The sequence below is a fragment of the Microtus oregoni genome, unplaced genomic scaffold (genome assembly GCF_018167655.1).
Source record: "Microtus oregoni isolate MIOR12 unplaced genomic scaffold, Mior012 000015F_ref0000493, whole genome shotgun sequence".
Taxonomy (NCBI): Eukaryota; Metazoa; Chordata; class Mammalia; order Rodentia; family Cricetidae; genus Microtus; species Microtus oregoni.
The window spans coordinates 2,172,106-2,241,451 of NW_024543074.1; the positions used below are offsets into that span (position 1 = coordinate 2,172,106).

The 69,346-nt window shown below is 47.9% G+C and overlaps 3 protein-coding genes and 1 non-coding gene across 8 annotated transcripts; 2 read left to right on the forward strand and 2 right to left on the reverse strand.

The window, feature by feature from the left end:
- The first annotated feature begins 2,400 nt into the window (after positions 1-2,400).
- Nfe2l1 (nuclear factor, erythroid 2 like 1) lies at positions 2,401-14,838 on the forward strand. 5 transcript variants are annotated; one of them, XM_041664225.1, is made up of 6 exons: positions 2,401-2,536; positions 4,146-5,171; positions 9,903-10,118; positions 10,522-10,611; positions 10,824-10,982; positions 11,718-14,838. In XM_041664225.1, the coding sequence occupies exons 2-6, from the start codon at positions 4,662-4,664 to the stop codon at positions 13,050-13,052; spliced, it is 2,310 nt and encodes a 769-aa protein (XP_041520159.1). In that variant the 5' UTR covers positions 2,401-2,536; positions 4,146-4,661; the 3' UTR covers positions 13,053-14,838. The 5 variants fall into 5 exon arrangements, with proteins under 5 accessions (XP_041520159.1, XP_041520161.1, XP_041520160.1 ...); XM_041664226.1 differs by lacking the exon at positions 2,401-2,536 and adding an exon at positions 2,852-2,945; XM_041664227.1 differs by lacking the exon at positions 10,522-10,611.
- A 9,237-nt stretch (positions 14,839-24,075) lies between these two features.
- Positions 24,076-40,668, reverse strand: Cbx1 (chromobox 1). The gene is made up of 5 exons (XM_041665220.1): positions 40,444-40,668; positions 29,907-30,083; positions 29,255-29,432; positions 28,235-28,329; positions 24,076-24,645 (listed from the first exon to the last, which is right to left on the reverse strand). The coding sequence occupies exons 2-5, from the start codon at positions 30,044-30,046 to the stop codon at positions 24,501-24,503; spliced, it is 558 nt and encodes a 185-aa protein (XP_041521154.1). The 5' UTR covers positions 30,047-30,083; positions 40,444-40,668; the 3' UTR covers positions 24,076-24,500.
- Positions 40,669-48,250: 7,582 nt separating this feature from the next.
- Snx11 (sorting nexin 11) lies at positions 48,251-59,022 on the forward strand. Its single transcript, XM_041665883.1, has 7 exons — positions 48,251-48,316; positions 52,160-52,214; positions 53,394-53,480; positions 53,766-53,866; positions 56,871-56,966; positions 57,186-57,398; positions 58,503-59,022. The coding sequence occupies exons 2-7, from the start codon at positions 52,173-52,175 to the stop codon at positions 58,780-58,782; spliced, it is 819 nt and encodes a 272-aa protein (XP_041521817.1). The 5' UTR covers positions 48,251-48,316; positions 52,160-52,172; the 3' UTR covers positions 58,783-59,022.
- LOC121457192 lies at positions 50,467-50,606 on the reverse strand. The gene has a single exon (XR_005975692.1). It is a non-coding gene; the product is annotated as a small nucleolar RNA SNORA67 (small nucleolar RNA).
- Positions 59,023-69,346: the final 10,324 nt, after the last annotated feature.

Here is a 69,346-nt window from a genome sequence, read left to right on the forward strand (position 1 = left end):
CAACCGCGGCAACAAGTGCTGGAGCCGAGGCTAGCTGGAGTCACCCAGACTTTGCTGGGGTTGCCTGTTCACGGCATGAGAAGGCTGCAGTTCCTGGCTCTGTGTACCACTGGTGCGAGTGGCAAGGATGCTTCCCAGCAGCGTCGCTCTGGCCCAATTCATGCCTGGCTTGGCTGAGAGGGATCTCTGCCTGCCGCTGTAATGGCTGCTCCGGAATTGCCATCATCCAGGTGGCAGTGGGCAGCGGGTCCTGAGACCACAGCACAGTTCCCCAAGTGGTGGCAGGCAGTGGGCAGCAGGTCCTGAGACCAAGGCAGGCCATGAAGGCAGCCAGGTCTCAGGCAGGAAGCCATGTGGAGGATGAGAGACGGAGATGGATAGGCACATCATGCAGAATGAAGTTGGATATTTATTTAGTGGGTTATGGAAGGGAAAGGGAGAAGGGGGAAGAGCAGAGAGGAGGGGAAGGGGAGAAGTGGTAGGGAGAAGGGAGAGATAGAAGCTGCCTCGGACACACACACACACACACACACACACACACACACACACACACACGGAAAGGATGGGACTCAGGCTGGAAGCTGAAGGTTAGCTTGCCAAGGAGGAGAGGGCAAGGAGTGGGTGTGGCTTGTCTCTTAAAGGGACAGGACAGACCATTACAGTACTTTCAAAATGCTTCTATTTTAGCAGGAGCTCCGAATTACAGGCTCCACCTGCTTGGTTTCCTTTTCGCTGTCACTTTTCTATTTTTTTTTTTTGGTCTATTGAGTTCGAACCCCAGTACCTCTTGCATGCTAGGTGAGTACTGCTGGTAGGTAAGTACTCTATGACCAAGTATCCCACACTTTTTTTTTTTATTTCACATCTAATTCCATGCACTTTTATTTTTTGAGATAGAGTCTCTATGTAGCCCTGGCTGTTCTGAAACTCTACCTTGAATTCACAGAGATTTGCCTCCCATGAGTACTGGGATTACAGGCATGGGCCACTATGCCTGGCTGCTGTGATGTTTTCAAGACCAACAGTTAATACACAAATTTCTAGTCCCACAGAGTTTATAGTCTAGTTATTTATTGGGACACACTAAAAATGATGACTAAATAAAAGTCTTTGAAAGTGTAAACTAGGTCAAAATAATTTTAAAAAGCAGATAGTAGTCTAGTAATTTGGCAAGAAAAGATGCTTGTGAATATTCCTTATATCGGTTGAAGTGCTTTACCCTCCGTAAATTCAGGTTACTCTCCAAATTCAGGTTAACTTTTCCTTTTCGTGGACAGCTGGGATTTTGTGTTGTCAGGTTGGCCTTGTCCTTAATTACACAAGGACAATGAACAATGAACTGTCAACTAGATTATGGCCTGGCCTCTGAAGAGGAGACAAGAACTCAGTTGACGTCTCACCTCTGCCCCACAGCTGGGAGCAACACAGTACAAACTCCAATCCAATGATTTCCTAAATGCGGTCTATGGACCAGCTGCACTAGAATTACTCAAGAGGGCAGGTTATCAGGTCCTTACCCCATGGCTACTGAACAAGAATCTCTCAGAGGCTTTGGAATTTGGAACCTAACAAATGTTGAGAGCATACTAAATTTGAGACTCACAAAAAATGGTTTAGTTGTATTGGTGTATGGGATTGGAGCACTCTGGCAACTCAGGAACGTTCCTGAAAAGCAAAAACTTAAACTGTGTGTGAGAGGTTAGAGGAGGGGGAAGGGCTTCTCGCGATATTCCTTCGATGACAAAAATGGTCACTACCAGCATCCTACTACGGTCACGACAATCTGTCTGCCCGGCAGTTTCAGCCACTTGGCTGTTGCCTGGGCTACAAAATACCACCCTTCCTGCCCGACCCAGGTTACTACACCAGGCCCTAAGACAAGAGAGGGGGTTCCGGTTTCCATTGCCAGTATCCAAGATGGCGACAAGAACGTCGGCACCATAGGAGCCACATGCTCCGTGCTTCGCCTCGGCTTCCTTAGGTCTCACTGGACTTTTGCAAGTCACTGTGGGAACCCTCGACTCCTCGACTGGCTCCGACGGCAACACTCCGTTCTCTGCCTGAAAACACCTTATTCCTAGACACAGAATGCACGAGAAGCACCTAACACAACACCGCCCACCTGCAACGCAAGGCGGAGGGGGGCAGAATTTCGGACACCAGGGCCTGCGCCCTATTCATTGGCGGGTCCATACCGCGGGGCGGGCCTGCACACTCATTGGTCAGCTCTCAGGTCAGTCACGGGAAAACGGGGCCGAGGAGGCGGAGGCGCGCTCGGCTATTGGGTTCACTTTGCCGTCAATGAAAGCGACATCCGGTGACGGCGGGAATCCCGGCAAGCTGATTGGAGCAACTGTTTCTGGGGTGGCCGTGGAGGGCGGGTTTCCGAGCGCAGTGGAAGGAGGGGGCGGGGAGGGAAGCCGAGGCTGGGCGCTCCAGGCCGGCCGGAGGTGGCGGCGGCGGCGGCGGCGGTGGCGAGGCCGGGACTCGGGCTGAGGGCCTGCTGTGGCGGCAGCGGCGGACTGCGACCTCAGCAGTGGGTACCCGACACATTCCCTCTCCTGACGGGAGAGCCGCGGCGCAACAGGATCGAAGCTTGTGGGATGAGGGGCGGCGAGACGTGGTTGAGGGGCGGGAGGCAGGACGCAGGAGGCCGCGCGGAGTCCCAGTCCCACTCGGGCCCTGGACACGGCAGGAAAGAAACGCGGGGCCGAGCAGAAAGCGTGTTCCTGGGTGGGCTGGGCCGAGCGGGGCTGAGGGCATGGGAGGGCGTGGCGAGGCCGGAATGGAGAGTGGGGTGGGGCCTCGGCTCGGAGGGCGGGGTGAGGCTGGCTTTTAAGGGTGGGTCAGGGCCGGGAAAGTAGCACTTGTCGCTTGGAGTCCCAGAAATCTCGAAGCCGAGGCGCCGACCGTGGGCATGGCAGCTTGGTCCCAGCCAGACTCGGGTATGGAGCAGGGTGGGACCGGACTCGAGCCAGGGCGCTCTCTGGCCTTCTTGGCTTTGAAGAACTTTGCCCGCTCTCTCAAACTTAATTGGCACTTGGCGAAGTTTTGGTAATAAATTGCGTGAGGACGGGCGGGTATCGAAAGCAGGAATGTTTACTCAACCGAACTAGGGTGCTCGTGGGTGTGTGTGCGTGTGTGTGAGTGTGTGCCTCGTACGTGTAGATCCCACTTCACCTCTGGAGTGAGGTTGAGAGTGGGCTACAACCGACGAGTCGCTTTATGAGATTAATGGAAGCTCAACAGTAGAAACCAGGAACGGAAAGGCAAATTTACCTTCTCCCCACTTGGCAACTTAGATTGAGAGCTTGGCCATATCCTTCTGCTTTGGCTCAGAAGGTCATGCGAATAAAGATAAAACCCCGTGAACTGAGGTTCCGGACGGAGCAGGGGCCTACTTCTAGAGGCTCTGCGCTCCTGTACCCTTTCTCCCCTTTCTTTTATTTTGCCATACTGGGGATTGAACCGAGGGCCTCTAAGGAGACGCCAGTGATCAGTAACCGTGCCCTTTAAACTTTTTTCTCTTTTACTATTGAACTGGTCTCATTATTTTGTCCAGGCTGGTCCTACATTTCTGATCTTCATGTTTCAGCTTTCTGTATGGCCTCTGCTATGTGGCTCTACTTTTTTTTTTTTTTTTAACGCAAAAATGATGGGAAAGGGAAATTAGCTTTCAAAGTTGAAAAAACAAAAAAGGCATTTTTTCTTCGTGTGAAACATTCCTGTCTACTTGTCACACGTTTCCCAATAATCTTTCCTTCCTCTTTAAGTAGGAAGAAACAATGACATGGGAAACCAGCTTTTTTTTTTTAAGCTAGGAAATGGTCTTCTTGTGCTAAAATTAGAAACTGGGTAATGCGTTCTATTAGGAGTGTTGGTAAATGTGAGATATTTTGAATGCCCTGTGCAGTGTCTGCTTCTTCAAAGAAAGCTACTTTTAAGAAATACAATAAATATAGCAATTAGTAACTTGAGAGTGCCTTTCCTTCCTTTCCTAGTTGGTACAACAGGTTTGGTTTGGTTTTTCCTTGTGAAAGTAGCCTTGTAATGTGTTCCCTGCCTTCTTTCTGCGGGTTTCTACCCTGATTCTGATGTAAAGAGTGTGCAATCTTACCTTGTTGCTCTCGTGATTCCCACTTCAGGTTTCTCTGGAAACCCCCCTGGTAAGTGCAGAGGAGGCGGGACACTCTGACCCAAGACAAAGACCTGTAGCTCCAGCCAAAGAAAATAAAGCCTAGGAAGGAGAAGGAAGGAAAGAAAGTAAGAAGCAAGAACTCGGTCGGTCAGCTCCTCCCACGGACAGCCCGCAGTGGGATCTACAGAGGACACTGATGTGAGGCGGTCTGACTGGATGTGGACTGAAGACAGGAAACTGAGAGGGCCTTGAGGGCCTGGACTGGGTTAGCAACAGCTGAACTTTGAGAGGTGAGGTGTCAAGAAGGGAAGAGTGAATGTGGTCTGGAGTGTGGCTTTTGATCCACAGGGTGTCTTTTCCTCTGGGCCATCAGGGAGCTTAGCCCCTGTGGTGTGCCAGGGTGGGGTACAGGGTCTTGCACTGAGGAGGGTAACCTGCCGGCTGGAGTGGCAGAGCAGTGGCCTTGATTTGTCTGGTTGAAGATTCAAAAACAAAAAGGCATAAACATTCTGGTCCTTCAGCAATGCTTTCTCTGAAGAAATACTTAACGGAAGGACTTCTCCAGTTCACCATTCTGCTGAGTCTGATTGGGGTTCGGGTGGACGTGGATACTTACCTGACCTCACAACTCCCCCCACTCCGGGAGATCATCCTGGGGCCCAGCTCTGCCTATACCCAGACCCAGTTCCACAACCTGAGGAATACCTTGGATGGCTATGGTATCCACCCCAAGAGCATAGATCTGGACAATTACTTCACTGCCCGGCGACTCCTCAGTCAGGTGAGGGCCCTGGATAGGTTCCAGGTGCCCACCACTGAGGTAAATGCTTGGCTGGTCCACCGGGATCCGGAGGGCTCTGTCTCTGGCAGCCAGCCCAACTCAGGCCTCGCCCTTGAGAGTTCCAGTGGCCTTCAAGACGTGACAGGCCCAGACAACGGGGTGAGAGAAAGCGAAACGGAGCAGGGATTCAGTGACGACTTGGAGGATTTGGGGGCTGTGGCCCCTCCTGTCGGTGGAGACCTAACCAAAGAGGTTAGTGGTCCTGTGGTTGTGGTGGGCTTGGGTGTTGGGGAGGCGTGGGCTAGTTCTGAAGGCTTGTTGGCTTCCCTTTAAGTCCTTTAAAGGAACCAAATAGATTGGGGTCAGGGGTTTGAACCTCTGGCACTGCTTGCATAGGATTGGGCTGAATTGATGGGAACTGGGAGGAGCATTTCATATTTTGAACCATTGACCCACCTCTGAGTGTATTGTCAGGGTAGGGTGGTTCCTAGAACATGCCAGGATTTTTACTGCTTAGATTTCAGTATGACTGCTGGAGGCTTTATGTGGGGGGTGGGGAACCGTGCTGTGACGGGGTTTGATTGAGTGTACATTGTTTCTACACGTACTGTGTGGCCTCTCTTGCCTTGTAAAGAACACAGATGCTGTACCTTGAAGTTCTCCATTGCGTTTAGGCCTGTTGTTGTAAACTCCCTTTAGTTCTGGGCTTGAGCCAAGAGGTAGACTTGGATAGTTATTCTTGGCCAGGAGAGGCCAAGGCTCCCATTTTTTGCTAAAGGCCCGCTGTGGGGAGTAGAGCAGAAAAGGCTGGAAGCTAGAGGAGCTGTGCTCTTCTCAGATCAGCTTGTTCCTCCTGGGTGGAAAAGGGTGCAGTTCCTTTCCTTCAGTGATACAGATGGCTTCTGCTGCCCCTGTCTGACCTAGGTAGTGAAACAACTTTGGCTTGCCACAAGCCCTAGGAGCTCAAAAAAGACCCACTGCTCTATGGCCCTGGGTTGATTGATGTGAGAGGCTAGCTGGCGGCAGAGCTTAAGTCTCTGCCCATCATCTCAGACCACATTTTGTCTCCCTTCTTGCAGTAAGCCAATTCATTATCTTTTTGGTGACCAATCAGGTTCTCTCTTTTTTTTTTTTTTTTGGTCATAGCTGTGGGGAGGGAGATGCTACTGGCACCTGATAGGCAGGGCCAGGGATTCTGCTGCTGACACTCTTAAACAGCACAGGGTGGCCTCAGACTACGTAGTTAAGGAGATTGGGAAAGCCACTGAGATTAGTTAGCTCTTATTGGATCTGTGTGAGAAAGGCTGGCATTGTCTGATCTTGGAGGTCAGGAGCATTTTCTGCCCACCAGGACCTTTTGTCTGACATCCTTTCAAATTTACGTTTTTGAAATGGTCTGGCTGGCTTGGATCTTGCTGTATAGACCAGAGAAGCCTTGAATTCATGACCTTCTGCCTTTACCTCTGCCTCTCAAATGCTGGGATTATAGGTCTGCCCCAGGTGGGGCAACATCTTAGATTCTTGCACTGTCACTTGGAACTTAACCTTTTTCTGCTTCTTCTTACCCTGTCTTCCAAACGGGTTTCTGAAGTTCAGTGACCTAATGAAACCCTGTTTCTGCCCCACGTGGCATGGGATGGGTCTTCTCCTGAGAACCAACCCTACAGGATTTAGTCCTTCAGGGAGTTTTTTTGAGGGGGGGTATAGAATGTTTTGGGTGTGACTGGGTGTATTGGGGCAGAATGGCATGGAGTTTGGTATCTGCTTTCCTGTTCTTAGCCATTAAGAAAGTTGTTTTCCTTGACCCTAGGCCTTTACCACTCCCTTTGGGAAGTTGGGTGGGTCATGCTTTTGGGACCCAGGCTTGGGAGGAGGGAAGGGAGGCTTATGATGTGCCTAGAACAACATTTCCTCAGTAACTCAGGGATAAAAATACCCAGGTCCAGAGCATGTGACAGGCACTGCTGGAGCTGGTATTATCGCTGGGGTGGCAGTGCTCCCTGCTGCCAGGCCTGTTCGATGGACAGCCATAGCTTAGGTCCTTGTCAGGGATAGGATTCCCCTCCAGGTTGGCATCCTGCCCAGAGCAAGGGGTGGCCTGTTTACAGCTCTTCGCAGGCAAGAAGCAGGCTGGAACCAAGGGAGGACACACTGTCTCTGGCCTGACCTTAGGCTCTGGGGAAGTAGCATGAGGCGAAAGCTGTTGCCCCCGAGAAAGCAATCCAGGAGGCAGAATTGTGATTTCAAGTCCCAGTTCTGCCAGGTTTTACCTCCTCCCCTGCTAGGAGAGATACTAGTCCGGTTTGGACACCAAATGCTTGCTCTTTCTTTTCTTTCTTTCTTTCTTTCTTTCTTTCTTTCTTTCTGCCTTCTTGAGCTCCCCACCCACATCCCAAGTTGTTCTTTAAAAAAGCTAAAATGAAAGGAGGTAACTGGCATATTTGGGGCCTGGATGGTGCCCAACACCTGTCTCTCTAAGGCGAGGATTCAGAATTGTGTGTCTCTCACCTTTTGTTAGAGGCTAGGCCTGGCCTGTACTGACATGTCGCATGTGTGTAATAACGGCTTTCCCTTTCCTTCAGTCTGGTCTCTGGCCTGTTTTAGGGTGACAACGCTCCTGGACCTTTTTTTCTTTTGGCTTGGGAGCACTGGGTTCCTGCCCAGCCTGGCTTGTGATCCCTTCCTTGCCTTGAGGACTGGCCACAACCTTCTTAAGGAATGGGAAAACTCCTTCCACTTCCCAGCAAAGAATTTAGTTTCTGGAGGAGTGTCTGCCCAGTCACAAGAGTGGGCTGGGAGAGCAAGATGCGACAGGAGGGAGGGAGAAGAGTGGCACCCCCCCCCCCCCAGGACTCTCACTGCACCACCCCAGCTGATTGACTGGGCTGGGTGGGGCTGCCCGCCCCTGGGTGCATCTCCTCAAGGAGACGGAGGCGGCCCAGGGATGGGCCGGTTCTTGCGGCAGCTTCTCCAGCTGCCCTGGTGCAGAGATTGGCTCCCTTCTGCAGCTAGGTAACAGGCGGTGGGAGGGGATTGGCTCCTTCCGCATCTCCAGCGGAGACTTGGGGGAGGAGATTGGCTCCCGGCGCAGCCTAGGTAACGACAGTGGGAGGAGATTGGCTCTTTCCGCAGCCCCAGCTGCTGACCTGGGGGAGGGGATTGGCTCTCTGCAGCCTCAGCAGTGACCTGCGGGGTGGGGGGGAGGGGATTGGCTCCTTGCGGCAGCCTAGGTAACAAGTTTGGGGGGCGTGGGGAGGGGGAAAGGGAGGAGCGGGAGGACAGGCCCAGGAGGTAGCTCGCTTTCCTCTGCAGCGTGGAGCATGGGGTGGGAGTCCCGACTCACTGCAGCCTCTGCGGTGAGCTCAGGGTGGGGGCTGCTGGGCGCTTGAGTGGAACTGGGGTTGTGAGGTGGGAGGGGGCTGCTCCAGGATGGAGGAAGGGGGCTGGGCTGGGCCGCCCAGGCAGCAGCACGGGCGGGGCACCTTCCTCGGGCCCCTCGGAGCTACCAAGGGGCCACCCTTCCAGCCTGGTGTGCTTCCTGCAAGCCACGAGCTCCTTGCAGCCCCCTGCCCTGCTTACCGGCACCGGCTGCCCTGGGGCTCCTCTCGCAGACCATGACCCGCCTGGACCGCAGCTCTCACAGTGGTGGGGGCCATGCCAAAGACAGGCCCCTTAACTCTTGGCTGGCTGGTCACCGGGTGGCCCAGCCCCCCTCTGCTTCTGGGTCCAGGGCTTCTGTTCAGGTTGGTGTATGGTGGGAGATTGAAGGGAGAGATCCATGTGGGAGGTCTTAGGATGGGGTAGGTGGTGGTTGGAAAGTACAGTTCCTGCCTGGGGGTCGGGAGGTGGGTCTGGTCTAAAGATACTTTTCAGTGGAAACCGTGTGCTTTTACATCTCTGAATGGAAGGTGACACTTGAGGGTCTCTTCAGGCTTGTTGGGAGGACTCCTAAAGGGAGGGGTATATATAGGAAATCCAAATGGCTCTATTGGAGTTCTGTGCTGATGTCAGTGGGGGTGGCAGTAGGTGCAGGAACTGTCTAGGAGCCACAGAACAAAGTGGAAGGAGGCATTTTAATGTCCAAGGTTGCAGTCAGAGCTCAGCAATGATGAGAGTTATGTCCTTGAGTGGGTTGACTGATGGGGAGCTGGTGAGTCCTGGGGTGTGGTATGGGAGGGAGGAATGGAGGTAGCATTGGTGTAAGGGGATACAGTGAAATTAGCTTGAGCAGGGGTGGAGTGTGTAGTGGGGATCATCTGACTGTCTGAGGTTCCCTTGGGATTGAGGCAGTTTGCTAGGAGTAGTTGAATTCTGTCAGGGACAGAGCTTGAGGTGAGACTGGGCCTTTAATAGTTGTGGATGTTCAAGCTTACTCCAGCTGTCAACCAGTGAAGGGGGAATGGCTGTAGGAAGGACTGGAGACAGCCTGTCGTTGTCATTGGTTGCATCAGGTGGTTGGAAATGCAGGGATTTTCCTCTCCAGGCCACCCCACCCCTTTATGCAAATGCAGTGGCACCACAGGCTGATGCAAGCCTGGTCACTGCTAAGCAATTCCACAGGGCAGTTTGCCCTTGTTTGCCGTGGTCAGACAGTCTGTTTTCAGGGGCTCTTATTCCTAAAATGAGAGGTGTCTCTTGCTTCCTCCTCTTCCTTATTAGAGGTGATGCAGTCCTGCCCTTTAGCTTGGGTGTGACTCTGGCCCACATGCTAAACCCGAAGACCTGTGTGACGCTAGAAATGTTAGTAGTTTTTACTAATGGCTCTTTTTTTTTGGTGGAAGATTGCCTGGAATGGACAAGTGATGCCTTACTGGTCAGAGGAAGCAAGGGAGAAAGGCTGACAGGCACAGGCCTGGGTAGAGCCCCACCCAGGACCAACTGAAGTGTCACTACGTGGGACCTCTGAGGGGGCAGGACTGGGAGCTCTCTCCCCTTGGAGCAGGGGCTACTTGAAAGCTAAAGTCATCTTGGTCTGTCTTTCAGGATATAGATCTGATTGACATCCTTTGGCGACAGGATATTGATCTGGGGGCTGGGCGTGAGGTTTTTGACTACAGTCATCGCCAGAAGGAGCAGGATGTGGATAAGGAACTGCAAGATGGAGGAGAACAAGAGGACACCTGGGCAGGCGAGGGCGCGGAAGCTCTGGCCCGAGACCTGCTAGTAGATGGAGAGACTGGGGAGAGCTTCCCTGCACAGGTATTGCTGCGTCCATCACTGGTCTCTGCTCTCCCCACTCCAACTCCGCAGACTCACCAGGCTGGAGCTCTAACAGAAAACCTGCTCTGAGGGAGAGTGTGTCTTTGCGGTGGACTTGATTGTATTTTGGCATAGGGTCTGTAAAGGCACAGTGACTGGGGTATGGAAGTGGGGAGGGGAGGAGCAGTGGACTCAGAAGCACTAGGTCTCTGCAGTAGACATTGCAGACAGGCGAAGTGTCTAGCTTCTTAGGACACTTTTGTTGTCCCTGGGAGTATGGGACTCAGGTTGACCATTCAGAATGACTAGGACACTGTAGACATACAGCGGTTCTTGTGAAGATGGATCAATCCTAGATAGCCAGGACCCAGGCCAGTCAGATTTATAATTGCTATTGCCACAGGTGCCTGGTGGGAAGGATCAGACAGCCCCATCCTTGGGAAAATGTCTTAGGCTGCTGGAGGTCACCTGCCCCTTTGGAGAGAATACTAAGGTGAGCAGGACCAGAGAGCTCACCAAGCAAATAGTACAACCTGCACAACACCCCCCCCACCCCTTTCCTTAGCTGCAGGGTCAGCTCTTGATTCTGGCCTTAGCCTGACTGCTGGGGATGAATTCAGAGGAAGAGACAGGGAGCCAGATGGTAGTTACTAGTGAGAAAGCAAGAGGTGGACTCCCCACATTTAAGTCTATGCTCTGCCTTAGTTCCCTCCAGACGTTTCCAGCATCACAGAAGCAGTGCCTAGTGAGAGTGAGTCTCCTGCCCTTCAGAACAGCCTTCTATCTCCTCTTCTGACGGGGACAGAGTCACCATTTGATTTGGAACAGCAGTGGCAAGATCTCATGTCCATCATGGAAATGCAGGTAGGACTGTCAGAAGAGCACAGCCTGCAGGCTTCTGTGTAGGGTCTCCCAGCGTGCAGTCACATGTCCCCCGGTGGTAACAGTTTTCTCTGGCTAGTCATTAGGAAAGTAGGGACAATTAAGGGATGACTCCAGGTGTCCCTTGAGGCTGGGTGGGATTGAGTTATAACTCAGTATGGAGCCTTCCAAAGCATGGGCTGTCTTGGAGCTGTGCCTTCTCTTGTGTCTATGTGTCTATGCCACTATGAGGCATCTCACATAGTGCTGTATAACCACTGGAGTCTCGCTTTGGCCTGCCGGCCATCTGCTTAGCCCTTTGTTGTCTTGTTTGCAGTGCTGGGGGTGGAGCCCATGGTCCCTGCTAGGCACATGCTTCACCACTGAGCTCTCTTTAGCCCTCTGTTGTTAACTGTAGGCAGTGGAAGGTCAGAAATGTCTGGCAGCTGATCCGCTTGTGGTCGCAGCAAGCTTTGTATACTTGGATATGTTCATTATATATGCCGTTTCACTCCAAGGTAGGGAGTCACTCTAGCCACACATGAGCAGGAGCTGGTCAGTCCTGTATTAGGTGAGTCCATAGTTAGGAATCCCCTGTGCCAAGCTTACTGGTTTAATCTAGGGGTTTTGCGGTCCAGTTTCTTGCTCTTTTGCCCAAGGAGCTGTGCTTCAGTCAGGAGCCTGCAGGGTGTGAGTCTGCTCCTTTTGAATGCTGGTACAATTCTCCCTCCCTTCCAGGCTATGGAAGTGAATACATCGGCAAGTGAAATTCTGTACAATGCCCCTCCTGGAGACCCTCTTAGCACCAACTACAGCCTTGCGCCCAACACTCCTATCAATCAGAATGTCAGCCTGCATCAGGCATCCCTGGGGGGCTGCAGCCAAGACTTCTCCCTCTTCAGCCCCGAGGTGGAGAACCTACCTGTGGCCAGCAGCTCCACACTGCTTCCACTTGCCCCAAGCAACTCTACCAGCCTCAACTCCACCTTTGGCTCTACCAACCTAGCAGGGCTTTTCTTTCCATCCCAGCTCAATGGCACAGCCAATGATACATCAGGCCCTGAGCTGCCTGACCCCCTGGGGGGCCTGTTAGATGAAGCTATGCTGGATGAGATCAGCCTGATGGACCTGGCCATTGAGGAGGGCTTCAACCCGGTGCAGGCCTCCCAGCTTGAGGAGGAGTTTGACTCTGACTCAGGCCTCTCCTTGGACTCCAGCCATAGCCCTTCCTCCCTGAGCAGCTCGGAAGGCAGCTCGTCTTCCTCTTCCTCCTCCTCTTCTGCTTCCTCCTCTGCCTCTTCTTCCTTTTCTGAGGAAGGTGCTGTTGGTTACAGCTCTGATTCTGAGACCCTAGATCTAGAAGAGGCCGAGGGTGCAGTGGGCTACCAGCCAGAATACTCCAAGTTCTGCCGCATGAGCTACCAGGATCCTTCTCAGCTCTCTTGCCTTCCCTACTTAGAGCATGTGGGCCACAATCACACGTACAATATGGCACCCAGTGCCCTTGACTCTGCTGATCTACCACCACCCAGCACCCTCAAGAAAGGTAGCAAGGAAAAGCAGGCTGACTTCCTGGACAAGCAGATGAGCCGAGATGAGCACAGAGCCCGAGCCATGAAGATCCCATTCACTAATGACAAAATCATTAACCTGCCTGTAGAGGAATTCAATGAGCTACTGTCCAAATACCAGCTGAGCGAGGCTCAGCTGAGCCTCATCCGGGACATCCGGCGCCGGGGCAAGAACAAGATGGCCGCACAAAACTGCCGCAAGCGCAAGCTGGACACCATCTTGAACCTAGAACGTGATGTGGAGGACTTGCAGCGAGACAAGGCCCGATTGCTCCGCGAAAAGGTAGAGTTCCTGCGGTCACTGCGACAGATGAAACAGAAGGTCCAGAGCTTATACCAAGAAGTATTTGGGCGGCTGCGGGATGAGAATGGGAGGCCCTACTCGCCCAGCCAGTATGCGCTTCAGTATGCTGGGGACGGCAGTGTCCTCCTCATCCGTCGCACGATGGCTGACCAGCAGGCCCGGCGACAGGAGAGAAAGCCAAAGGACCGGAGGAAGTGAGCCTGGGGAGGCAGGAGGTGGACGCTCACTAAGACCGAAACTGGAGAAGGGCTGGGCCTGGACCTAACATTGGGGACTTAAATGCCTTCTTATCCAATATATCTTCTCAGATGGGATGACTGCGGGTCAGTGCACAGAAGAGGCGGGCGCAGGCGCTGTCTGGCTTAGCTTCCCCACTGGGTGTGGGTGGAAATGATCAGACTGTTTGAGTGATTGGGGTCCCCAGCCTACCTCCCTTCTTTCTCCTGAGGGAAGGGTGATGTTGGCATGCTGAAGGTAGAGGAGGCTATGTGAAGGCTGACAGAGGGGAAAGGAGGACTTGGGAGAACAGAGAAAGTAGTGGAAAGTCTCATTCCTGGAAGGAAAAAAGGAGGAAATCCCCTAAAATCAGAGCAGTCAGAAAAATCAGAGGGACCGGTAGGGGCCTTGGCCGGCATTCTAGGCAGTGAGTGTAAGTGACTCCAGTGGGCCTAAGTCAAGTCACTGGTGTGGAAACAGACGTGGTGGGGCCGTGGAAGGGCCTTTTAACTGTTTCTTGAACTCTGTCATCCCTGAAGAGGAAGAAACTCTTGGATGGCACCTATAATGTTTTAGTTACTGAATCAGGAAGCTGTAGGGGACCCAACACTGACTTGTTTTCAGGCCAGAGGGGGGCAGAGGGTATAGAAAAGTGATAGTGAGGCCTGTGTTGCAGCAGCCCCAACATCAAGCATGTCACTCACTGCCGCCACAGCCACCTCCCTCTCTAGCCACCCCAGAGCTGAGGCTCCCGCTGTCCTCGCGAGAGCCTGCATGGAAATGCTGTACCCCTCCCACTCTCCTCCTTTTGTAGTACCCACCCTCACTAGCTGCCTATAGCTCTCTGGAGTGGGGTGCTATCTGGCAGTACCCAGAACTTGGCCTACAGCTTCCTCTGCAGGGGCTAAGCAGAAGCAAGGTGATGTTATGGAGGGGGAAGCCAGCTCTGACCTCCAGGCCCTGTTCAGCACAACATTGGGAAGGGGTTCTTCCCTCAGGGCCCTCTGCCTACAACACCTGGGCTTGTCACTGGGGGAAACAAAACCTATAAACCCCAGCAACAAAACCTACTCCTCTTAGAATCTCTTGCGCTTTGATTTTTTTAGGGCGTGTGCCCTGTTTCACTTATAGGGCCTAGGATGCTTGTGTTGAGTAAAAAGGAGATGCCCCAATATTCAAAGCTGCTAAATGTTCTCTTTGCCATAAAGACTCCGTGTAACTGTGTAACACTTGGATTTTTCTCCTCTGTCCCGAGGTCTTGTTTTCTTTTTTTGGGTTTCTTTCTAGGAAAATGAGAAGTGCATGAAAGGGGCTGGAGATTTTTCTCCTCTAGGCTTTCAGCTTCAGGAAGCTGCTTTACAGCCTGTTCAGCCTGGGCTCCTGAAGGGCAGCCCTGGGAGGGAGAGTGAAGGGCAGCACCACGGTAGCCAGATGGTTCCAGGACCAGTGTCTTTTTTTTTTTTTTTTTTCTTTTTTCTTTTTGGTAACTTTGCCACTGCCGAGCCCCTACCCCCCATCCTGGTCAGCTCTGGAGTACTGTCTGCCCCCTAACTAGCAGGGGTGAGTTGGGGAAGCACTGATTCTCCTCCTGTGCAACGGAGGGCTTTCCTAACCGAGAATAGAGATAGAAAGTGTGAGCCTGGGCGTGCTTTTTATAAATTATTTTCCTTGTAGATTTTATTTTTAATTTATCTCTGTGACCTGCCAGGGAGAGGAGAGAAAGAGAAATGCTGTGAGCACATGACAAAATAAAATCAAATAAAATGGATGGTTCAGTTTTTCTCTCCCCCTCCCCTTTTGAATTCAAATGAGAGTTCAGGAAATGGGCCCTGTGGGGGAAGATTGGCCATTGTGTGTTTAAGGTAGAGTTCCCATGGAGAGGTGGGTGGAGGTGGACCAAGGGAAACTTAAAGACAAAAGAACATTGCGTTGAACTCCCGCGCAGGTGGACGTCTTCTTGGTTTATCAGTTGAGCCTTCTCAGAGGAAGGAGTCTGCATATTTCTTTCTTTTTTTGACTTTCCATTCCTTGAAGAGCTAAGATAGAGCTGTTAATTTCTCTAGTAGTTTTACCTGCTAGAGAGGTACAACTTGAAAATTTAAGAAATTAGTTGGGTGGTGGTATAGCACACACCTTTAATCCCAGTACTCAGGAGGCGAGGCAGGCGAATCTCTTGAATTTGAGACAGCCAGGGCTACACAGAGAAACCCTGTCTTGGAAACAACTCCCCTCCCCCCCCCCTCCCCCCCAAAAAAGGCTGCTCTTATTAACCCATTACCCTAAGACAGTAGGGAAAAGTGGCAGCAGACAAATCAGGCCTTAGTTTTGTTTTTTGTTTTATTTTGTTTTTTCGAGACAAGGTTTCGTCTGTAGCGTTGGAGCCTGTCCTGGAACTAGCTCTTGTAGACCAGGCTGGCCTCAAACTCACAGATCCGCTGCCTCTGCCTCCGGAGTGCTGGGATTAAAAGGTGTGCACCACCACCGCCCGGCTAGGCCTTAGTTTTGACCAGCCCACTCCTGCAGTGGGATTTTCGGTGGGTATGGGGAAAACTTGCTTTGTCTTGGTTCAGCAGTCAGTCCCTAAACTTCATTCAAAAGATTTTTCCATGTCTTACCCTTGAGAGAAAGAGACTGGCTGACCCACTGTATCAGACTGCTCAGTATGGGTCTCGCCAGCGAAGCAGAGGCTATTTCAGTATCTGAAAAGAAACTAGCTAGCCACTGTGCGTAGTGGCTATGTACCTATAATCCCAGCACTCAAGGTACTAAGGGTTGCAAGTTTGAGACCAGCCTGGGTTGTATAGTTAGGGCCCCCATAGTTTGGGGGCTGGCTCTCTGGAACCCACTTTCCAGCTTGGCACAGAAACATTTAACATTTTAAATTTTTTATGTTGTATGGATGTCTTGTCTGCATGTATGTCTGTGTACCACATGTGTGCCTGGCACCCAGATCCTATGTAAGAGCAGCAAGTGCTTTTTTTTTTTCTTTTTTCTTTTTTGAGGTTTTTGAGACAGGGTTTCTCTGTAGCTTTGGAACTTTCTCTGTAGACCAGGCTGGCCTCGAACTCACAGAAATCTTGCCTCCCTCTGCCCTCCTGCGTGCTGGGATAAAGGCACGAGCCACGACCACTTTTTTTTTAAAGACAGGGTTTCTCTGTAACCTTTGCTGTCTTGGAACTCAGAAACCCACCTGCCTCTACCTCCTGAATGCTGGGATTAAAGGTGTGCTCCACCACTCAGCTAACAGCAAGTGTTCTTAACCATCCACAGGTCTTTCCCAGATTGGCCTCCAACCCATGGCATTCCTCCTGCCTTAGTCTCCCAAGTGCTAGGATTTCAGGTATGTATTACTACTCCTATCCAGGTATGGAAATTCTGTAGCAAAATTCTTACACCCTAGTATCAGGAGTGGTTAAATCTGCTTTTCCTGTCATCGATCCATGTTGTTAAATAAGGAGTGCCCACAAACTGACTTGTCATTTTACCAGTGTACGATGCGGAACCAGCACCTTCAATCCTTTGCCTTCCTCACATGTCAGGACTTGGCCTGCCTCTGGTTTTGAAATCTGTAGTTAGTTGCACATAAATGTTTATAGGGCCCCTTGGGTCTGTGTGAGTGGAGTGCAGTCTAGCCCTGGTCTTTCTAGGGCTGCTTTTGAAGGGTTCAGTCTGTTGCACAGGTTAAAAAAAAAGCACAGTGCTGGGCAGGGGTAACTCTCACCTTTAACCCCAGCACTTGGGAGGCAGAGACAGGCATATGTCTTGAGTTTGAGGCCAGCCTGGTCTACAGAGTGAGTTCCAGGACAGGCTCTAAAGCTACAGAGAAACCCTGTCTTGAAAAACCAGAGAGCTTGCTAAAAAAGTATTTTTGTTAAATTTGTTTTTTGAGACATGGCCTTCCTATATATATAGTTCTGGCTGACTTGGAACTCGTGTGGACCAGGATGGCCTTGAACTCTGGATGCCTGTCTCCTGAGTATTGGGATTAAGAAAGGTGTGTACCACTGTGCTTGGCCTTAAAAATAATAATAAAATTATATTTATTTTTTAGATCGGTATTTATATAGCCCAGGCTGGCCTCATACTCATGACTATCCTCCTGAGAGAGCCTTCTGAGTGCTGGGATTATTGGTGTATGCCACCAATGCCCTGTTTTTTTTAAACTGTTGTTTTTTCTATAGTGTGTATATTGTATGTGGTGCAGGTGCCCATGGAAGGCAGAAGAGGTGGGGTCAGATGCCCTGGAGTCAGGCATTTAAGGCATTAGGTGCTAGAAATAGAATTGGGTCTTCTATAACTGTTAATCCATTTCTTTACACACACCCCCACTCCAAGACTTTTTCATGTAGCCTAGGCTAGCCTCAAACTTTGTAGATAGCCAAGGAACTTGTGATCCTCCTGTCTCTTGACCTGGTTTAAGTAGTGCTTAGGATCAAACCTAGGGCTTTGTACATACTAGTCAAGCCACATTCCTAGCCCCCACACAGGCTCTACCTTTTGTTTGAATGAGTTTGAAACTACTGGCCATCTCTTCCAATCCTCAGATATGGGCTGAAGTAGTAATTAGTAATTGGAACAGTTGACTATTGTGCCAGTGCCAGGCCTCAAAGTTGGCCAGCTTGACCTTAGACTATGCAAGCAAAAATACATGGCAAGCTTGGTTAAAGTAAAAATAGAGTTTAAAAATCCATTTGGGGGGGTGGGGCTGGAGAGATGGCTCAGCGGTTAAGAGCACTGACTACACTTCCAGAGTACCCAGGTTCAATTCCCAACACCCACATGACAGTTCGCAACTGTCATAACTCCAAGAGCTGACACCCTCACATTCATGCAAGCAAAACGTCAGTGCGTATAAAATAAATTAAAAAAAAAAATCTTAAAACAACCTGCTGGCCATGGTAGTGGCTATGTTTGATTTCAGCACTCAGAGACAGGAGGATCTCTGAGCTGAGTCCAGCCTGATCTACTACATAAACTCTGTCTCAAACGATAAATGATTTGGGAAGCAGTGGCTTTGGTGCCATTATAAACTACCATACAACAAAACACAATGCAAACCCAGGCTTTTTAATACAAACAAAACCCACAGGGCTGGGGTAGCTCGCTGGCAGAGTACTTAGCACACCTAAGGCCCTGAGCTTGATTCCAAGTATTGAAAACACAAGGAAAAAAGCACCAACGCATAGTCTGAAGTTAATATTTTGGCCTTGCTTTTCTGCCTAACAAAGCAAACGGGCCTTGAGGGTGGAGAGATGCCAACTGTGCTTTTTATCTCAGCAGGAAGGTTTAATTTCATTTTGCTTCCATCATTTAGCAGGAAATTGACAGGGCCACGACTTAATAAGTGAACTTTAAATCAGCTGGTAAGGAGGTGGTAGCTTGAGGACCATTCTGGTGGTATAGTGGATCTGAAGAGACTGCAAATTACAGCTTGGCTTCTTAAGCTCCTTCAGATTTACTAAGTCCAACACCAGAATGCTAGAATGATTCTACTTGAGAGTTATTGCAGAATGCTAGCCTGAGTGGTTATTTGTAGCCATGTTCCACATAACGACCGCATTTGTGGATGATGAGCTGTAAACAATGTACAGCCTAGGTGTCTACTAGGCTGTGTATCATAGGGCTTGGTCTAAGTGGCTCTCAATATTTAGCTGGCGACCCCTTTGGATTTGTTGGATGACCCTTTACAGGGGTTGCCTAAAACCATTGGAAAACATAGATATTTACATTATGATTCATAATGGTAGCAAAATCAGTTATGAAGTAGCACTGGAAATAAATTTATGGTTGGGGATCATCACAACATGAGGAACTGAAAGGGCTGCAGCATTAGGAAAGAACCATTGGTCTGAGTAATACTCAGTGTGCTCATGTAACTGAAATCACTTAATACATTTCTTACAAAGTATCTTGATTGGCTTGTATTTCGATTTTGGAGAAAAGCTGGATGCAGTGACACTAATAATCCCAGCACTTGGTAAGAAGCAGAGGCAGAATTGTTGAGTTCTAGGGCACACATACAGGGAGTGTATCTCAAAATTCTGGCTGTAAATTATTTTGTAGCAGCAATGTCCTCTTTCTGATTCATCGTGAATGCTATTTTAGAGTGCAGATTCAGTGTCACAGGGGACTATTAAGATGTGCTAGGCACACAGGCAAACACCAGATTGTCAAAGGTTAACATCAAAATGAGCAGAGGAAGCTGGAGCTCATTTGATGGAGTCTGACATGAGCCCAGGCTTTCATCCCAGCACTGCATGAAACAGGTATGAGGCAGTCCTCTAGTCCCAGTACTTGAGGGATGGCAGGAAGATTAGTGGGTCATCATCCCCTACTATATAAAACCCCACCTCAAAACAAAGTCTTTAAATAACCTCCACATAACATCATGGTAAATGTATGCCCTCCCCCAATACATAAGTCAAGGGATTGGGGAAACACCTTTTAGTAAAAAAGTGCTTGCCCCACAAGGAGGACCTGATTGATGCCTTAACATCCCATGAAAAAACTGTTGATATAAGGCCTGTAAACCCAGTACTTGGGAGGTGGAGAAAGGAGGATCAGGAGTTTAAGGACATTTTCAGCTACCTAGTAAACTCTCCTGTCTTAAAAAATGGGGAAGGGTGGGGAGATGGCTCATCAGTTAACAGCATTGATTGCTCTTCCAGAGGTGCAGTGTTCAATTCTCAGTAATCACAGGGTGGCTCACAACCATCTATAGTGGGGGGTCTGATGCCCTCTTCTGGCATAAAGGCATACATACAGAGAAAATATTTTTTTTTAATTAAAATCAGATGCTAAAATAAATAGATTTTTCAATGCAAAAACCATGTGCCTCTACAATCTGAGTAGTTGGGAGGCAGTGGCAGAAAGATTTCAAGGCTGCAGAGATGGCTCAGTTGAGAAAGCACTTACCCCACTGGCTTGAGGCTGGGTTTTGGATCTCCAAAGTCCACAAAAGCCAAGTGGGAAAGGTGGCTGCCTTGACAAGCTCTATCAGTAAGTTGAGCAAGAGACACTGCCTTGAAGAGCAAGATTCTAACAAGCTCTGACAGTTATAGGTCACAAGAAACTGGTAATAGCCCGGTATGTGGGTCCATACTTGTAAACCCAGAATCTGACAGGCTAAGGCATGATGAGAGTTCAGTGCTAACCTGGAGGACTTAGACCCTATCTAGAAAGAAAAAAGGCTGGCGGTGGAGCTCATTTCGAAGTTGGGAGAATCCTTGGCTAGAATGCACAAGACCTTATGTTCAATTGCCCGTACTGCAAAAACAAATCCCAGCAAACACCCCTGCTGTAACATTAGTAAGTGCTAGGTCCACGATGGTGAGATTTCATGGAAGCCATCTATCATTTACATATGTGTCTATGTGTGTGCACATGTATTGGGCTGCCTGTGGAGACCAGAAGAGGACAGTGATTCCCTGGGGCTATATGTGTATTATGTGATGGGAACTAAATTCTAGTCTTTTGTAAGAATAGCAAAGCACTCCTAACTGCTGAGCCATCTTCCCAACTTTGTTGTACTGATTTATAATGAACAATTTTGCATATGTATCTACAACAATCACTTCAGACAAAATTACTCTTAAACTTTCTATCTGGAAATGTGCTAATTGGTCTTCAGAAAGTTGTAAGTAATCTCAGCATATCTGAGTTTGAGTTTAAGGCCAGCCTCGGCTACACAGATGAGACCTTGTTTCAAGACAGGAAAAAGAAAATTGTCAGGGAACACACATGCGCATCTCCCCTGAAGGAGAATGGCAGATTATTATTTTTACAGTAAGGTTTCTCTGTGTAGCCCTGGCTGCCCTCAAACTCAAGAGTCTGCTGCCTCTAACTCCTGAGTGCTGGGATTAAAAGTGTGTTTTTCCACCCCTGCCAGCAGAACACTATCGTAATAAATCATTCTCTTAAAAAGAAGAAAAGGGGCAGATCTCTGTGAGTTCGAGGCCAGCCTAGTCTAGAAGAGCTAGTTCCAGGACAGGAACCAAAAAAGCTACAGAGAAACCCTGTCTCGAAAATCCAGGAAAAAGAAAAGGGGGAAAAAGGTGGTGGTGGCGCATGCCTTTAATCCCAGCACTCTGGAGGCTGGTCTAGAGCAAGTTCCAGGACAGCCAATGCAACCCAGAGAAAGTCTGTCTTGAAAAACCAAAAAAGGGGTGGTGGATGGAGATCTGAGGGAAGAAGATCAAGTGTTCAAGGCCAGCCTGGGCTGGACTACATAGAAGACCCAGGCTCTTCAGCAACAAGCAAACCCTAACTAAATGACAAGCAGAGAGTGTAGGGGACTTGAAAGATGGTTCAGCAGTTTAGAGCACACACAGCTAGAAGACTCAGATTCAGTTCTCTGTACCCACATGGCAACTCACAACGATCTGTAACTCCAGTTCCTGGAGATTCAGTGACCTCTCAGCACCCAAGCAGCTCAAAACTACCTGTAAGTTTAGCTCCATGGGAATCTAGGCACCTGCACTCATGTACACACACACACAGACAGGCTCACTGGTTAAACCAGCCCAATATCCATAGGGAGTTCCAGGCCAGCCATGGCTATACACAAAACGACAAAATCCAAGCTGGGCAGTGGTGGCGCACACCTTTAATCCCAGCACTTGGAAGGCAGAAGCAGGCAGATCTCTGAGTTTGAGACCAGCGTGGTCTACAAGAGCTAGTTCCAGGACAGGCTCCAAAACTACACAGAAACTGTGTCCTGAAAAAAACAACAAACAAACCCAGACAAGAATAGAGCTGCTCTTGTGACACATGCCTATAACCCTAGTATTTGGAGGAACTAAGAAAAGAGGGTCACTGGGTTTAAGGTAATTCTGAGCTAAACAATAAATTTCAGGCTAGCCTGGGTTAGAGTAAAAACCCTGTCTTAAAATACATAAACAAGGAGGCTGGGGTTAAGAGCACTGACCGGTCTTCCAGAGGACCAGGGTTCAATTCCCAGCAACCATATGAGAGTTTACAACTGTCTGTGACTCTGGTTCCAGGGGAATCTGACACATTCATACCAGTATGTATAAAGTTGCCCTCTGACTTTAACATCTATGTATATACAGGGCTGGAGAGATGATTCAGTGGATAAGAACACTGGCTGTGCTTCCAGAGGATCTTGGTTTGATTCCCAGCACTCATACTAGATGGGTCACAACAGTTTGTATTACATGCTCTCTTCTGGTCTTCAGACACTGGACACACAAGTGGTACACAGACAGCAAGAAAGATTTATTCCTAGTTGGGCTCCAGAATTATAGGCAGAAAAAAAAAATGTCTTTAAGAAGACAGATGATTGGCTGGGGGTGGTGGCACATGCCTTTAATCACAAGCAGTTGGGAGGCAGAGGCAGGTGAATCTCTGTAAATTTGAGGACAGCCTGGTCTACGGAACTAGTTTCAGGATAGCCAGGGTGGTTACACAAACCTTATCTGGAAAAACAAAACAATAACAAAAAGCGTCAGTTTCTAAAACTTTTTGGAGTTGATTTCTGCTAATGCCATCCTTCCAACTGATTAAGCTAGTTCACATAACGCCTATTTTCAAGTGGGAAGTGTTACCAGTACATATTTTCCCAGCAATATGAAAGACAGAATATGCCAGTTCTTAAAATATGTACAGCAATTATTCAAGCATTTACTACATCAAAAACTTGAGACCAGCCAGGTGGTGGTGGCGCACACCTTTAATCCCAGCACTTGGGAAGGGAGGCAGAGGCGGGCAGATCTCTGTTGGGTTCGAGGCCAGCCTGGTCTACAAGAACTAGCTCCAGGTTAAAAAAAAAATAGGACATCAGATTTCAAGCCTGCAGTGTCCATCTACAGTCATTCTTGAAGCCATGGTAGCTACTTCCAACAAGCTGAACTGATGCTAAGAGGGTTTCTGATAACCAAATGCCATGATACATGCACCTGTGTAATCCCAATACTGGGAAGTAGACATAGGTAGATTCAAAGTTCCAAGCCAGAGTGGGCAACACAGGGGAAGGAGACCTCGTCTTTTTTTAAAATAAAATAAAAAAAAAATACAGAAATCAGGAATTATAAATCTATAGTTTTATTAAGACAAAAACTGACAGTATGGTATGAAGTTTACATTTAAACAAAATTTTCACATATATCTAACACATGCTTTAAAAGATTTTACAATGTAGTCCTAAATGCAGGTCTAGACAATACTAAAAATTGATGGATCTCATGATTCAAGACAGGATCTTGGACATCAGTTAATCTGAAGATCTTGTATTTTTAAATGAACCACTACCCCAATATGAAAGTTAATCTCCTGAGACCAGGGCTTGTGAAGTCATTCAACCCTTAATTGACTCAATGGAATTTGTGCTGTCAGTAACTGAACCTGCCACAAGCAGTTTCAGGGTTCATATCTGAAGAAAAAAAAAAAAAACAACCCAAAAACAAAAGCCAAAACAAAACAAAACAAAAAAAAAACACCCAAAAACAAAAACACCACACCAAAAAACAGAGGCTCCAAGAGTTTCCACCCTAAGAGCGCAGGCCCTCTGCTCCCATCTCCCATAGGCCCTCCTGCAATACTTGAGCCAGTGGCTTGGATGGACAAACTGATATTGTAACTTCCTAATTGGAGAAAGGTCTTTTTCTCCAATTTCAGGAATTAGCACCTCTAAGGCAGAATGATCTGCCTGCTTATACTCTCCAATAAAACTGTCCCTCCTCAGTCAGTTTCCATCTTCAAATGGCAGCTTTGGTAACTTGGGAACTGGCTTTGTCCTTTGTGGGCCACAATGAGCTCAGGTAGGGAGCACCTTGGCTGTAGGTTTCAGCATTCACAGATTTTTTAAGTCTCTCAATCCTCATTAATGGTGCCAATATAATTTTTTGAAAAGGCAAAATATTGACATAGAACCAATTGATTAGTTAGCTGTTCTTTCTACTGTTTCACCATTTCCCCAATCAGGTCCCAAATTTTAACCAAAATGATTCCACCCATCTCCCTTCCTCCCTGCCCCAACCCTCCCACCCCTAATGAATATACCAGTAATAGCCAAAAACTACACACATGCTAGGCTGTAAAAATGCAGTTAACACTATTGGGAAGAAGGCTGTGGGTTGTGGAGATGCTCTTTGAAGATAGACAGTATCTTTGCTCTCCCACACCCCAGTTCTGCAGGTTTTGTCCTTCATGGAAGGCCCTCCGCTTTCTTAGCAAAGCGCAGAACGGGTTGCCTTGAAACACTTACCCCTTCCCCTCCACTGGGATGGGTGTGCAAACTATACAGCTTGAAACGAGTTAAAGCACTTGGGCTGCTGCAGGGCACAGAAACTATGCTGGCTCTTCAAAGGACATCTTCTCAAGCCACCTCTATGGTGTCAAGACAAGTAGAACTCCTTCCCTCCCCACTTGGAACCCACAGTCGAAGGTGACAGGGGCTGGCACTCAAGAGGGCTAATTCTTGTCGTCTTTTTTGTCATCATCCTCTGAGGGGTAGGAATGCCACGTGAGCCTTTCCTCATAGAAGGATATGACAACCTGTGGGCACTTGACATTGGCTTCCTTGGCAGGGACCAGGTCAGCCTCATCAGAGTTTTTCCTGCAGACAAAGCACAAAGGAACTTTGAGATCAGCTGCTGTGGTCTCCTAATTTGGATCACCCAGGGAATAGGACCTTAAAAGTCTAAATTTCAGAAACAAACTAGGAAAACAGGACGCAAGCTGCATTTCCTGGGTCGATTTTGTCACACGATACCCTCAAAGATTTCCCTTTCTCCTGACAAAAATCCCCTCTAGGGGACTTTGTCAAAAGATGAGTCACCTGATTCAACTAGTTCTTTGGAAAAGGTCAAAGAAAGCTTAATTCAGAGGGTGGATGGGAAGCAAAACTATATCCCAGCGCATGCACACAGCTTTCTCTTTTTAAGAGGACTAATACTGATCAGGCAAAATCCTGCTCACTCATAACATACTGTTTAACACCACCACATACCACCCGCACACTATCGCCATGTATTTTAAAATAGTGCTCCAACATGAGAAGGTAGAAAACAAAGGTACTGTGATGTAATTATTATTTTTCCAAATTTTCATAGCTTAAAAATCTGAAAATGGCATACATTATAGTAACTAGGAGTAAACTCCTATTCATTTATCCTCAGGTCACTGGGTCTGTCCCAGACAGAGGCAGCAGCATGGGGCAGGCAACAAATACCGACAGAATCCCGGAACAAGAACAAGACTCCAGAGTCACAGGGAACCAGAGAATAAGCCAATATGGTTAAGCTTCCACAAGAAATACAAGAAGCCTAGGTGGTAGTGCCCCAGCACTTGGGAGGCAGAGACAGGTGGGTCTCTGTGGGTTCGAGGCCAGCCTGGTCTACAAGAGCTAGTTCCAGGACAGAGAAACCCTGTCTCAAAAAGCCAAAAAATACCCAAGAAGATGGTGGAAAATGTACTTAAATCCTTATGGGGTATCTAACCTATAACTCTTTTTTTAACTGAACAATTTTGGGATAAATTTAAGCCCTTTCACTAGGTAAAAATATTTTCTATGTCCAGAAATAGACAGGTACCTCCACTTTCCTACAAAATCAGGTTATAATAAAAATAATAATTTTATGTGTACGAGTGTTTTGTCTGAATTTATGTTATGTACACCACATGTACACCTACATCCCTGGAGTCTCTGGAACTGGAGTTAGATAAGGTAGTGAGCTACATGCGGGCATTGAGTCATCCGGAAGAGATTATAAAAGTGCATGAATGTGGTATTAGGGATGGAAGCCAGAGTCACATGTATGCTAAGAAAGCCCTCTACAACTATATCCCGAGCCATGGGTGTAAACATACATCACTTTTTGCTGTTGTTTGTTTGAAATAGGGTCCCTCTGTCAGTGGTTCTCCACCTTCCTAACGCTGTGACCATTTAATACAGTTCCTCTTATTGTGGTGACCTCAAGCATAAAGTTACTTTTGTTGCTACTTCGTAACATGATTTTACTGCAGTTATGAATTTTTTTTTTTTTTTGGTTTTTCGAGACAGGGTTTCTCTGTGGCTTTGGAGCCTGTCCTGGAACTAGCTCTGTAGACCAGGCTGGTCTCGAACTCACAGAGATCCGCCTGCCTCTGCCTCCCGAGTGCTGGGATTAAAGGCGTGCGCCACCATCGCCCGGCTTGCAGTTATGAATTTTAATACAAATATGTTTTCCAATGGTCTTAGGTGACCCACAGACTAAGAACCACTGCTGAATATAGTTCTGCAACTTGATATGTAGACTGGGCTGCCCTCAAACTCAAGAGATCCACTTACCTCTACCACTGACTGCTGGGATTAAAGGCATGAACACACCTGGCCATGTGTAACTTTTTAAACTTAGGGTTTTTTAATCAACATTCAGTATTTTAGAGGTGAGGGAGTAGATGCTAGGAATTAAAACATGGGCCTTGCACATACTCGGCAAGCCCTCTACCAGTAAGTCAAGTCCCTATCAAAAAGTTTGGATTTGTTTTCTGTTTTTGTAGGGTTGGGGATCAAAGCCACTGATTTTATGTGTTAGCCACACCCCTAGCCCAAGACCCAAATCTTAACTTTAGATACAGCAGTTAAGATAACCAATGCCCACCTGGCAGTGGTGGCGCGCGCCTTTAATCCCAATATATGGGTTATTACAATATATATTACAATATATGGGTTATTACAGCTGGCTCTTAGGTGTGTGTTTATGCTTTTAAAACTTCATCTTGCTGGCACACGCCTTTAATCACAGCACTCGGGAGGCAGAGGCAGGAGGATCTTGTGAGTCCCAGGCCAGCCCAGTCTATAAGAGCTAGTTCTAGGACAGGCTTCAAAGCTACAACTTCATCTTACTCTAGGTCAGACTGGCCTCCAACTTTTGATACTTCCATTTTATCTGATTACTGGGATTATAAATGTGTAGAACCACATCCTAAAAAATATGGAGATACTCCTGTGACTCACATTGGTCACTTGCGGGGCAAGTGTATTTTAGCCAGACTACTTAACACATCATATTATTCAGTTTTTCTTCTATAAGTTAGAAGAAATAAGCTAAATAAGGGTCAGAATCGGTAATACTGAAGGAACATACAGGAAGAAAATAGGTGGTTAGTTAATTATAACCCAGGTCTTCTTTACCTGAAGTTAACAAAACCTTGTCAATCATTATCTAGGGAAGAGCCACCATAGATACCAGTTCAGAGAAAGTTCTAGACCAATCAAAGGACAAAGCCTTGACAATCCTATTTTAACTGGCAATGGCTTAACTCCTCCTAGTCCGTCAAGGTGGCATGTCCCTGTAATCTCAGCACAGTCAGGGGCAGGAGGATTTCAAGCTCAATGCAAGCCTAGGCTAGAGTAAAACTGTCTCAAAAAGCAAAAATCAAACAAACGAAAACAGTCAATTACTTTTACTAACTTGAACTCCTCTTCACTACTGTTTGAAAGTACTGTTATGTGCTGCTTGACAATGTTCTGGTCAGAAATGGACTGCAGATGAAAAATTTCCCATTGCTAGTGAAACTGTGGTTCATGCTAACCACAGAAACCCAATACTGTGCTGGCAGCACATAAAACAGCAAACACAAGCATGTTCAGCAGGTGATACTGGCTAGTGCTAACAAACTACCTACTGTTTCTCCTTAGACCAAGTCAGCACTATCACACTAGTATTTATAACAGAGAAGCAGGCTTACATTAAGCTCAGTAACAGTAAACAGTAGAGGCTTTACTGACCCCTGCTGGCTGATTTTGAAAATTTAGAATCTTCAAAATAAATTCTATAAATTCTTTCCTAACCCTCAAACAAGAACAGAATCCTGCTTATGGGGTCAGCCTGGTCTTTACTAAGGAGGTGGCAGAGAAGGAGGGTGATTCAATCACATTTCAGAATTTTCTGTTTTACTCCACGGAACTGAAATGTGGTTCCTCTCCATAGTCTCTCCAACCTACAGACAGGGAAAAAAAAATCTGTAAATCCTAAGGGCCCCTACCTGTAACTCATGAGTCCAGGTTTGTAGTCAGGCCGAGGTTCACTATCGAAGGACTATGTCATCTTAAAGATTTCACACCTGGGCGACTGGAATTTCGAAGGTCCAGCTCTTTCCTCTGGCATAGAACAGATGGGGAGAAGGAAAAAACAACCATACAGAGCCACTGGTAGACTCACCATTTCATCAGGAACATGAGTTCTCCACTGGAGTCAGTAGCTCCAATAATCCGCTCAGGCTCCAAACCCCGGGCAAAGCCTCGTGGCTTTTCTGACTGTAAAAACCAGATGGGCAGAACAATTTTATTAGCATACGGTTATATCCAGAATAATTATTTCTGTGTTTCTTCAAAGGTAAATTACTTAAGATACTAAAGACAAAACATCTATCTTATATCTTTAGTGATCAAAACATTGAAAGTGATCTATTGACAGGAAATGAATTCAGTTACTGTCATGAATCTCCAGTAACTGCTAGATGTTACCATTCTTTTTTAAAAAGATGATTTTACTTATTTTATGAATGAGTGCTCTATCTGCATGTACGCCTTTATGCCAGAAGAGGGCATCAGATCCCACTATAGATGGTTGTAAGCCACCATGTGGTTGCTGGGAGTGGAACTCAGGATTTCTGAAGAGCAGTCAGTGCTGAGTTACCTCTCCAGCCCCCTGCCTCATCATTCTTGTGCCATGGATAAAAAGATTAGATTAGATCACTTTACAAGAGTAAGTCCCAAATCCTTTTTGTTGTTGTTCTTTTGTGTGTTCACTGAGACCCAATCTCCTGTAGTCCAGGCCCTTGTCCTTGATCTTCCTGTGCTAGGATTACAGGTGTGTCTATGGTTGGCCCCCTAAATCCTTTAAAACATTAGCTTATTTCTGAAGGACAGAGAGGACATGTATGACTGCTGAGATTCAAAGGGAGAAGTTCAAGCATGGTAGCTCATAACTGTAATCCCAACACTTAGAAGGCTAAGAAAAATTGCCACAAGTTTGAGTCCAGCCTAGGCTACATATTGAATTATAGGTCAGCCTAGGCTTCTATGCAAGAAGAAAAAAAGATATTTATTTATCCAAAATAAATAAATAAAAAATTTACAAGAAAAAAAAAGGGGGGTGGACAGGAGAGAGATGAGGTAAGATCAAACTGCTGGAATGATCTGGCCTCTGGCTGGAGAAGATTCCTATTCCAAGTCTCACCTCTTCTTTCTTCTTCTTTGGTTTGCTTTCTTCCCCCTTATCTTCAGAATCAGAATCAGCTTTGCGCTTGCCTCCCTCTGATTTGTCTGTCTCATGAGCTGTTTTCTGTGACTGTAGAAACTCAGCAATAAGGTCAGGGCAATCCAGGTTCTCTTCTGGCTCCCATGTGTTGTCCTCACTGAAATCAGCAAGATAACAAGTCATGCTTCCACTTACGTCAACATTTTTAACTAAGCGAAGAGCCAGTCTTGAAAGAGAGTTAAATGATAATGAACAGCTGATTTCTCTTCAAAATTGAGAACTTTCCTAGTAGGGGAGGGTACAGACCAAAAGGCTTAGAAATTTGCCTTTTTCAAGGAAAGACTACTTTTTTGAAAAAGTGGGCTATCTGCTCCTCAGAATCACTGTCATGGACTGGCAAGATGGTTTAACTCTCATCCCAGGACTTACATGGCACACATGCGCACATACATAAATATAGCAAAACAAAAGCCTGTCATATATTATAGTACTCTGCATGTAGATCCTTCCTCAGTAGACTATCAGCTGTGGAGTTCAGGACTGAACCAAGGTATACCCACCACAGATGAGGTAAGAACCATTATCATGACTCCTCATAGCAACTGAATTGACTTGTGTCAATGAAACTTACTCTGAGAAACCCTTCCACTTTAGAAGATATTCCACTTTGCCCTTGACAACTCGTCGATCGAGAACTTTTTCCACTACATATTCTTCTTCCTCTTCTTCTAGTACCTCCTCCACTTTCTTCTTGTTCTGTTTTTTTCCCATAGCACCCGCCAGCTTTCCGGTGTAAAGGGTGACACTGCTAAAATGACAAAGGAAATAAAGGCCATCAGGGCACATGTGCTGGATAAATCCTGAGAGTGAGGGAAACCACAGGTGATGAACACGCTTAGAATGCTCTACTTACCTCCAATTCACAACCATGTTTTGAGGTTTGCTAAGAAGTTAGCCACAATTATTAATTTCACAGCAAAATTAATGCCTTTTCTGGGCAAGGACTTAATATGAAGCCCAAGCTGTCCTCAGCTTTCTGTGTTAGAATTATAGATATATACTACAATGTGTGGGAAGGATTTATAAATTCTTATATAGATTTACAACTTTTATACTAAGCCTAATTTATATTAACACCTAATATCCCTTTGCCACAAAATACTATGTTGGATCAGCTATATATATTTAATTATCTAACTTTTTTTTTGGGGGGGGGGCACAGACGGACAGGATCTCATATAGCCCAGGCTGGCTTTGAACCCCTGATTTGGTCTCTACCTTTCAAGTACTGGGATTATAAGATGTGTGCTGCCATGTCCAGCTAAAAAGTCCCTTTATTTTTCACTTCGCTTTTCTTGAATGCCACCATAAATTCACAGCTTAAACTTAAAAAATTCTTTTACTGCATTTACTCACTTAGTATGTATATGGGTGTCATGAGGTCAAGGAACAATTTGTGGGAGTCAGCTCCATATGGTTCTTGGACTTGGCTAAGCCACCTTACCCAGGTTGGCCTGGAACTTGAGATATAGCAGAACATGACCTTGAACTTATGATCCTCTGTCTCTTCCTCCCTGAGCGCTGGGATTACAGGTATACACATCCACCTATATGGTGCTAAAAGATTGAACCCAAGGCTTTGTGAACTATACAAGAAAGGCAAGAGAGCACTCTGTCAACTGTGCTCCAGCTCCAGCTAACTTCCATTGTTCCCCTTTGGCAGTACTAGGAATTAAATCGTGGGTTTCAAGAATGCTAGGCATTAAGCTGCAGCCCTAAATCACTGTTTTTTGACCTAGTTTACGTTATAATTTATTTCTAAGACTCAGGCCTGCTTAGAAAAGGCACCAGAATAGCTGTTTATTTAAGCTGAGTATTGTAATAATTTAGAAAACAAGCAGGGGGACAAGAGGAAGGCAGCTACCACAGATACCGTATAGTTGATCTTCCTCGAGGCAAGACAATTTTGTACCATTGGTTCTCTCCTTCCACCTTCACATGGGTTCCACATAAAAAACAAGCTCATCTGGCTTGCATGGCAAGTGTTTTACCTTGTGGGTCCTGAGTTTTATTCTTTCCTAAAACATGCTTTGGGCTGGAGAGATGGATCGGCAGTTAGGAGTACTGGCTGCTCGTCTAGAGGACCTGGGTTCAATTCTCAGCACCCACGTGGCAGCTCACAACTGTCTGTAACTCCAGTTCCAGAGGATCAGACACCCTCACACACACACTCAGGCAAAACACCAATACAGATGAAATAATTAAAAACAACAACACATCGGGCTGGAGAGATGGCTCAGTGGTTAAGAGCAGACAATGCTGAGTTCAATTCCCAGCAACCACATGGTGGCTCACAACCATCTGTAATGAGGTCTGGTGCCCTCTTCTGGCCTACATACAGACAGAATATTGTATACATAATAAATTAAAAAAAAAAAAACACACGACAAAACATGAACACAACACACACCCACACATAATATGTATGGCTTGTTCTTTCATGTTGAGACGTTGAAGTTGGTTTTGTTTGATAAAAATCCCCAAATGTGGCTGGGGATACAGGTCAGCTGGTGGAGAGCTTGTCTCACATGAATGAATTTCTGCATTTTACCCCAAAAAACTGGGCATGGTGGTGCACTAGTACGTGTGACCCTAGCAGAAGAACCAAGGAGTTCAAGGTTATCCTTGTCTATATACTACCCTAACTCAGGAAACTCATGGGGACACACACACACATTTTATATACACACACACTTTTTTTCAGCTCCCCCTCCCCCCAAACAGGCGATCTTTGTATAGCTTTGGAGCCTGTCCTGGAACTCTGTAGACCAGGTTGGCCTCTAACCCACTGAGATCCTCCTGCCTCTGCCTCCTGATGCTGGGATTAAAGGTGTGTGTCACCACTACCCAGCTTATATTTTTTCTAGTATAAAATTTTTTAATTCCTGCCAGGTGGAGGCTGTGATGCACTCCTTCAATCCCAGCACTCGTGAGGCAGAGGCAGGCAGATCTCAGTGAGTTAGAGGCCAACCTAGTCTACAAACCAAGTTCCAAGATAGCAAGGACTGTTACATAAAGAAACTCTGTCTCAAAAAACAAAAACAAAAAAAAATTAGTTCTCTATAAATCTCTTACCTTTAGTATATTCAATTCTGATATTTTAGGGTTTTTTTTAAATTATTTTCTTCCTTCCTTTCTTTCTTTTCTGAGACATTGTTTCTTCTTTTTTTTCCCCCTGGCTATCCTGGAACTTGCTCTGTAGACCAGAGCGATATCCTATTTCTCAAAACATTCTTAGGTGCCATATTATAAAGTGTTCAGAATACCTTTAATGAAAAAAGTGCCCAAAAGCCTTAAAATTACCAATTTGTGTCAGTAGATGGTGCTGTAACATACCACAGTAAAACAAAATTGGCTAAAATCTTAGAAATGGATGATCAATTATCCAGAACGAGATATAAAGAATGAAGCAGATGGGCCAGGTGTGGAGGCACAGGCAGGGGAATAAGGAGTTTAAGGTCAACGTGAACTAGATTGAGGATTTTGTCTCAATCTCCTCACCTCCCCAAAGGAACATGGCAAACAAACCAAGACAAAGAAAGAGCACTGTTCTGCATTAGTTTAATACCCCAATCTGGGGATAAACTGTTATTACCAGGGTCCTTGGACAAAGTTTTACTATATATGTAGAAACTCAAATTCTAGATATTGTGCTGAATTCTAGAGACTCAAGAAAATAAGAAATGGTCCCTACCTATCTGAAGCTTAATGTAAGAAAAAAGGGCAACTTTTCCAAAGCTCAGAGGTAATCTGAACTTGACATTATGCTATCCAAGAATGTTTTGGAAAACTGGACTCGGTAGTATAATGTTTAGCTTGTACATGAGTCCTTTGGTGTAACTCCCAGCAATGGAGAAAACAAACAAACAAACAAATAAAACCATGCACAAAAGTGCCTATAGTTGCAGGAGGCTTAATAGGAAAGGCAGGAAGGTTCCAAGTTATAGGCAACCTGAGCTATAAGAGCACACACACACACACACACATACTAAAAGAATTTTAAAAAATTATTGTGCATGATGTATGACAGATATATGTGAGTGCATATACACCACAGTTTGGGTATGATGGTCAAAGGACAACTTTCAGGAAGCTGGCTTTCTCCTTCCAACAAGGTTGTTTGTTCATAAAGAGTTTCTCTCTATAGCCCTGGCTGTCCCAGAACTCTCTGTATATCTTCCTGCCTTTGCCTCTGGAGTGCTGGGATTAAAGGCGAGTGCCACCTCTGCTTGACCCAATGAAAGTTCGAAGGATGAAATTCAGATCAATACTTTTGCACAGCAAGCACTTTTACTCACTGAGCCACCTTGCTGCCCCTCTCTTCCACCCCAGGATTTCTGTGTTGTCTTGGCTGTCCTGGAACTCGCTCTGTAGAGCAGGCTGGCCCCGAGATCTGCCTGCCTGTGCCTCCCGAGTGATTAAAATTAAAAGCACGGGTCAAAGAAAGAACATTGTAATTTTTCTCATGAACCTTCCCCGGGGCCACTTATATATATACAGAAGAGGGCTGACAGACTTGAAGACCTGCGTTCCACCTTCAGATCCTACAAGGTGGCAGGAAGAGAACCAACTCCGGACAGACTGCCATCCATGCACCAGCATGTGCATGCATGTATATACACACACAAACACAAGTTTAAAAGTTTTATGAGGAATACTGCTTGCTGTTTTTCTTTCAGGTAGAGATTAAATCTAAAACCTTTCATGTGCTAGGTTTTTTTTTTTTTTTTTTTTTTTTTTAAGTTTTTCGAGACAGGGTTTCTCTGTGGTTTTGGAGCCTGTCCTGGAACTAGCTCTTGTAGACCAGGCTGGCCTAGAACTCACAGAGATCTGCCTGCCTCTGCCTCCCAACTGCTGGGATTAAAGGCGTGCGCCACCACCACCCGGCAATGTGTTAGGTTTTTAAGCATTCTATCACTGAACCACATCACAGCCCCTTATTTTCAGACACTCTTGCTAAACTGCCCAGCTGGCTTTAAACTTGAGCTCCTCCTGCCTCTGAATCAGAATAGTTGGGATTGACTGTGTACTACTACATCTAGTTCTTAATATATGTGTCGGTATTATATTTACTGATTTATTTTGTGTGTATGTGTATTAGACACAAAATTAAGCATTTTGTTTGGCTTCTCAAGTTTGTATTAACTATTCAAAGAAATAGGAAAGGCACAAGAAACCTGTGAAGCCATTGTAGACACAGGTTCCAGTTGACAAAAGCATGGGCAAAGGCTGGGGAGGGATCTCAGGTGGTAAAGCACTTACCATGCAAGCATGAAGATCTGAATTGGATCTCCAGGCCACTTCTAATACAGGCACAGGGGTGTGTGTTTCTAATTTCAGGGCAAGGGAGGCAGAAATGCGTAGAGCTACCTAAGAACCTCTAGAATACCTATATGCAGACATACAGCTACACAAAGACAGAAGTGGTAGGGTCCATCTGTGATCCTAGAGATAGATCTTCCAGATGACTTGAGTTGGGCTCTGTAATTCTAACTCCAGCTCCAGGGGATCTGACACCTCTGGCCTCCCCAGGCACCTGCATGCATCCACATGCAGACACACAGCTACACAAAACCAGAAGTGGCAGGGTGCATCTGTAATCCTAGAGACGGAACTGCTAGGAAACTCACCGGTCAGTTAGCCTAGAGTACAAAGCCTAACAGAAAAAGAGATCCTGCCTCAAATAAGATGGATAGAGTCTAACCACCACATACATTAAGGCGCGCACACATACACACACACTTTTTTTTTAAACCCATTAAACTGCTGGGCGTGGTGACACATACATTTAATCCCAGCACTAGGAGAATGGGGGGCAGAGGCAGGTGAGTCTCTTTAAGAGTTTGAGGACAGCCTGATCTACAGAGTTGAGTTCCAGGACGGCTAAGACTATACACAGAGAAACTCTGCCAAGGGAGGAAATAAAGTTACTAATAACTGTGATCCTCCTATAGTGGATGCTAGTAACTGAGGGTCCTCTGTAAGAACAATATACTTTTTTTTGGTGACAGGTTTCTCTATGTAGCCTTGGCTGGCCTGAATCTCAAGAGATCTGCCTGCCCCTGCCTTTCCAGTGCTGAGGTTAAAGGTGGCACGGCCCACTGCACCCATTACAATACATTCTTAACTGTGAGTGCAGATGTGTACATGTGGAAGTCTGAGGACAACCTGGCTAGAGTTAGCTCTCTCCTTCAATCTTTGCTTTCCTGAGTCTAAATTTCTTGTTTCTTCATGCTACACTGTATGACCCAGGCTATCTGGCCGCCTAGCATCTGGACAATTTTTCACTCCACCTCTCATCCAGCTGTAAAAGGTACTCAGGTCTGAACCATTTTACTAACTGAGCCATGCATGACATTTCCCAGCCCCTTAGATCTCCATTCTCAGCATTCAATGGTATGCACAAAGATGCCTGAACTCTTCTTTTGTTTTTTGAAACAGGGTTTCTCCGTCTAGCATTTGGTGTCCTGGGGCTCCATTTGTAGATTAAACTGGCTTCAAACTCAAGAGACCGCCCCTCCACACCTCTGCTTCTCAAATGCTGGGATTAAATGTGGGCCACTACCACACCACATCCCGTCAGATTCTTAACTTGTTGTTGTTGTTTTGTTTTTTGAGACAGATTTCTCTGTAGCTGTGGAGCCTGTTCTGGAACTAGCTCTTATAGACTAGGCTGGCCTCGAACTCACAGAGATCTGCCGGCCTCTGCTTCCCTAGTGCTGGGATTCCACTCTGCGATTCTCTAAACAAGTGCAACACAGACTCTTTTTGCATAACAGCCACACTGGGGTGGGGCAGACGCTCAGCAATTAAGGGCTCTTGCTGCACTTACAGGGGTCGTCTGAGTTTGCTTCCTAGCACAACTGTACAACTCCAGCTCTAGGGGACCCTCTCCTGTACACAACTGTACAGCTCCAGCTCTAGGGGACCCTCTCCTGTACACAACTGTACAGCTCCAGCTCTAGGGGACCCCTCTCCTGGCCTCTGCTGTATCCCCACGGACACACACCCACACTGAGCTACAAAATTTCAACAAACAAACAAAATCTCAGGGCTGGAGAGGTGGCTCAGTAGTTAAGCGCACTGGCTGCTCTGCTCTTCCAGCACTCACAAGGGGCGAATAAACACACCGTATTGTTTCATTCAGTCAGAACCCTACAGTTTCTTCAAGACCTAGCCTAAATGGTATTTCTCCCATAAAGCTCACCCAACCTAACCAAATATTTCTCCTTCCCTTGGGATTCCCCAAAACATTTTGTTTCTATTTTCCCTCAGAATTCTGAGCCCTGTGCAAATTATGAACATTGTATACCTAACAAAGAAAGATGTTTCAAAACCAAATAATCAGGAAATCAAAGTACAAAGCTGTCAGCTTTTAAGGAGTGACAATCAAGAAACCAGAACTGAAAACAAGGACAAGGTATCTTTGCTATAATAACTGGCAACTACACACCAGTAATCAAAACAGAAATGAAGGCACACACAGTAGTACAGTATGCTTTGGTGCCAGTCACATTTCCAAACTTCTTTTAGTTGGCTTTTTATTTGGCTGTTTGTGAAGCAAATGTTTTCCAGATGCAAATCTGGATGAAAAACAGGAACCATGTACACACTAAACAGGGGTAGTAGTTTGTTTTTGCTTTTTGAGCATGGTTGTGGGAGCAGAATTGGTTGGAACAGATTAAATCCAGAGCAAATCCACATGCCCCCCCCCCCCCCCCCCCGTTTGTGCCAGGGTCTCAACTCTGTAGTCTAGGTTGGCCTCAAGTATGTGATTCATCTTTTTACCTCCGACACCTGTATTTAGTGTTTGTAGCAGGGAGCACAGGGACAGAGGGTAACTTTCAGAAGGCAGGTCCCTCCTTCTAATATGTCGGTCCTGGGATCAAACACAAGTTGTTAATCAGGCTTTGTGGGAAATGCCCTTTTCCACCAAGTTAGCTAGAAAGTCTAGCCTGTTTTTTCAGACAGAGTATTACTTTATAGTCCAGGCTGGCATGGACTCATTATTTAGACCAGGCTTTCTTCAAACTTGAGGGAAGTTTTCCCTGTGCAGCTTCCTTCAGTCATAGCTATCCTGGAACTTGCTCTATAGACCAGGCTGGCCTCGAACTCAGAGATCTGCCTGCTTCTGCTTCCCAAGCGTTGAGAGATTAAAGTCATAAGCCAACACTGCCTAACTGACATTAAGGATTTTATAGTACAGCTCAATGACAGAGCACATGGGTTTTGGAGTTCAATTCAGTACACTTTCACCACCAGAAAAAGAAAACAAAAACCAGCCCAACGTTCCCCAAATTTAGTCTAGAAGCTTGTAGAAGCTGTGGAAAGCTCGCCAAACTTGGATGCAGTTCAGTGTGCCTGTTTGTCTAACATGTAAAAGGCCCTGGATTCAATTCTTTAGATCGCAAAAAGTAAGCAAAGACACACACATAAAAATAAAACTAAACTAGGTATGGTGGTACATATCTATAATCTCAGTTCAAGGCCAATCTGGGCTACATAGTGAGTTTTAAGCCAATTTGGGACATAGAAAAGAAAATCTACAGATACCAATTTCTGCTAGGTCTAGTTCCCAAAATTTAGAAAATGGGGCTATCAAGCTGGTTCAGTGGGTAAAGGTTTCTGTCTTAAAAGCCTAACAGCCAGAGTTCAATCACCAGAATTTGCCTAACAGTACAAGAGGAGGCCAAAGTTGTTCTTTCATCTCCACAAGTATATCATGGCACACTCCCTACCCCACTTTTAAAAAAACTAAAACAACACTGAGTGTGCTGATATACTTAATTCCAGCACTTAGGAGACAGAGGCAGGGAGAACTCTGTGAATCTGAGACCAGACTGTTGTGTGTATCAAGTTCTAGGACATCCAGAGATAGAGTCAGAACCTGTCTCAAAATATAAAACAATAAAGACATAAATATAAAAAACGTCTTTAACCCCAGTAGTTGAGGGGCAGAAGCAGCAGACCTCTGAGTTCGAGGCCAGCCTGGCCTACAGGGTGAGTTCCAGGACAGCCAGGGCTACACAGAGAAAAACAAAAAGGGCCTTTTACTCCGAAAGAATTGTCCAGAGGGCTGCAGATGTAGTTTAGCAGGTAGAAGTGCTTCGCATGGAAGTCTGATGGGTGAGTTTGATCCCCTGAACCCATGGTAGAATGAACTTCTCAAAATTATCCCATACACCCATGTGCACACACACTATTTTACCTGCTCAGAAAAATACCCAGGAGGGTAAAAATTTACCAATTTTAATATTATTTATAAAAGAGTGACCAATCAGAAAACCAGAAGTGACTGAAGATCTCCCATCGTCACAAATCTTTACTAAGGAGCAAGTGGTTTCAACATGGGGTTTCCTCTAGGCCTGGCCCTCCTTGCACGACTGGAGTCTTTTCAATATACCACTTTTCATATCTAGCTAGAAAGCATCAAAGGAGGGGCACAGGCACTAATTTCTTGATCGCAGTCATACATCTATCCCAAAACCTTAGATCGCTTGAAACTATTCCAAACTGCTGACATGATTCTTAACCCCAAACTGGAGAGGATACCTTATGTTCTAGTAAAAGTCATTCTTTTTCCTTGGTGTTTTGAGACAGGGTTTCTCTCAGAGCTCTAACTGCCCCTGCTTCCTGAGTACTGGGATTAAAGGCCTGTGCCACCACCACCCAGCAGTAAAACTCATTTTTAAGAATTATTTTGAACACAATTCAGTGGCAGATAACTTGGGAAAAGTAAGTTCCATATTTCATATACTTTTTAAAAATTTATTTCATTTGCACTGGTATTTTGCCTGCATGTATGTCTGTGTGAGAGTGTCACGGAGTCACAGACAGTTGTGAGCTGCCATGTGGGTGCTGGGAATTGAATCCAAGTCCTCTGGAAGAGCAGCCAGTGCTCTTAACCTCTGAGCCATCTCTCCAGCCCTCATATACTTTTTTTTTTTTTTTTTGTAAAAATAGTATTACTGTGTGTGCCAACGCCTGCTTTTGTGGGTTCCTGCCATATCCTCATGTGTAGCTCGGAGGACAATTTTCTGGAATAGGTTCTTTCTTTCCACGTTTACCTGGGATCCAGGGGTTAAACTGAGGTCTTTCAGATTGGCCAGCAAGAGCAAACACTTTCCATCTGATGAATCTTGCCTTTTTCTTACAGCCTCCCAACTCACACTACAGACCCCTTACTAGGCAGAAAGTGGCCCCTTTACTGGAAGTCAAGGAAGGTCTTGAACTTCTGACCCTCTGTGCTAACATTACGTGTACATGCCACCACACACCCAGCCAGTTATGTGGTACTGGAGATTGGATCCAGGGGTCTGCAGCCCACTAGGCACACACTCTGCAAACTAAGCTACACCCCCCCCCGAAGCACCCCCTTTCTCTTCCTATTTTACACGATCATGCTCTGGACCTCCACTTTCCTTATCTCAAGAACTCCTTTACACAAGGTCAAGCAAATGTCCGACCCCTCGCTCCCAGATTTGTTCAACAGATCTCTTCTCCATTAGCGCACCTTGAGCAGCCCAAGCCCCCTTGTCCAAGTTTCCTGTAAGTTACTACTTCGTGACCCTAGCAAGAGAAATTCCTCCGATAGTGTCAGTTGGACTCAATACCCTCAGGTTCCCTTTCTTTCCTCCGAGCGCTACCGGGATTACCCGCGGCTGCCACCGTGTCCTCTTTCTCGGGTTACATTTCTAAACCTTTAGTGGACGAAGAGTGATCCGTGCCATGCACACTCAAAGCGCCAAGCCTGTTCCCTTCTCGAGGTCCTAAAGTTTTCCTTCTCCCGCCCAACTCCAGAGTCGCTCACTGGAGTCGAACAATTCTGTCCAGCTCGTGAAGAGCTGACCCAGCGACGGCTCGGCTCTTCAGGAACCACTTGGCTCCCGGGCTCTGGATCCGCTGCCCCGCCCTCTTCAGACTCCCGCAACCCGCGAGCTCTGCGCGGGAAGCAGACTTGTCCGGCGCTGGGCCCGGCCGCGCCCCCAACTCCTCTCGCTCCAGTCTTCCGTTCCCGGCCCTCGCCCGCCCGCGGCCTCCCGCCGCCGTCGCGCCCCCCCGCCTCCCCCCCCCCCCCCCCCCCCCCCGCCTCCAGCCCGCCTCTTCACCTCGTAGCAGCGCCCGAGAGTCCGAGAGGAATCGGTACCGCGCTCTTAGCGCGTGGCGTCGGGCGGCCCGAGGGAGTAGCGCCCAGAGGAGCAGAAAGCCGGACGGCCGCAGTCGAACGCCGAGCTGCAGCGGCGTACCGCAGGCCCCACCAGCGGCCCTCCCCTCAGCCGAACAAAAGAGCCTCTCACTCTGCGCTGCCCGCCGCCTGCACCGCGCAGACGCGATGACCCGCCACACGGCATCATGGGACTCGGTGGGGGGGGGGGGGTCTGTCCAAGACTACAAGTCCCAGAGTGCCGCGCGAGGCTCGGGCCGCCCGTCCCACTTTCAAGGGCTGTCGGGTGTTTTCGTAGTTTTGTTTTTCTTTTAAACTGGAAAGGCAGGGTCGACTGTAGTCTAGAAAGTTTGTAGGTAGTGGTGGGGTTTTGTTTGTTTCATAACAGGGTGTGTAGCCCAGCTGGCTTCGAACTCGTGGCCTTTCTTTTGCCTCAAGATTACAGGCGTCCACCACTATTCCTTAGTCAGTCTACCCAGAACTCGTGTGTTTGGAAACTAGCCCCTTGATATTTGATCCGGAAAACCATTTGCGTCTGGGCAGTTCTATAATTAACAACCTCTGCCATTAAAAGATAATCTTAACTGCCAGGTGCGGTGGTGCACAGCTTTAATCTCAGCACTCTGGAGGCAGAGGCAGGCAGATTTCTGTGAGTTCGAGGCCAGGCCAGCCTGGTCTACAAAGCGAGTTCCAGAACAGCCAGGGGTACACAGAGAATCCCTGTCTTGAAAAAAAAAAAACTTAACATATTCGTTGCCTGAGATTTATCAAATCTCCACCTTTCAGTATTGTCTAGCAAACCCTGTAATCTTTTATCTCCACCTCGCTGAGGTTCCCACTCCTCAGCCTTGAGTGAATCACATTCTTGATCAGAAAGCACTAAGTTGGTACTCATCACCGGCACTTCCTGAATTTTCTTTTCCTTTCCCTCTCCCACATCTGTTCTCTCTCCTCTCCTTTCTCTCCCTCCTTCTCTCTTTCTATCTTTGTTTTGTTTTGCTGTTGTTATTTATTTATTTATTCGTGGTGGGTGGACAGGGTCTCGAGGAAGCCCTGGCTAGCCTTGAACTCTTGAGTCTCCTGTCTCCATTTCCCAAATGCTGGAGTTACAGGTATGTGCCACCACATGCAGTAATTTCCCTGTATTGTCTGTGCCAATGGGTGACTTTTGTGGGGACTCCTCCATCTCCATGATACCCCTTATCTAGCTAATTTAGCAAAACTTATGGTTGTCATTCGTGTGTGTGTGTGTGTGTTTGGGACAGGGTTTCTCTGTAACTTTAGAGCCTGTCCTGGAACTAGCTCTTGTAGACCAGGCTGGCCTCGAACTCACAGAGATCTGCCTGCCGCTGCCTCCCTAGCTCTGGGTTTAAGGGCGTGCGCCACCACTGCCTGGCTATAGTTGTCATTCTTTAACGAGTGTCCTAGTTAGGCTGGCTCACTATGTCCACAACACCCCATAAAACCCTTGGTACGTGTTGCTGGCATTCATACGTCCCTGTTTTCCTCATGTGATTAAATAAATAAACGACATTTCCTCCTCCCTCACAGAAAATAGAGCTGATGAGGCTTTCCAAGGTCAGGTGTGATGCTCTGTGCCTCTTAATCCTAGTACTCAGGAGACTGAGGCAGAAGGATTGCTGTAAGTTTAAGAGCAGCTTAGGCTATGTAGGCAGTTCCAGGACAGCCTAGGCTGCAAGTGGGAGCCTGTCTCAAAACAAAACAAAACAAGACAATGACAACTTTCCTGTCAAAAAACAAAGACGAGAGAGAGAGAGAGGAGAGAGAGAGAGAGGTTTAGCTCAGCAATACCATACACAAATTTATTTAAAAGAGACCAATTCTTCCTGAAAATATGTGGGTTGAGCCTCCAAAGATAGGCACCAACCCACCTATTCTTTCCTGATGTGGATGCTTTGGATAACTTGGAAAGTGAGAATATTAGTACTACTTTTAGCTTTGCTTCATCTTGTCTTGGTGCTAAGGATCAAATCCAGGGCCTTGTGCCTGGTAAGAAAGTACTTACAGGCCTGGGGAGATGGGCCAGAGGTTGAGGGCCTCCGAAGGTTGAGGGCCTTTGCGGCTCTTCCAGAGGATCTGAGTTCTGTTCCCACCACCCACAGTGTGCTTCCCATCAGCCTGTCATTCCAGTTCCAGAAGATCCAACTCCTTCTCCTTCTGACCTTTGCTGGGCGCGCGCACGCGCGCGCACACACACACACACACACACTCAGGCACATAGCATCTTACTACCGAGCGCCACTCCACTCAAAGCTTAAGACATTGCCATTGAGTATGTACGCCAGCGCTAGGAGTCCTGGCTTCCTTCCTTCTCTTCTTGGCCCTGAATCTGGAACCATGTGCAGAACAAGCCAGCACTCTCCAGCTGGGCGCTATCCCCAGCCTCTCCAGTCCAGGTGAAGGGTTTTTTGTTGTGTTTTGGCTTGTTTTAGTGTCAGGGTCTTCCACTCAAATTCCTTGGCCTTGAACTCTCCATCTGCACCTCAGCCTCCCTGATTGGTTCTCACAGTCTGCACTGGTGAATAGGGACCTCAGCCATTTGTCCCAGGGCTTGAGCACCAGGTTCAGCGCCAGATGAATGAAAAAATAAAAAGGAAGGACATGCCTGTTCCTAGGTATGTGTGGTGGAGGAGGAAGTTTATTGTAGATAAGAGAGAGTGTGGCCAGAGACAGAGACATTTGGGAGAGTGCAGAATGGACATGACCCTGGGCCACGTGAGGAAAAGGGGAAGGGAAAGAAGACGAGAAGGAGAGAAAGCAGAGGAGGAGGAGGAGAAGGAGGAGGAGGAGAAAAGAGAAGAATGGGGGAGGGCAGGTTCATCAGCCAAGAGGGCAAAAGTTAACAAAAGGGCGGGTAACAAAAATGGCTGGGGGAAGGGCAGCCCAGACCCTGGGCTGGAGAACTGGGAAGCGGGGGTGGAGGGGAGGGGAGGTGCGGGGGGGGGGGGGGGGTGGGGGGTGTAAAGGGCAGGATCTGTCCTCCTTATCCTGTAACAGGTCGGGACTGAGGGATGCTGGGAGAATCTGGAGGCCAGGTCTGTTTTGATATGTTAAATTGGTACCTCAGCCATTTATCCGAGGGTTTGAGGCTCAACAGGCACCACCCCCCTAGCCAAACTGCGTTAAATTCTTTTTTTTTTTTTTTTTTTTTTGGTTTTTCGAGACAGGGTTTCTCTGTGGTTTTGGAGCCTCTCCTGGAACTAGCTCTTGTAGACCAGGCTGGTCTCGAACTCACAGAGATCTGCCTGCCTCTGCCTCCCGAGTGCTGGGATTAAAGGCGTGCGCCACCACCGCCCGGCTCTGCGTTAAATTCTTGACTGGAGGTGGGAATTATAATCCCAAATTTATTGTATTTCCAATAGCCAAATCATGTTCCTGTCAGCATCAAATGCTCCACCCCCAAGCCCTACATTAAGCTGAATTCCACTCTTCATGTAAATGTACTGGCTGCTCTTCCAGAGGATCCGGTCAGCCGCACCCATGTGGCTGCTAACAACTGCCTGCAACCAGAGGGTCTGACAACCTCACACAGACATGCATGTAGATGGAACACGAATGCACACAAAATAAAACATTAATTAATTAAAAAAAAGAAAAGAAAAGAAAAGAAAGTCAGGTAGTGGTGGCACACGCCTTTAATCCCAGAACTGGGGAGGCAAAGGTAGACAGATCTCTGTGACTTTGAGGCCAGTCTGGACTACAAATTGAGTTCCAGAACAGTTAGTGAGGGCGGCAGCCAGCGCTTTTCAGAACTCACACAAATGTGCCTGCCCTTCTGATTGGGGCCAAGAACTGTTGGGTCTCAAACCTGAGAGGAATCGCTGAGGTGCCTATAAACATGGCAGAGCAGACAGTGGTATCCAGGTCTCCCTGCATCCCTCAGTACCTACCTGTTACAGGGCCCTCGTGGCTGGAACACCACCTACCCCCTACCTCTTCCCCCAGCTGCCCTGCCCTATATAATGAATCCATTTTGAATACTTGATCTTTTCGTCTACCCTTTTACCCTTCAGACCTTTTATCCTGTGCGTCTGTCCTCCCCTCCCCCCCCCCCCCCGTCCGCTCCCCCCCCCCCGTCCGCTCCCCCCCCCCCCCCCCCCCCCCGCTCCCGTGTCTCACACCTGCTCTGGACTCTCCCAGATACCTCTGCTCTCCCTTTTGTCTACAATAAACGTCCTCCTCCACCAAACCTAGACGCAGCCCTGTCCCTTCCTTTTTATTTTATTTTTTTTTTACATCCAAAAACCTTGAATTTCCGTTCCTGCAGCCTCATCCTCTATAGAACTGGGATTGCTGGAGTTTGAGCCCCCAACCCCAGTTTGGTTAGCTCCCTGAAATCCAACTGTTAAAGATTTATTCATTCTGGAGTTAACAATGTAGTCTCTTATAAAACATAATGCCATTGCTGGGTGGTGGTGGCACTTGGGAGACAGAGGCAGGCAGATCTCTGTGAGTTTGAGTCTAGCCTGGTCTACAGGAGTGGGTTCTAGGACGGACAAGGGCTACACTGAGAAACCCTCTCTTGTGGGGTTAAAAAAAAAGCAAAACAATGTAATATGTTTAAGAGTTTCAGAGACATTTCTTCTCTTTCATAGCCTGTGGTTTTTTGATTTTTCTCATCAGTTCCCTGATAGTTGAGTTTGATTAGAATATGTACTTTTAAGTCCCATACCTCTGACTTTGATTAGTTTGTTTTTTGTTTGTTTCTTTGTTTAAATTGTGGGGTCTTGGGGCTGTAGAAATGGCTCAGCGATTAAGAGCCTTGGCAGCTCTTCCAGAGGTCCTCAGTTCGATTCCCCCACCCACATGGTGGCTCACAGTCTGTTGTGCCCTCTTCTGGTGTGCAGGTGTATGTGCAGATAGAGCACCATATACATGGAATAAATACATTTAAAAAAAATTGTGGGAATCTTTTGCAGCTCAGCTTGACATTAGAACTCTAGTTCAGCCTCCCCGGTACTGGGGATTATACATGTGTCATCAGGCCCGGCTTTTAAAATAGATTTTATACACAAAGGCTGGAGGTGTTTTTAACATGTCTGCATCTTGACTGTGACCTGCACAAAATCTTCCACGGTATCATGTTGCTGGTGTTCAATATGATTTTTAAAATAATTTATTGGGCTGGAGAGATGGCTCAGTGGTTAAGAGCACTGCCTACTTGTCTAAAGGTCCTGAGTTCAATTCCCAGCAACCACATGATGGCTTACAACCATCTGTAATAAGATCTGGTGCCCTCTTTTGGCCTGTAGGCATGCATGTAGGCAGACTACGGTGTACGTAACAAATAAATTAAAAATAATAATAAAATAATTTATTTATTTTTATTTTATGTGCTTTGGAGTTTTGCCTGTATGTATGTCCGTGTGAGGGTGTCGGGTCTTGGAGTTACGATCTGTAGTGAGCTGCCATGTGGATGCTGGAAACTGAACCCCGGGCTTCTGGAAGAGCACTCAGTGCTCTTAACCTCTGAGCCATCTCTCCAGCCGTGCAATATATTTTCAGTGTTTTGAAGTTTGCATTGTTCCAGTTGTTTGAGGCTGTGGTTGTTATTTTCCAGCATTTATTGTATAAGCAACAGTTGAAAACTTTCTAGTCAAGGTGGCAGGCACGTATAATACCAACATTTGGGAGGCAGGAGAATTATGAATTCCAGGGTCGCCTGAGCTATGTAGTAAAACCCTAGTCAAAAAAAGAAAAGAAAAGAAAAGACAAAGACAAGGGAAAAAGAGCTGGTTAATCAGATATTTGAATGCAGAGTTGGCCACGTAAAGGAAGACAGAAATATTACTGCCAATAAGAAAATGTCTTTCATGCAAAAAATTCAGCTTTGGTAATTTGGTGTCTACAGTAAGGAATCTGACAACTTACTGAAAGTTCTCTGATGACATCAGTGATGATAGTAACATGATTTTATTTACTTTATTTTTTTGGATGGGATTGGAGAGATAGCTAAATGGTTAACAGCATTTGCTGCTCTTGCAGAGGATTGGGGTTCAATTCCCAGCACCCACATTTGGGTAGGTCTTCTGTAACTCTAGTTTCAAAGGATCTGATGACCTCTTCTGGCCTCTGTGGGCACAGCACACACAAGCTGGACCTATAACTCACGCAGCTTCATATACAGACACATAAGGAAAAACAAGTCTTTAAAAGGAAGCCACCACTTGTTAACTGGGCATGATTGGGCACACCTGTAATCCCAGCACTTGGGTGACTGAGGCAGGGGATTGTACATTTTGAATCTGAGGTAATCTTGGTCTACATAGTTAGTTCTAGGCTAGCCCAGGCTAGATAACAAGACTTTAATCTTAAAATGAAAGGAAAGACAGATGGGAAGGGAGAGGGAGAGTAGTCTTTGATGTTCTGTTTTAGCATAGGAGTATTTGCGATTGTTAGAGCGGACAAAAAACACCCTTTTCCCAGTGATATGCCTGTGCTGGGCTAGATTCTTTTCATATTCCAAAGCCATAGAGCCTGAAAGAGAACCGGGGTGGCGGGGGGGGGGGGGATTTGGGACTTGAGAAATGACTCAGAGGTTTAGAGCATTTCTGCTCTTGCATAGAACCAGGGTTCAGTTCCCAGATCTCCACAGTGTCTCCAACCATTTGTAACACCAGTTCCAGGAGAGCTGAGGCCCTCCTTTACACTGAGGGTTCCAGGTAGGCACCCATACTTACAGGCAAAACACTCATACACAAAATAAAAACAAACATTTATTTTTGGGGTGTGTATGGGTGCATTTGTGTATGCCTCGGATCCACTGGAGTTGGAGTTGCAGGAATTGTGAGCTGCTTGATATGGGTGCTGAACTCATCTCTGGATGAGAAAAACAGCATTAAGTTCTGAGCCATTTCTTCAGCCTCTGTTGGGTTGTTTTTGAGTCAGGGTCTTAGGTAGCCTGGGCCAGGCTGAAACTCACTATGTAGTTAGCAATGACCTTCGGTTCCTGCCTCTACTTCCAAGTGCTGGGGTTACAGCTGTAAAATCATCTCTTTAACAGATCAAGAGGGTTTCTGATTGTGTTTCGAGATTGAGTCTTACTCTGTAGCCTGGGTGGCCTCGAACTCACTATGTAGCTTTAATCTTCCATTGCCGTAAGAGGAATTTGCTTGTCACCAGAGTTAGCATTTTCATCAGCTTTTTCTTGCTTACTAACTGCGTGCTCCTGCTTTGGGCTTGTCTCGGGGAGTCACTGTGAGTTGTCAGCCTTCTTGTCTGTTTTTTGCTGTGACTTTTCCAAAACTAACTCGAAGTGCCCTTGACGTTTCAGCTGGGGAACTGCAATCTCCGAGGTTCAAAGCGGGGCCCTTTGGAGATCTTAGTGAGGCTCCAGGAATGTGGGGAACCTTCCCACACTACTGACAACCGTGTAAAACTCTTACAGACACCTCGGATCCCAAGATGCTCTGGGGAGGGTGGTGGTGAGGCTTTAATGATGCTCCCTGAGCGCTGATTGGCGCTCCTGACAGCGGTGGGCGGGACGCGGACCTGAAGGGAACCCCGAGGGGTTTCAGTCCTCGCGCCCCACCTCCCGCACCCCTAGCGATTTCCGGAAAGATCCGGATTGCAGCCCATGTCTGGGCGGGGCGGAGAGCCGCCTCTGACCGGCAGTTGCCACTGAGAGCCCCGGCCTGCAGGGGTGGGGCGTCCTGGACACTCAGGATTGGTCCGTCGGGAGCCGCCTCCCGTCGTGCACCGGGGCGCAGGCAACTCACCCGGAAGGAGAAGCCGGGATTCGGACTATACGGTGCGCGGCTGGTGGTGTCTTAGTAGAGAGCTGCTGCTGCTCTCAGGTGAGGGGGCGTGGGCGGGGCCGCAGCTCGTAGGTGCTGCTAGAGAAGGGGTTGTGAAAGTGAGGGCTTACTGGGGATCCAACCAGAAAAGAAGCCTGGGTTTTCAATTGACTTTGAGAACAGAAGGTATCTTTCGTCTCAAGTTTAACCGGGAAAGGAGAAGGAGCGTGTGGCTGTTTTCCATGTAGTTTGATGAGAATGTAAGGGAGCGGCCAGAGTCAGTGTTTGGGGGATGTAGCTATCTATCCAAGTGGCCGAGAGTGGGAGAAAATGGCAGATCCTTTTCGCAGACACTGGAAGTTATGATCGCCTTCGTTAGTATCAGGTGAAATGAGTGGGTTTATCGACAGAAAGGTGGAACGGCTGCTTTATTGACGGGACAGAGTGTCAGGTGGGAGAGCTTCTCCTAACACTTGTGGGTATTTAGGACAGTGAGGTTTTTGAATTGCTGTCAGTTGACATGAGAGGTTCGAGAATGAGTAAGAAAATGCGGGGAGGCTCCTTGGTGCAATCTTTTTATGGTCTGATTTGCTTTTAACGTGTCTTTTGAAGTAGTTTTAAGTGGCAGAAAAAAATGAGGGAAGGCCTTGAATTGCTCCCCCGAATTAGCAGTTCTGAGCTTTACAGTGCATTGGCTTTGTACACACCCAAAGATCTGGTTCTTCCCCAGCACTGTTGGCGCTGGTACTGCTGTGGGAAGCAAACAGCACTTCCAATATGATGGAAAAGGCCCAGGAGATGTAGTTAGCTTCCTAACCCTTAGAGGTTACTTTATCCTTTCGTAGTTACGATGCACAAATCCATCTGTAGCGATGCATCTGGAGATGAAGGTGTCTAACTAGTGATAGAGCTGAAGTTAAGAACTTGCTGCTTCTCCAGGAAGGGACTGAGCTTTGTTTCCTTCCAAGGAGTGGTGTCTTTGGGAAGGAAATTGACGGAGAATCCTGGCTGTTGGAAATGGAGTCTAGGTTTTACCGGACTGTGGTGGCCCATACCTTTGATGCCTGCACTCCAGGAGGCCAAAGCAGATCTCTGTGAGTTAGGAGCCAGCTTGGTCTACTACAGAGTGAGTTCCAGGACAGCCAGGCAGCCAGGGCTGTTAAACAGAGAAATTCTGTATCAAAAAACAAACAAATAAACAAAAAAAGAGAAAGGGAAAAGGACTAGAATCTAGGTTTTTGCAGTTCCAGTGATTTAAGGAAATTTACAAGAACTTCCTCAGTGCCCTTTAAACCTTTAGACTTAGGTTTAAGTTCACAAGCATATGAAGTCCTAGGAGGCTTGGAATTATTTATTTATTTGGTTTTTCGAGAAAGGGTTTCTCTGTAGCTTTGGAGCCTGCCTTGGAATTTTTAAAAACCAGTTTGTGGTTTTTTATCTACCTTAGCTCCACAATAAATACGCAGGAAAAACTTCCACATGGGGGTGCTGCAGGCCCCTTCCAAACTGTTCTTGAGACCAAAGGTATGATGACTATTTGGTTATTGAACAAGAGTCTTGCATTTCACAGACCTTTTGAGGTGGAGAGGTGTGACCTCCCTTCAGTGTGGAGATGGCTCTTGCCATCTCTCCTACTGAACTACAAAAAGACACTTCAGAATATTTAGTTCTCCATTCGTGGCAGACTAGCAAATGCCTAAAAAGAGAAAGCGGTGCGGAACTAACCCCAGGAGGTTAATTATTTTTTTTTTTTTTTTTTCTTTTTGCCTCAAAAAGTGACATTTATTCAAAGAGAAAAAAAAACCAAAAACAAAAAAAACCAAAAACAAGATGTCCATCCCTTGGCTCCCTTCCCTCCCCCCTCCAGCTGTTCCTCAGCCCCCCAGGACTGAACCCTGGCTATGGCCAGGTAGCAGGACAGCTCCTCAAATGAGGTCAGCAACATTGAGGGGCATCTCTTCAATGGAAGTGTTGTAGAATGTCTCGATGTCTCGAAGAGTCCTCTTGTCCTCTTCCGTCACCATGTTAATGGCCACACCTTTACGGCCAAAGCGACCGCCACGGCCAATTCTGTGGATGTAGTTTTCCCTGTTTGTGGGAAGGTCGTAATTGATGACTAGGGAGACCTGCTGCACATCAATGCCTCTGGCCTAGGTCAAGAAAGATGGTAAGAGCTGTCAGAAGGTAATCTACCCAGACTGACTAGGCATACATGTGGGCAACCAAAGGCAGGCAAAGGCAACAAGCAACCCTTGTTCCCCAGACCTCAGGCATGCCAGATTTTCTTCCAAGTTGCTACGTTCCTGAAAGGGGCACTGGTCAGCCCCTTGGAGAGGGAATCACCTTGGACTGAGGTTAATTATTTACAGCAAGGTTTTTTGTTTTGTTTTGTTGGTCACAGACCTTTGTTTCCATCTGGACTGTTAGGCTGGGTTATTGGGGAATTGGAATCTCCTGAATTTTATTCAGTTCAGGGCCTGTTGGAGGGGGTGACTGCAGCAATTGAAAAACCAGGTTGTCAGCAAGAGTGCTGTTTATTATGGTGCTGAAATCACAAAACCTTGGGGTTTGCTCCACAGTGTAGTGCAGTTTTGTCATCTGCCAGGTAGCCTTGTTCCTGCGTGCAATGTCTGTCTGTAGAAGTGAGACCTTCTGGGATAGTGGAAAGAATTGCAAAAGCTGTTTGCTCTGCTAATTTCATGCTGTAAATGAGTTCCCCTTCTTTTGAAACATTAGCCCTGTGCTAGCAAAACATAAACTAGATGGAAGCTCATTACGCGCTCTTCTAATAGGAAGGCAGAACTAATAAGAGAATGTGTTTAAAATTAATTGTGGGACTGTAGAAACGAGTGGGTGTGTGGATGGGCCTGGGAGGAGGGGAGGGGGAGCTTAGAGATAGTCTTGTTTTCCCGGGAGCCAGCCCGGATCATTTGTTGGCAGTACATATTGGCTGAAGTCAGTTTTCATTTCAAGGTAAATTGGAAAGGGAAATTAAACCTTATTGTTCTGCTCTTAAGAGAGAGGAAGGGGTGGAGGCGGCAGCCAGGGTGGAGCTGCTGGAGTGGTTCTAGGAGTAACAAGATTAGTGCTGTATTTTAACAGAAGGTGACATCATGGGCCCCCTTGGAATCCAGTAACCCTGTGCTGCAGCCTTCATGGTCCCCTTGTTGGAGTGGGCGATGTCGCTGCACACAGTAAACTGCCACCCTGGGGGACATCAGTGGCTTAGGCTTTAATGAATCTTTACAAAGGAGCGGAGTGCATCCTGAGGTGACCTGCAAAGCTGCGGGGTGCTTGGGCAGAGGTACAAACCGGATGTCAGGATTGGAAGTGACTACAATGGTTGGCTCCAGTTCTAGAGAGCTGATTAGGGAAGGTGGCGACTATAACCGGGCCATTCAGTTGGGTGCTCCCCGAGCACTGCACCTCAGTGACTCACCTGTCTGGAGGTGACTGTGGTTAGCAAGATGGAGATCGCTGGAGCACTGATGTGTGTAGGGACTGGGTTGTCTCTAAACAACCAGGAGAGGGCACTGCTAGGCTCCTTTTCAAAGCTGTGCTCCTTAAGACCACCAAAGTTTACAAGGGAACCCACCTGCCTTTCTGGCCACCCACACACTCTCCACAAACCCCAACAAGCTCTGCGTTGGAGTGACCTTGAGGAGGGTTCCAGGGGCAGTCTGAGAACGAGGCAAAGTCCCCAGGGCTTTTAGCTTGCCACTAACTAATGTGGGTGATTTTCCCTTCCTCTTTAAAGTTTTACACAGCATAATTGGGGACTTGGAGTCACGCGGCTTTCCCCAAGGGATATCTATTAAAAGCTTTTGGGGTTTTGCCCTGGCAAAACCTGGTAAGGACACATTTGCTAACTCTGCTTGTTCCCGTGCCTTTTGCCCCCCTCAGATGTTCTCTTCCGATGGGCTTTTGGTGTAGGATGTTGGAGAACCAAGAGCTGGAGGTAAGCGTGGGCTCCAAGTGGGGCAGAGTTGGAGGCCCCATTTTTTGGGTGAGGGGACACAGATGTAGAGTGTCTGTGGTGTGTTTTCCCCTGGTAATACCCTTGGTGTTTTTTGATGTGCTCAGAATAAAGCCAGGTAAAAGAAGTCAGAACAAGTGTACAGGCTGAGAAGTGAGCTTTCGTTTTGACTAACTTTCCATTGGTTGGAATGTATTAGAATATAAGCGTTTTTTAAAGTTAAGTGTTTGGTTATCCTCCAAGAAATGGGCTCATCAGGACATTTTCATTCATATCGCTGTACTTTGTTCCTTTTTTAAAATTTTATTTATTTATTACATATATAGTGTTCTTCCAGCATGCCAGAAGAGAACACCAGATCTTATTGTAGATGGTTGTGAGCCACCATGTGGTTGCTGGGAATTGAACTCAGGACCCATGGAAGAGCAGTCAGTGCTCTTAACCTCTGAGCCATCTCTCCAGCCCCTGTACTTTGTCCTTATTTGTCTAGTCTTTCCTTGTGCAGATGGAGCTCGGGCTTGGGAGGACTCAGCTCTGCCAATGAGCCATCTATCCATTTATCCCTAACTCTCTTTATAGCCTTATGTACTGCGGCTATGTGGACCCGGCTGACCTTCAGCTTGGTGGCAATCCTCCTGCCTCTTCCTGGGTGTTGGGTTTAAAGGCGGGAGCCATTGTCTGCAGCTCTCTATTTTTTTATTTGGAGTCTTACCAAGTTCCTCAGATGAGGCCTAGAACTTTGATTCTACTGCCTCAGCCTCTCAAGTCCTTAGGCTTATAGGCCTGTACTAGTTGGCATGGCCTGTGGTCTCCCGGAGAACAGGGATTTTTGTTTCTTGTTTATGTTCTGTCTTTGCACAGTGCCTGGCATGCACCGGTGTCAGGAAATACTTGTTGAATTGACTGGAGAAATGATTGGAAGTTGGGACTGAGTTAGTCTACTGTACTAGAAACTACTGTGTGGTCAGAGCTGCCTTGCCAGCTAGGCACAGTGCCTTATGATCTCAACACTAGGAGGCAGACTGTGAAAAATGCCACAAGTTCAAGGCAATACGTCCACATTGTGAGTTCCAGGCCAGCCAGGCTCCTGTGCCAAAACCAAACTCTCTGTCTGTGAAAGGTGGAGTGAAGCTGAGGGGGCATTTTTTTAAACACCTGCAGGAGGTGATCACGGTGCGTGTTCAGGACCCCCGGGTGCAGAATGAGGGCTCCTGGAATTCTTACGTGGACTATAAGATCTTCCTTCATGTGAGTCGAGCTTCTGGAATGGGGAACTGAGGGCTGTGGGCTGTGCTGAAGTAGAGGTGACTGTGGGTGTCCCCAGCAGTCCGAGACAGGAGACTTAGAAGGCACTGAGTGTGGAGAAGAAGGAGTACAAGGTGTAGTTGGGAATTGCTTTCAGGCTGTCCAGTGGCATCTTGGCCTGGGGACCAATGGCCTCATAATCTGGCCCCTTAAAGAGAGCGGTGGTGATGATCTCATATGAACTTTGTCTTTGTCCATTTAACACTTTTCACAAACTTCCTCTTGTAGACGAACAGCAAGGCTTTTACCGCCAAGACCTCCTGTGTGCGGCGCCGCTACCGTGAATTCGTGTGGCTGAGGAAGCAGCTACAGAGGAATGCGGGTTTGGTGTGAGTTTGCTCTTGCTGTCTTCTCAGGTCTAAGGAGACTCTTGGGTGATTATGTGGTGGCTGGAGTCTGCAGAGAAAAGCACTGAGGACATGCCAGGTACCGAAGAAATGCTTTAAACCACGTGTTTAAGTCAGTGAAGGCAAACCAGCATTCTTCTCTCCTGTTGTTTGACTTAGCAAAACTGTCTGAACAGGAAACAGTGTATGTATGCTGTGTAGTCTGAACAGGAAACAGTGTATGTATGCTGTGTAGTCTGAACAGGAAACAGTGTATGTATGCACTCGTGTGCCCACACACGTGTAGTCTGAACAGGAAACAGTGTATGTATGCACTCGTGTGCCCACACACGTGTAGTCTGAACAGGAAACAGTGTATGTATGCACTCGTGTGCCCACACACGTATGGTCTAAACAGGAAACAGTGTATGTAAGCACTCGTGTGCCCACACGTCCATAGTTCACTGACTTAAACACATTTTAAGACATTTCCTAGATTCTTTAGTACCTGGCATGTTGTAAGTTGTCATCTCTGTAAACGAGGTCTTTGTTTTTTCAGGCAGGCCCCACTATGTAGTTCAAGTTGGCCTTGAACTTGTCCTCTGTGGCAGCATCTGGAGTGCTGGGGTTATAGGCATAGGTCATCTCACCTTTTTTTTTTTTTTTTTTTTTTTTTTTGAGATGTGCTCTGATGTAGCCCAGGTTGGCCTTGAGCTGCCAATTCTCTTGCCTCTACCTTCCTCCCTTTACTTCCAAGTGATGGGGCCACTGCGATAGGACATACCAGCCAGTTCCCTTACTTCCTCTCCTCTAGGCTGCTTCGGGTGTCTATCTGCCTCTGTCTGTTACTCCCTCTGAGGGTGTCTGTGTTCTCCCCCCCACCACTTTGTGTGTGTGCTGGGGATTGAGTTCAGGGCTTTGTACGTGGCTGGCAATTGCTCTATCACTGAGTTATGTCGTCAGCCCTAGCTTCTTGTTGATACTTTCTAACGTGTTCCCTGTGCTTTATAACAGAAGCTAGGAAAGTTTAACAGTAATTGCTATAACTCACCTCATTTTCAGCAAATTCTGGGGCTAGAGTATTCTGTTTTATCTGTCTGTCTGTCCCTCCGTCCGTCCGTCCGTCCATCCATCCATCCATCTATTCTGAGATAGAGCCTGTGTGTGTAGCTTCAGGCTGGCCTCAGATGTTCCATCTTCTTACTTTAGCTTGCCGAGTAGTTGAGGTTATAGACATGGCTACATGTCTGACTTGGAGTAGATGGTTTTAATTTATATGAAAAGGCCCAGAGGTCCGTGCTTTAAGTTTCTTCCTCTTACTGTAACACTGGGGCGATGGCTGGGGCTATGGCTGGTGGTGCAGTGACTGTTGTGAGCACGAGGAGCCCAGTCGGGTCCTTAGTACCATGTGAATCCCAGTGCTGGGAGACCCCAGTGCAGAGCATCCACACGCATGTGTGTGCACATGCTCCCCACTCCAATGCAGAGCATCCACACGCATGTGTGTGCACGTGCTCCCCACCCCAGTGCAGAGCATCCACACGCATGTGTGTGCACGTGCTCCCCACCCCAGTGTAGAGCATCCACACGCATGTGTGTGCACGTGCTCCCCACCCCAGTGCAGAGCATCCACACATATGTGTGTGCACGTACTCCCCATCCCAATGCAGAGAGCATCCACACGCATGTGTGTGCACATGCTCCCCATCCCAATGCAGAGAGCATCCACACGCATGTGTGTGCACGTGCTCCCCATCCCAATGCGGAGCATCCACACGTGTGTGTGCACGTGCTCCCCATCCCAATGCAGAGAGCATCCACACGTATGTGTGTACACGTGCTCCCCACCCCAGTGCAAGACATCCACATGTCTGTGTGTGCACGTGCTCCCCACCCCAGTGCAGAGCATCTACACGTATGTGTGTGCACGTGCTCCCCACCCCAGTGCAGAGCATCCACACGCATGTGTGTACATGTGCTCCCCACCCCAGTGCAGGACATCCACACGTGTGTGCACGTGCTCCCCACCCCAATACAGAGCACGGAAGTAGTAGAGCTGGGTGTAGTGGAGCAGGCCTGTAGTCCTACCACCTAGGAAGCAGAGACAGAGGACCACTGCAAGCTTCAGGCCAGCCATGCCTATGTAGTATAGTGAAGCCATGGGTCAGAAAGCCCCAAAGGGGCTAGAGAGATAGCTCTGTTTAAGAGCCCTTGTTGCTCTTGCAGAGGACCTGAGTTTGGCAGCCCATACCAGGTTGCCTACAACTGTCTGTAATTACAGTTCCAGGGATCTGAGAACACAAGAATGTAGTGTCCTCTTCTGGCCTCTGTGGACACTGTGTATACATGGTGCACATATCATCAGGCAAGCACATACACATGAAGAAAAAGTGATTGATGTTGGAAGTGGGTATACTAGATGGTATAGAAGCTTTGTGTACACAGTGTTCTTCCCGAAGAGGACACCAGATCTCATTAGAGATGGTTATGAGTCACCATGTGGGTGCTGGGAATTGAACTCAGGACCTCTGGAAGAGCAGCCAGTGCTGTTAACCACTGAGCCATCTCTTCAGCCCAACAGTGGGATTTTTTGTTTTGTTTTTCGAGACTGAGTTTTTCTACCTAGGCCTGGCTGTCCTGAAACTCACTTTGTAGGCCAGGCTGGCTTCAAACTCAGAGATCCGCCTGCCTCTGCCTCCTGAGTGCTGGGATTAAAGGTGTGCACCACCACACCTAGCTCACAGTGGGAATTTTATGTCACCTCTCTGGTTTTCTAAAAGGAGGGCGCTAATATTTTCCTCCTGGGGTTTTTAGAAGGATTAACTGCCGTGTTTGTGGATATGTCATGTAATGTGCCTGCTGTAGGGCACACTATCAACCAGTGTTAGCTCTGTCACGTCCCTAATAAAAGCTAATTGCATTGATTGGGCCTCTTTTCAGGGGATATTTTGGGGCGGGGTTGGAGTGAAGCCTCACTTACCTTGCGTGTCACGCCATGCTCCCACAGACCTGTACCTGAACTTCCTGGGAAGTCCACTTTCTTTGGCAACTCCGATGAGTTCATCGAGAAGCGGCGGCAAGGTCTACAGCTTTTCCTCGAAAAGTGAGTGGACATGTTGGCTTGGCACTGGCCGCCGTGTGGAGGCAGGGCCACAGGAAGGTGCCGGGCAGATGCAGGCTGCCCTGCTCATGCAACCACACTTGTGACCTGCTTTCTTGTGCCCTTCCGCCTCCAATGCTGCTTGAAGCCAGAGCCTGGCTGGGATGGGGACGGGGAAGCGACTTCATCACGTGTTCCGTGCTGTGCTCTCTCCTGCTTCAGGGTCCTGCAGAGCGTGGTCCTTCTGTCGGACAGTCAGTTGCACCTCTTCCTTCAAAGCCAGCTCTCAGTGCCCGAGATTGAAGCCTGTGTCCAGGGCCGAGGCTCCCTGACTGTGTCTGATGCCATTCTTTGTTATGCTATGTCAAACTGTGGCTGGGCCCAGGAGGAGCGGCGAAGCACCTCTCACTTGGCAAAAGGAGACCAGGTTAACAGGTAACTGTGGGACCAATGACACATGGGGTGTGTCATGGACATCAGTAGCATGCCCATGTGTTAGGGAAAGGAATGTCACAGCGTTGGTAGCCTTGGAAAGGCCTAGTTCTCTATCTCGAATGGAAAACTAGATGTTCCTCTGAAACTCAGGAGAAAGAAGGGGCAGCCTTCCTTGGCTGGCTTTTTCCTTTTGTTTAAGGCAGAGTCTACTCTGGCCTGTACTGGCCTGGAGCTCACTGTATCCCAGGCCGGTCTTCAACTTGTGGTCATCTTTCTGCCTCAGATGTTAGCTCAGGGATTCCAGTTTTAGAATACTTGTTTCTTCCTCTCCCTCCCTCCCTCCCTCTCTCCCTCCCTCCCTCCCTCTTTTCTCTCCCTCCCTCCCTTTTTTTATTGTGAGGCTCCAGCTGTGTCGACCTACTCATTATGTAGGCTACTCGCTATGTAGTCCAAGCTGGTCTCTAACCCAACGGAGATCTGCCTGCCTCCTGAGTGCTGGGAGTAAAGGTGTGCGCCACCATGCCAGGCTCCTTTTAAAAATTGTTTAATTAGTTAATTTTTGTGATTCTGGGTGGGAATGAAGTCCTGGGCTTCACTTGTGTATTATGTATGTTCTACCACCAAGCCACCTCCTCATGTTAACATGTCCCTGCTCTAAATGAAGAAACGCTACCCCGGTGAGCAATGGCTGTCCATTCCCTGGTAACCGTAGTCTACTCTCTGTGTGGATCTGCCTGTTGTGGGCGTTTCAAACACACAGCGTCACAGGGCAGGTGGATATGGCTTTTTCCATCCAGCGTAATGCTTCAATTTTTAAGATCATATTTCATTTGTTTGAGTGTGTGTGCATATGTGCAGTATGTCATGATGCAGAGGTCAGAGGACAGCTTGCTGGGTAGTTCTGGGTCCTGGGATTGAAGTAGGTCATCAGGCTTTCAGTGGGGCCTTTTACCCACTATGCCACTGTGCCGGCTCCATTGTTTTCAGCACTTTGTTCCTTTATGTGGCTGAAAATTTCACTGAATGCAATATGTATCTATGCCTATCTCTTCATTTTTATCTTCTACTCATGCTCATCTTTCCTTCCCTCTTTTTTCCTCCCAGTTGCTGTTTTCTTCCGAGATCAGGTAGGAGGAGCTCTCCTTCCCCGCCTCCCAGTGAAGAAGAGAAGGACCGCTTAGGAACTTGGGCTCCAGTGATTGACTCTGAGGGTCCGTCCTTGGAAAGTTCCATGCTGCCACCCAGCTCCTTACCGTCATGCTGTGATCTTACTGCAAGACACGATGAGGGACTCTGTGGGTCCCAGCCTGTGAGAAGGGCTGTGGGAGGTGACCATGCTGTGCCTTTGGATCCTGGTCAGCCAGACACAGAGTGGGGAAAGTGAGCTGTGGCTGAGATCTAGGTTCTCTTGGGTGGTGGAGAAGATGCAGGCCACAGTCACATCCAGATGGGATGGGCCCCGGGCATCTGTTAGGGAAGCTTGGCTGTTTAGTGTCTTCCATCCACATCTTCTCAGGTTTGCTCTGCAGGGGTGGTTGTGACTGCCTGCTCTATCTCCTCCAAGGGAATAGGCACCATGCTGGTGTTTGTTAAGTTAAGCACAGTGCCCAGAAGCTCTTGGTGTTAAATAGAACTGTATCGACTTCCCCGGGAGCTAAGTTTCTTCAGGTGTTTGTTTAGAGCACAGCCATGGATGAATGGTTTGGGGAACCTCTTCATGGCAGGTTTTTAGCTGCCATATTGAATTGAATACTGTCCCAACAGAATGCTCCTACTGTTATATTCCCACCTTGACGGGCTTCAGCTTTTGCTGCAGCCCCTGGAACATTTTGGTTGTGGGAGGCTGGCCTCTTGCCTGCCTCCACGTGTGGACAGGGTGGTGAGTATTTATTTATTTACCACCTCCTTGCTTCTCAGTAAATGGCAGTGACGTGGCTCTTATTGCTGGGGTTTCCAATATCTTCCAAGACCTTGGCAGGTTGGGTGGGGCCTGAGAGCTGCAGGTAGGGAGTTTGAGCCCATCCAGGCGAAGTGGCTGGCTGCAGCCAGGGTGAGGGAACAGCGCAGACATTTGTTTGGGCAGAGGTGACTCTGAGCTGCCCATCTTGTGCTTATAAAGCAGAGCTGATGTTTCTGCAGGGGTAAAGTGGACTCCTTTCTTATTTTCTTTCCCAGTAGCGACTCCTAGGGCTTTAGCTGCCACAGTGCCCACTGTTGCATTGCAGGGACGAAGCCAATGCTCGGTCCAGTGGGGGCACACAGGGTCCAGTGGGGGCTTTATTTCTAGAAGCCTGGAGTGGGGGCTTTGGGAATGGAGGTGAGGAAGCACATGCTTTCCTTCAGACACTGAGGCTTCTGCCCTCCTGCTGCTGTAATCCTGTGTAGAGAGCAGGGCCGGTAGCTGGAGCTCTAGGGTGGGCTCTCTGCCGGGCTCACCTTGTTGCTCTGCTCTTAGGGTTGTGTGTGCGTCCTCTCTCTGGCCATCTGCCCCGTCTGTGGGCTCTTTTACTACTGTATCGGCCTGTGTTGTGGGATTGTCATGGCATTTAGTTCAGAGTTGAGGGGCATTGGCCTGAAATAAAATGCAAGTATTTAAGACTGGTGTTGAAATTTGTGTCTAACAAGCTGTAGCAGGGAAGGAGGGAATGAGAGCTGGTGGGAGCTACTTTCATAAATCATGAATTTATCAGCATGGAAATAACACTTGCTATAGAACTGTGTGCTGGAGCTCTCCTGCATTGTGTGCGAGACTCAGGTTCCCCACTGCAGGAGGGAGTGTTTTCCAAAGAGCCAGGATCCAGCTCTTCTTGCAGTTCTGGGCATGAACCTTGTTAGGTATAATTTACCTGATGCTGCTTCCATCTTCAAAGCCTGTCTGAGGTGCCAGGTGCTAAAAGAGAAATAAAGTTTGTCAACAGGCAGATGCAAAGCCCTGGCTGGTGTTCATCCCTCCTTCCTGCCCGCCTCCCCTGGGTCTCTTCTTTATATGATGCATCAGAGCAAAGCGAGGATAGAAAACCTACAGAGGCAAATCCAAAATGTCAAAAGAAGTTCATTTAAAAGGGGGGAAAAACTCCATACACAACCCTCACAAAACCCGACAGATGCTAGGCTAATGGCATCCACTCTGCCGATTGGTGGGGATGGCTCATGAATATTAATGAGTCCACTGCTCCAAATGGTGCAGCTGTGAACCCAGCTGTGCCTGAAGCTCTCTGATCTCAAAACTTCCAGACAGGAGCCGGAGGTGGTCTGTGTCAATTCCCTACTCAGCCAAAAAGCAGCAAGCTGGATTGGCCTTCTTCTGTTCTCCCTCTCCTCCTGGAGCTGGTGCTAGGCAGCTAGCTCTGCCAGCAGGCTGGGCTGCTGGGACAGCAGGCGCTCTTCAGACATGCCTGTGATTTCTCAGACTCCCAGCTTTTTTAATGATCCATTAGCAGCAGTGCATACAACAGCACCTCAGTTAATGCGAGGCCAGGCGCCGGCTCCTCAGCCTTGTGCTGAGTTGGGGATTGGCTGCAGAAGATGTCCGGAGAAGGAGAGCTTTCCTAATAGCGTGGGCCCACGTACCAGAAAAACAGCAAACATCGATGAAAATGTCTTCTCGTTCAGGCGATGCCTGAGGCCTCTCTTGCATTTTTCTCTGTCCAGCGTGTGCCAGAGTCTAGCCACCCCAACTGGAAGGCTTTCGCCCTGAGAGATGAGTCACTGGCTGTGGGGAGCGGCCCGCTGCGTTGTGTCCTAGAATCAAAAGTGTTCTTTGTTTTGATCTGAGGTTTGAGGCTAGTCTGGTACCTGCTTTAGTCACAGCTACTCTCGTGACCCAAGTCCTGCCATCCCCTTCATCTGAGTGGCGGGAGGTCGGGGACCAGTGAGGGGTGATTGGAGGTTATTTGGTGGGAAAAGTGAAGGTGGGGGAATTCTGGGGCAAAAATAGTTTCCTGCGAGTTGTTTGGTTTGATGGGAGTCAGCAGGGTAGGAAGCCTCGTACTCCATTTCTAGCTGAATGTGACTGCAGAAGGTAGCTTTAAGTGGCTGGCCAGGACGTGGGGGTGGCCTGTGTCATTTCTATACCCCGTGTGTTTGATCTTTAGAGGAGGTACTTCCCAAGCTCCGTGGTACCAGGTCACACATGCCTGTCATTCCAGCACTTGAGAGGCCAAGGCAAGAGGGATTGCTGTGAGTTTAAGGCTAGCCTGAGCTACAGAGGGTATTCCAGACCATCCTGGGCTATAGTATAACTCTCAACAGCGGCAAACAAACCTCACACAGTCTTTAGATTTCTGGCTGCTGGGGTTTAAGTCCCCACCTCCGAATTCTAAATGACTCCTACCTTCTGGTAGCTTTGTTCAGAGAGCATCCGATTCCAGAATAGAATTAAATTAGCCCCATATTGGTGAGTTTGTATACTTCAACTCTTGCTTAGCATTCTTAACAAGTTGGTGTGGGGTTGTAGCCCCAGGATACAAGGGTGCTTCCAAATGTAGAGATGGGATCAGAGATCAGAGCAGCCCCTGGCCTGACTCACTAAGGCTGCAAGGATGCTGGATTGGGGTGCCTGGCCTTTGTGGATGCAAGAGCAGCACTCTGCTAGGACTCAGGGAAGCCAAGCAGATAGGCACTGTGGCTTGGGCACTTCCTAAGTGGGCAGTGGGCAGCGATCCTAAACCCGAGGGCAGCCCTGCCAGAGGGAGTCACCTCTGTAGACTGGCTCACGGAACTTATGGAACTCTTTTGTCCAGACAAATGTCCTGCTTCCTAGTTTCTTTACTACTCTACTTTCTTCTTGAAGGGTCTCCGCAGCCCACTTTGAAGGCCCTCCCCCATCCTCCCCCACCCAGCTCCTCTCTGAGGCACTGTTGGAAATGGCTGTAGACCAGCTGTGTGTTGCCCCTTCCAGCAGAGTCAGTCCTGACATTGTAAGAGAAATCATGTCGAGAGAGAAACAGTTCCGCCCTGGCCATAACTAGATGTGGAGAAGAAGCTGGCGACCTCAAATCTCCAGGTACCACCAACATAGACCACTTCTGATTGAAAGCTAGCAAGAGCCATATTCCTTAGGAGCCAGCGCTCCTGACTCAGGGAGTGATAACTGACGTTGCTTGCTTCCGGTTCAGAGGGCAGATAGGTCTACTTAAGCACAGGAGAGAAACCCCAGGACTTCACAGTGAGTAGTATGGAGACAGGAATGCCCAGTTAAAAGATTACTGGGAAGTTGGTAAGGGGTTTTCCTGAGAGCTGCTTGAATCATGGGAAGCCACCAGCCAGAATTTCGAGTCTTTCTGCACTTCAAGCTCTCTCCCCCATTCCACCAATCCAAAGGGGCCAGCTTGTCAGTACCACCAATGCAGTAAGCTTGTGTCCCTTCCCTTAGTGGTCATGTTCATCGGGGGCTCCTGACCCACCAGCAGCCTGACCTGGGGCCCTCCGGCAGAGGGCCTAAACTAGTGAGGGCCCCAGGCAGTCTGTTGGAGGCCCATGCAACCTGCCTGTTTAAGCTACAAGACTTAGATATATTCTGCCAATTAGGGCACATCTGTTCGAACCGCTGAAAGGCGGGCACTGTCTCTTTAAGAGCCATCCCACTCCTCTCCTTGAGTGATGAGGGCTGAGAGCACAGGGGAGTCGGATGCTGATTAAACAGTCCTAGTGCCGAGCCTGTTAGAAAATTACTGTAATTATGATCAAGTCCCAGCAGAGGGATGAGTTCCAATCCTGCTAATAACCCTTCCAGGTGCCTCAGCTTCGGTGCCCAGGGGAGGCAGCATCGACAGGGCTCTGGCTGGCATCGCAGCAGGCGCTGGCCCTCCTGTGTGGGCTGCGCAGGCGAACACAAAGGCACCAGAGCCCCATCCTGTCTCTGCACCTCCTGAGCAGAATCCTGGTGGATTTTGGTTGTCTTTTTGTTTTTGTTTTTTTCTCTCTTTGTTTTGTGTTTTGGTTTCTGACAGAGCTCCTGGGAGCCATTTTGTAAGAGAAAACTTTCCTCTAAGCTAACAGCGACGACCAGGAAAATCACAACCTCGAGACAACAGTCTGTCCTGACTCTCCTCCCTGTTCTGTCAGGGGGCTGCAGTCAGTACCCGCAAGTGCCTAGTGCAGCGCCGGTCTCACCCACTTCTGGGGGATTTGGAGGGATCCAGGTCTACGTGGTCCTTTGTGCCACATAAAAATGCTGTTGGGTTTCTGCTTCCTGCTCGGAAGTGGTATTGCTGCTCACACGGTCCCAGTCAAGCATTCCTGTACTACCCTTCCCAATTTCTGCTATGAGACAGGGAGCTGCGGAAGTAAGCGCAGAGGTCCAGACCGGCAGGCCTGCAGCTCCAGACCCTTGAGGCTGGCCCTAGTCAGTCAGATCTGCAGCGGTGCAGGGCTGGTGGGTTTAACGGGAAGCTGGAGCTGCCTCCCTGGAGCTTCAGTCGTGAACCTGAGGTTTTGTGTGCTACGTCTTCCCAGCCCTGCCAGAAACCACTTCTGCGATCATCAGCTAGTGGCTACTGCACAAACTTAGAAGGCAGGGCCTGGCTCCGAGCATGCACCAAATGCTCTGAGTCCGTTCTCAAGAGGGTGTGGGGTAGACTTTTGCCTCAGGAGACACTTGGCCATGTCTGGAAGCATTTTTGTTGTCTTAAGTGAGCGTGGTGGTGGTGGTAGTGGTGGTGGTGGTGGGGGGGGCAGGGACGATGACAGATGATAGTGATGACTGGGGACTCTTATGGAGTCCTCAACAAAACAGAATTTTATGACCTATGGCCAGACATGGTGCTCATAATCCCAACACTTAGGAGACTGAAGCAGGAGGATTGCTGTGTGTATGAGGCCATCGTGGGCTACACAGTGAATCCCAGAACAGTGTGGACCACAGACTGAAATCCCATTTCTATCAAAAACAAGGGGGTGCGGCTCAGTTGGTACAGTGTTTGTCCAGCATGTAGGAAGCTCTGGGGTTCAGTCCCCAGCTCTGCAGATATGCGTGGGAAGAAAGGCAAGGGTTAAAAAGTCAAGGGCAGCATCAGCAACATTGGAAGTTTGACATCAGCCTGGATTACACGAGACCGGGCTCAACAAAGCAAAATTCTCCGGCCCAACATGCTGAGGCTGAGAAACATCACTCTGCCACCGTAAACTTAGAGATGCTGAAGAAAAAATGACATCAAGTGTCCAAGATGCCAGTCCTGGGAGCAACGGTGTGTGTGGACTACCCTGGAATTCAGTACAGTGAGGCCAAGTGGCCCGTGGGTGAAAGGGAAATGTTTGCCGCCTGTTTTTCTGATCCAGGATGGCCAGCTGCTCACCATCAGGTGGAGAGCGTCTGCAGTGGCGGGCAGATGCCCTCTTGGAGGACCAGCACTAGAAACCTCTTGGAACGAGCTCCTCTGGTCACAGGAGGCAAAGGAAGTGTCCTGCTGTTGCCCGGTGCCACAAAATGCTCTCTATCAGTGGCACGTGGCCAGGTGGAAATGTGGAGGATCGTGACGGGACCCCAGGAGGGAACAGAACACACAGCTGCTGACTGCGGGCCAGCTTCCCCACAGCTCCATGCCAGAGACAGTAGCTCCCTGGAAGCCCGGGCATCGGGGAAAGGAAGCCTAGTTGGCAGGTTTACTGAGAAGCCAGGCCTGCAGGAGAAAGGACTTCATTAGAAGGGATATGGCCAGGCCTCATGCCAGGAGAGCTGGGTCATGTCTCTCCTGCCTGGCTCCCCAGCTCATTTCCCTTGCTTTTAGTGTGCACATGCATCCCAGGAAAGCACCCACTCCTTCACTTTCAAAAGTGTCTTAGTCCGGGCCTGGGCATGGTGGTATCCAAGTGTAACCCCAGCTGTTCTGGAAGCAGAGCCGGAAGGACCATAAGTTCAAGGCCAGCTTGGGCAACTTAGATGCTGTCTCCAAAAAGAGGGCTGAGGTAACGTGGGCTGTGCTTGCAATTCCAGCACTTGGGAGGCAGAGGCAGGAGGATCTCAAGTTTGAGGTCAGCTGGGCTTCTCAGTGAGACCATCTCAAAAACACCAGGAAGGTGTCTCAATTATAAAAATATAAGGCCACTCTATTGTACATGTTTCTCCTAACAATGTTTTTTCCTCTATTATATTTATTTTAAAAAAATTGTACCAAAGGGATCTACGGCTTAACATCCAGGGCCAGTGAGATGGCCTAACTTGAAATAACTTGGCCTGTGCAGATGAGTGGGAGACTCAGGGTCCACACAGCGGAAAGAGCAGACAAACTCCAGTAAGGTGTCCTCTGACCTCCACACATGCTCCGTGACCCCATGCCCTTTCCCCCCATAAGTACAGGTTTAAGATGAAAAAGGGTCATTGATGTAATCTCAAAGAATGGTTATCAATTCATAACAGCATGTTTCCCGACCCGTTTTTTTTGATAGGGAAGTGGGGCAAACAATTCAAATCTCTTGAAAAAAGAGAAATCTCTTTTTTGTGTGTGCGTTTCAAACTCCCCCACCCAGTCTTTGCAGACTCCACTGGGAACTGCGATGGCTGGAGGAGCGAGGCGTGATCATCTGTACACTAGCAAATGAGTTTGAGTCACTGGGCTGTGCAGCGTGATGAGCTCTGCATAGAGGCCGATTTTCCCCAAGTCAGCCCTCAGATTTCGCTGCTGTTCTGGGGGTGAGCAAATTCGTGCCACTCAAGATTCATCCTTCCAGAACGCTCCTGGGCAGCTGGGGGGCGGACGGAGCTTGAGTCAGGGGAGCAGCTTGGGCCAGGGGAGGATTGCACACAGCTGGGATAGGACAGGGTTCCTCTGTGTAGGCCCGGCTGTCCTGGAACTCTCTCTGTTGACCAGGCTGGCCTTGAACTCACAGCAATTCACCTGCCTCTGCCTCTCAAGTGCTGGGATTAAAGGCATGCACCACCACGACCTGGTTTATTTCTCTTAAGGAAAGACAACTCTTCCACTTCTGTTTCACTCACCAGAACAACTAGCGCCACTAAGAAGCCCTCCTCTGTGTAATGCCACTAATTCAGTGGGTCTAAAGTCCCAGTCCTCCAGTTAGTGGCGGGCAGCGAGGTGGGGGTTAGTTAGCACAAACCAAACACAAACAGGAATCTGATTGGGCAGCTGCCATCTGAGGGTGTCAGCTGAGACCTTGGCTGTTGATGGAGGAGTCATCTGTCATGTGAGGTTTAGTTTTCAACCAGCTGTAGAACTTGGGTCTCCTGATTACTCTTTGAGAGTCTCTCCCCGCTTTTCCTTAAGAGTTCTAAGTTTTCTCTGGGGGAAAAAAAATAAACCCATAGAAACAAAACAATGACGATGCCCCCTCTCCCCCGCTGGATAACAAAACAAACCCCCCAAAAGTAGAGGTGGTCTCCTCTAGGACTCCCTCCCACCATGAAACCACGAATGTCCTCCAGCCGCCTGTGGATAGTATCGTCAGGTCCCTCAGACCCACTTTGTCCTTTCTCAATGTAACGGGGTCAGGACAGATTTGCTCCCCTTCAGAAAGGGTCTGGCTGTGTAGCCCTGACTGGCCCAAGAACAAGATGGCCTCTAACTCTGTGATGATCTCCTGCCTCTGCCCCCAGAGTGCTGGGATTCTAGGTGTGTGCACTTACTCCTTGCTGAGGACAGATTTCCAAGACCCCTGCTGGTGTATTATTTTAGGGATGATCTCCTCCCCCCCCTCTCTCTTTCTCTCTCTCCTTCCTTCCTTTCATTTCCCCAAGCTTTACAGCTAGAAAGGCCAGAGGTTTGAGTGTGGTACCTTACCTGTGGAGCGCAGAAGTTTGGGAGACATTTGCAGTTTGGTTTTTTTAGGTCTACGTGCGCAGAAGAGATCACCTTACCAAGGGATTGTTTTCAGTGCTGGAAGCAATGGTTGTACTGTTAAGAGCATTGGCCAGTGCAGGGGGTGATGGAGTTACCCTGTCCTCTTGCCTTTTTCAACCCCTTTCTCACCGTGCCCCAGATACTTGCTTTCTCTTCTGGGATCCCCCTTTCTGGTGTCTGACTCAAAGGGTCATGCTCTTGCCAGCCAGCTCGTCTTCTGGACTGGGACTTGGGGGCGGGGGCTTTCCAAGGAAGGATGAGTAGGTGTAGAAGGGTTTGTGTTAAACACTGCACAATACCCATTGTTCTTACCTATGGGTTGGGATTGGTGCAAAGGAGGTCCCTAAAGCAGTAGGCAATTGCTTCTCTTTAGTTCACCTGCTCATGTGCTGCCACCTAGTGGTTCCCTCTCCTTTAGCACCCTGGGTAATAGGGAGACCTTATAGATACTTCTCTTATCAACACCCCCACCGCAGACCCCACATTGTCCCATTTCTCTCACCTCTCTAGCCATCATACAAAGAATTGTTTCCATTTTTTATTTTTGGGTCTGGAAATGAGTAGTTATAAGATTTTTTTTTTTTCCGGTTTGAGAAACTTGGGATCTACCAGCATCCCTGCGTGCTGTCTGGTTTCTTTCTCTTCTGTGGTGATGTGAGATGCAAATTTACTTACAGTATGGTCCTTACTGAGGTGGCTTCTGCCAACCCAGGGCCGCTCCGAATAGGCAGTTTTGGTATAAAATTTCTATAGCTGCTCAGGTGTCTGTCTTGCAAAATTTCTCACGTAGAGCCTGGCAATAAGAGCTAGTCCTTACTGAGCAGTTACCGCATGCCAGGTCCTTCTCTGAGTACACAGGACTTGACAAACCCTTTCATCTTCCTAACTACCCAGTGATCTGCTGAGATAGAGCACACCCCTTCTTCACAGAAGAAACGGAGGTACCAAATACCAACACATCCCAAACGGGAAAAAGATGTACTTCTGGGTTCACTGGTTCCAGGATTTGTGCTCCCAACCACTGTTTTGTTGCCTCTTCAATGTGCAGACTGTGTGCCGGAGATTGGAAATGGACCAGGGAGCCCTGCATTAGAGAATCCCTTGGAAAGCGCTTCCTCAGCCCATCTGGGACTCCGTGCACTGCAGGCCAGGGGCTCATGGAGGCACTCTCCAATGTGCTGATTCCCAGGCCTTGCTTCGTTCTCTCTCATAGATTCACCACTTTAGAAAGAGCAACCAAGTAGCCAACCAAAGGAAGTCTGAGGAACTGACTGCACACTAGCAGTCCTGGGTTCCAGAGATGATTGTCCGGAAAGACAGCCACAAACCAACTTCCCTGGCTAGGCTATTCTAATTGTCCCTTCCCACTTTGCAGATGGTAAGAATGCCCAGCAGTGACATTTTGATACAATTAAAGCAAGTTTGGAGCTGGAGAGATGGCTCTGTGGTTAAGAGCAATGATTGCTCTTCCAGAGGACCTGGGTTCAATTCCCAGCACCCACACGGCAGCTCACAGCTGTCTGTAATTCCAGTTCCAGGAGACCCAACACCCATGGCAAAACACCAATGCGCATAATAAATAAATAAAAACAATTTCATTCATTCTTTTTTTGTGTGCCTTTTTTTTTCAAGTTAGGGTTTCTCTGAGTAATACTCCTGGTTGTCCTGGAACTCACTTTGTAGACCAGGTTGGGACTGAACACATTAAGATCCACCTGATTCGGCCAGGTGGTGGTGGCATGCATCTTTAATCCCAGCATTCAGGAGGCAGAGGCAGGCGGATCTCTGTGACCAGCTTGCAGTTCTGGGATGGCCAGAAACCCTGACTCAAAAAAAAAAAACCCCACAAAAAAACAAAAAAAAAAACCCCACCACCCAAAACAAAGCAAAAACAAAGAAAAGATCCACCTGCCTCTGCTTCCTGAGTGCTGGGATTAAAGTCAAAACAGTTTCTTAGCATTTACTTGTTATTTATGCATGTGTGTGGGTATACATGTGCCATGGCGCACGTGTGCAGGTCAGAAGACAACTTGAGGGAATGGGTTCTCTCCTTCCACCGTGTGAATCCTGGGGACCAAACTCAGGTCACCCATCAGCTTTGACAGGAGGCGCCCTTACCTACAGAACCATCTTGCCATCCCTTGCTACCATCAG

Bases quoted from the DNA above. Each gene is read 5' to 3' on its own strand.
- Nfe2l1 (XM_041664225.1), top strand. From the start codon at position 4,662: ATGCTTTCTCTGAAGAAATACTTAACGGAAGGACTTCTCCAGTTCACC. The intron at 10,119-10,521 runs GTATTGCTGCGT...CTATTGCCACAG, and splicing joins GGGAGAGCTTCCCTGCACAG to GTGCCTGGTGGGAAGGATCA. The intron at 10,612-10,823 runs GTGAGCAGGACC...GCTCTGCCTTAG, and splicing joins CCTTTGGAGAGAATACTAAG to TTCCCTCCAGACGTTTCCAG.
- Cbx1 (XM_041665220.1), bottom strand. From the start codon at position 30,046: ATGGGAAAAAAACAGAACAAGAAGAAAGTGGAGGAGGTACTAGAAGAA. The intron at 29,433-29,906 runs GTAAGTTTCATT...TGCTGATTTCAG, and splicing joins AAGTGGAAGGGTTTCTCAGA to TGAGGACAACACATGGGAGC. The intron at 28,330-29,254 runs GTGAGACTTGGA...TGGTTTTTACAG, and splicing joins CAAAGAAGAAGAAAGAAGAG to TCAGAAAAGCCACGAGGCTT.
- Snx11 (XM_041665883.1), top strand. From the start codon at position 52,173: ATGGGCTTTTGGTGTAGGATGTTGGAGAACCAAGAGCTGGAG. The intron at 53,867-56,870 runs GTGAGTTTGCTC...ATGCTCCCACAG, and splicing joins CAGAGGAATGCGGGTTTGGT to ACCTGTACCTGAACTTCCTG. The intron at 57,399-58,502 runs GTAACTGTGGGA...TTTTCCTCCCAG, and splicing joins AAAGGAGACCAGGTTAACAG to TTGCTGTTTTCTTCCGAGAT.